This window comes from Haemorhous mexicanus, chromosome Z, assembly GCF_027477595.1.
Source record: "Haemorhous mexicanus isolate bHaeMex1 chromosome Z, bHaeMex1.pri, whole genome shotgun sequence".
Taxonomy (NCBI): Eukaryota; Metazoa; Chordata; class Aves; order Passeriformes; family Fringillidae; genus Haemorhous; species Haemorhous mexicanus.
This window is the reverse complement of record NC_082381.1, coordinates 79016855-79088943: the sequence shown is the minus strand read 5'-3', so window position 1 is coordinate 79088943 and position 72089 is coordinate 79016855. Positions and strand designations below refer to the sequence as shown.

General features: G+C 41.6%; 1 protein-coding gene across 2 annotated transcripts; it reads left to right on the top strand.

Annotated features, from left to right (window-relative positions):
• Positions 1-34208: 34208 nt before the first annotated feature.
• TARS1 (threonyl-tRNA synthetase 1) lies at positions 34209-62814 on the top strand. Of its 2 annotated transcripts, none has more exons than XM_059836491.1 (19): positions 34209-34664; positions 48229-48309; positions 49078-49268; positions 50289-50412; positions 51496-51617; positions 51842-51959; positions 52794-52858; positions 52940-53018; positions 53608-53754; positions 54665-54763; positions 55485-55651; positions 56154-56316; positions 56405-56542; positions 57259-57336; positions 59049-59149; positions 59258-59362; positions 60030-60102; positions 60829-60943; positions 61575-62814. In XM_059836491.1, the coding sequence occupies exons 1-19, from the start codon at positions 34209-34211 to the stop codon at positions 61721-61723; spliced, it is 2571 nt and encodes an 856-aa protein (XP_059692474.1). In that variant the 3' UTR covers positions 61724-62814. The 2 variants fall into 2 exon arrangements, with proteins under 2 accessions (XP_059692474.1, XP_059692473.1); XM_059836490.1 differs by lacking the exon at positions 34209-34664 and adding an exon at positions 47836-47967.
• The last annotated feature ends 9275 nt before the right edge of the window (positions 62815-72089 follow it).

Genomic DNA, 72089 nt, shown 5'->3' with positions numbered 1-72089 from the left:
GGGATGTAAGTAGTTACAGGATGAAGACCCAAGTCAATAAAATTATTTAGATAAACACAAAAGGACAATCAAAGTGTGTTCACTGTCTCTGGTGAAAATGTTACCACACACTATTATGGTGCCTCTCTGTCTCACACCAAGGATGTTCTGCCAGGAGCTGAGAAGTTTGGATGACAAATAAAAAGTTTACAGAACTTTCAATGAATTGGACTAACCTGAAGAAGTAAAAAGCCATTAGCAATCCTGCTCCAAGCAAGGCGCCCACAACTATTCCTGTAACTGCTGATTCTCCTAGACCACCTGCTTAAAAAGAGGAAAAATAAACAATCAGGGTTTATATTGAGGACTATCTGCATTAGTGTATTGGAAAATAAACACAATTAGGAAATTAGTGTCCTACATTAGATAATAACTAAAGTCTTTCAGAGCTCAAGACTCCATGGTAACCTGTTCCAGTGTCTGCACATTTACTTTTTGTCCTTGCTTTCCTTGGGGCTGAAAAAGCCCCTAGATCACTGTCAGATGAAGGCACAATTCTGGAGATGTGATACAAGGGAATATTGTTAGGTAACTGGCCTGGACAGCTTGGTCTGAACCATTACACTGACCATGGTTACAGTGATGCACATAATGGGAATCAACACTGAACATGCCTTGAGTCACTGTAACAGAAACAAGCTCATCTTACCTGGATTAGAATCATAACCCTCTATAACCCAGGTTTATTAAAATGACTATGATTATCCAACAGTTCCTCAATTTTTTTCTAGTTTCCTGAAAATATGTTGTTTCAAGTTAAAGCCATATGACTTTTGACTTGCTTCAAATCTCAACAGAGGCAGAACATGGATACAGTGGCTGAAGGGGAGCTCAAACAGGGACTGTCTCCGGGTTCCTGAAGAACAACGGCATTTTTGTGTGCATGTACTCTACTCCCACTTCCATTCCCACCTGGGTTTGTGGAAAGGAACAGAGAAGGAAATCAAACTGCTCCCTCCTTTTCCTTCATCCCTGACCCTTGGAAGGGATTCCATCTGTACAAAAGGAAGAAGGCACATAGCTATACCACACTGAAGCAGATGGTCTACGTTCACACCAGTTTTTCAACAGTTCAAGAATCATCAGGCTGGAGTTACCTTTTCACTGCAGGACTAGCAATTTGTCTCCTGTGAAAAGTTAAGGTCACCTTTTGTCACTGAGGCACCAGTATCTTCCAACCTCAATCTCCCTGCAGTGTCCTACTCACTACAACACGGTCTGTGATGTCAAGTGTGCTGGAAAGAATGGGAACCTGCCCTTTGGAGGGTAGTCTCAGCCTTCTGAATTCACAATGTCACCCCATTCAATTGTCTTCACTCCTCATCAGCCTACTGAGCCCCTTACAGTGCCTTCTCATAACGCTGAAAATCATTCTGCACTGGAAGAACTCTGCTCCCACCGGCACAGCTGCAAATTTTCTGTGTGATTATTCTCTGCTGGGGTTTCAGTTACATCCCTCTTTCTGGCTAAAAGGCTCCTGCAAAGACCTTAAGCCTCCAGGGCTCTGGCCTGTGCATGATTACTGTTACGTTTAAATTCAGGGAAGTGATTCAGACCATGAACTACCCATGGCTGTCAGACCTAAACTTCCCAAGCAGTCAGGAGAGTGAGAGAGAGAGCCAGTCACCATGTCTCAGCTGGCCAGCTGTGCTGAGCAATTTAATATGGCCCATTATGCTGCAGCAACTCATGGATTCTCCACTTTGGAGCTGGTGCAGAGGCATTAAGTGACTAAACTTACATGATTTACATGGTGTATTGTTCGTGTGCTCTGAAACTCGGCTTTCATCGAGGCGCAGCCTGCTGTGGCTCCACGGGTATTTCACATTTGGTCGAATTTCAAACCGCCCCTCCTTTCCAAAGTAGTCCCCGATCACCTATGCAAAACAAGAAAGGGATGAAAATATTTTCCTATCAACTCAGAGAAGTGAAACAAACAGGAGAGAAGCATCACTCACTCTACTGCTGTGGCATGATGTTGAATGTCAGAGAAGAGGGCTGAAGGGGGTCTGTGGGAGGTTATGTAGTGCATGGCCTGCCCTAGGGCAGAATCAGCTGAACAAAAGCATTCCTGACAGATGTTTATCTAATCTGTCCATGAAAGCCTTCAAAGATGGAGACTTGACAATTTCTGCACCAATTATTCCGGAATTTAGCCGGCCTTACTGTCAGTTGTTTTCCCTAGCATGCAACATAAAATTCTTTTTTTGTAGTTTTCCATCACTTGCTACCAAATTGTCGATGGTCATAGGAACCCTTCCTTTTTGAAATGCTGCTTTACATATTCACAGGGTCTTATCTGATTCTGCCCTCAGGCTTCTCTTCTATATAAATCCAGTTTATACAAGCTTTTTAAATTGAGTATTTGTCTTACTCTCCCTGGGCTTTTATTAATTTTTCTCCATAGTGAGTTGAATGCTCAGGACAGTCACCCAGCTTAAGCTAGACATGAGTCCTGACTGGGCATGAACAGACCCAGAGCAGCCCATACCAGAAGGACTTCGGGGTGCTGGTGGGCAAGAGGCTGGATTTTTTCATACCAATTCTTAAAAGCACTTCAGAATTTCAGTCCTGTCTTCAGCAGTTTTGAATGGAAACTACTGCAGCAATATGTCTAAAAACACCTATGTACAACAGCAGGACCATATACTGTGACAGTGAAGTGGTCAGAAGCAATAGCAGAAGCACATCAATAGATCTATTTATCCTCCCCCAGAGAAAAAACAGATATTAATACACTAGGTATAGAATTCATAGACAGCCTCTTCAAATCTTTCACCTGAATTTCATTTTGAAGCCAATGACTTTAAAGAATGTTTGCTCTGCTTAAATACACAAAGGTATATTTTACACTAAATAAAGACACTTATTTCTCTCGCAGTTGAAACTGGGATATAAATTCTTTGTAGAATGAATGTGTTCAACATTTCTCCAAAAATAAGGCAAATCCAGTAAACTGGAAAAAATAGAGACCATTGACAGGCATTATATTATTTATTAGGAGATTGTTTAATTCATCAAGCAGGAGTGGGTGAGACCTCTACTAGCATGACTTACTAAATAAAAAATAAGAAGAATGGTTTCAGAACAAAAAGCTATAAGCAGGAGCCACATGGATTCAGATCAGAAGTAGGATATAGATTTTAGAAGACAGGAGTAGTTGATCTGTGGAACAAATATTGAGGGCACCAGCAAGGCAGTCCCTGCCCTTTCAGTATCTCCAAACAAAAAATAAATGCCTGTTACAGCATGAGCTTTAGTCATGTGTAAACTAAAGCGCTACATAAAGGTTAAGAAACCTGCCTATGCCTAATATAGCAGAGGTCAAACTAGGAAATCCAGGTTTTCCTCTAGCTTTAAATTCTGTGAACAGACCTGGGAAAACAGCTCTGCCCAAACACCCAGCTGTCTGTCACAGTTCAGCTGAGAAACATTCTCACACAGAGAAAAGAATCATCTGGGTGAATAGAACAAGTTATCAAAGAAACAATGTTTTTAGAGTGAGGCATGAAGGTAGAAATTATATGGCAGACAAAAGTAGTAAGTAACAACGTGTAAAATATTAATTACATGTATATTTATGTACCTAATAAAGTAGAGGGAAATTCCACAATAAGTTAAAAGAATAAATGTAACATTCAAAAAAAAGGTAGTTTAAATTGCAATGAAGGAATAGTAAGAGAGGGAAATTAAATTGATAATGAGATAAAAATCTACTGAGCTGAACAAACAATGTTATCCCAACCATTTTGTACTCCTACTGTCCCTGGGAGTGTCTGCAGTTTACTGGTGTAGTTTTTCTATCACTTTTACACATTACAACACACAAGACATCCTCACACTTTTAAAAAGGCTCCTTGACTCTTCTCTGCTGCAGTACCAACAACAATGTAACTTCACTGAACTCAAAATCACACATCGAAATGTCCACCTCACAGATATTGCTACTTTTTGTTTGAGCTTGTTGAAATCAGGGAGACCAACAAAGCTGAGGCTGATGCTGATTTTGCAACTAACAAATGCATCCACTGCAGGTGGACTTAGGGCACTGCATGCATTAATAAACTCAGCCCAGACGTGCTATTCTCTGCGTGCAGCTGGTGCTGTCTCTCACACCTTTTCACAGCCCATCTTTTCCAATCCTTCTACATCCAATTGAATAACCTATCTGGTATATATGGAGCATCTGATTAAAATGTTTCTTAAATGCTGAAAAGAAGGCACTCAGGGATGTCTGCCTGACCAACAAGGCCAGGCAAGGTCTGCGCTCCTGCTTGTGGCTGACCATAGCATAAGATTTAAATGCCTGTACTTGCTGTGTTAACACATCAGCACAACTTGTGCATCCCTGTTGCTGTAAGATTAATATTTCTTCGCAACAATAAATAAAAAGTCTTGCTCATTTTTAAACAATAATTCATCATATTCAAAATTAGCGGTGCTTAGCCAGCTTGTGAGAATTCACTCTTTAGTTAAAGGCTAGCAACATGTGAAGTTGTACTGTTAAAGAAAAGAAGGAAGTTTAAAAAACTTATTAAAACTACTTCAAGATAGCTATTTTACAGAAGGGGTTTGGTCTTTAAGTTGATAAGATTAAGCCACCAAGTAAAGAGATGATATCATGTTACTTTACACTGAATTACTAATTCATCAGTGGCCAATTGCAATCGTGTTTATTTCCTTACCTCCTGTGTGCCTGCCTCTGGGTCTGTCATTCCAATCACAGAGAAATCCCCATATCTGTCTCCATTGGCATCAATGGACACCGGCCCTGCAATGCCTAAAGAATGGCATGTGAGGAATCAGAAGATTAATTAGTTAAAATATTGAGCCTTTCCAAGCAAAACATGAAAACAGTGCACAGGTTTTCACAGACCGATATGACAGGAAATCTCATCAGTCTCCCTGCATTTTTGTTGACATTCCAGAAGAAATTGTAATTTCATCTCAGTGTCTGCATTCCTGAATTCTTAACATTTCTTTTTAAATATTAAACGTGTGAAACTGGAGAATACGTGAGAAAAATCTAATCCAAAACCGAGCATGTAAGACTACAACACAAATACATTTAACTTAAATTATTTACAGAGAGCCTAATCCCGAAATATCTGATGATGCTTCATTGAAGATAGTCCAGCTCATATGCTGCAGTGGACACAGAGGCAGAGAAGTAGATGCCACAAGCTGAAGGGGCTGCTGCACCCATATAACCAGTCCAATGCAGATTCCACCTTATGGGATACTGGAGATGGCATGGCCAAGGGCGCCATGTGCACTCCATATGCATTAAGCCCCTCATTCATCTACTCAAGATTAACTACATAATATGCACAGTTTGGTTTATAATCTTAGACCCCCATTCCACTTCACTGTTTTACAATTTCTAGAAAACTTTGGGGAAACTGGGACTCATTGGATATGTCAAGTTTGAAGGGGCTTTTGAGATCTTGAGCCCAACCTCCAGCTCAGAGCAGAGTCCCCCAGGAGAATGCTCAAGGTTTTATCTGCTCTCCAAGATCTCCAAGGACTGAAACTGCACAGCCTCACTGGGGCAACTTGTTCGATCTGTCATGGGAAATGAACACATCCTTGGATTCAGTCTAAACTTCTTTTTACATGTACATCCTTGTGTCCAAAAAACTTGGTTTCAAATTCTCAAGGTATAAGTCAAACAGGTGCTTAAAATCCATCAAACAATACTAATTAACTATGGTGAAGACATCTTAAGACTGCTGATACACTTTTTCAGCTCAGATACTCTCAAATGTGATCTTCCACTGCCTGACACCAAACACAGCCAATTGCCCCCAAGCAAGGCAAACAGGATCACTGTACATCCATGTTACACCAAATACACGCCTAGACCAGGCACAAAGCCGTGGAGATTCAGGCTCTCAGTGACAGTCAGAAAAGAGAGGTCAGATATTCAGAGTATAAATTTCCCCCAACATGCCTAGTGATAGTGAGTGTGCAACAGACTTAACACACCTCCATTTATTCTGTATCTGTTCAGATTTTGTGATGTCAGGAACATTTCAGCTTGCTGTGGTTTTCAAAATATGTAGTGGTAATCAAAGGTTATTGTCAAGCACCTATTTCATTGTAACAACAGAATAACGAAGCCATTGTCAATTCAATAACTACAGGGAAATCAAATGGGTGTAACAAGCACCTGGCTCTGAGACACTGAAAGAAGAGGCCACCCTGAAGAACTGTGATGTCCCTGTTTACACATCAGTTTGGATTCTGGATCTGACAGGAGGTACTAATTGAAACAGATACCTTTGTGACCTAAGAAAACCATAACTCTGTTTTTGCAAAGAGGTACTAGAATTGAAACTTGGCGTTCCTTTGGGATTTTTTCTCAGAAAAGAATAATTTTTCAATTTTTCATCTGAATCATAAATACAAATTTTAAAAGTTGCCATTTTATGCAATTTCCTCAAGAAACAGAGGTAGGAAATTTTGAAACAACCTTAATGAAGAATTGCATTTCCATGAAGGTGGAATGATTTTATCTCAACTTTCTTTCTGTTATTTTCTGAGATACCTACCTACAAAAAAATTTTGCTACTTTCCCAGAGGAAATGCCAATGAATAGAAAATACTCTCCACCAGATGTGCCCTGAAGTTATACCATGCTGTCTTTAACAGCCCAATCACTAAGAAATAATTTGGTCACCTCAGCCTTATCCTTTCCTAAGCCCATATTGTCTGTGCAGTTGTGGCAGGCAGATGGAATTCTGCAGGAAGCAGCATCTACATTCTGTTGGGAGTCCTGATAAATCAGAGCAGGCTGTAAAATGAGGTGCCAAGACAATCAGATATCTACTTGTCAGAAGTTAAATTAATGCCATTAGTGAAACTGGATTTCTCATTACAAAGGCCTGCCAAAGTCACAGGGAATTACAAAGCTTCAGTCCTGCAGCAGAACCTGATGAGTGTGCATGAACCATACTCTGTGATGCTGCATCCACTGCAAAGAGGGGGTCACAGGCAAAATAAAGGGACATGATCTTCCTTAAGGGACTGGATTGCACGACACTGAGTTAAAGGCCTCTTTCAACATCAATTTTATGTCCAGCAAAGTACTGCCACAGGGAAGAAAAGGCATATGGCCTACAAGAATTTTGACCAACTGCACCCTCAGCTGTAGCCCAACCCGGCTACATTTTCAGAATAGGTGGAACAGGTCAGCCACCAGCAACAATCTGATGTTCACAAGTGGGGGAAGAGAACATGGATTCCTCCTCCCAGGTTTCACAAGCAAGGTGTGAGAATTGGCCATGCAGTCCACATGGAGTACATGGTACTACAAAGGATGCATGGGCACACCAGCTGGTGGCTTCCTGGAGCACAGGAAGAGGCGCATACACAAGCTGTGCTGGGGCATCTGCTCATGCACAGCACAAAAAAACAGAGAGGCAAATCCTTAGACACCAGATTCCCTTCCTTTTGAAACAGAGTGTTTTGGGAGCCAGAGATATGAAGAGATATAGTGGGATTCCAAGCACAACCTACAGATGGTGCAGGGCTGCTTATGGGATGATTGCAAACAACATATTTTAAAGCAATCCCTTGCTTTAAAGTGCTTAAGTGCTCCCTTAAGCTGCCCTGAGTATTCTTTTGCCTCACTTTCACACCACAATTTGAGAACAGAAAATTGGTTTGGAGCTGCTGCCCTTCTTGCCTTCCTACTGTGTCCAATGTGTTCTTAGAGTTGAGAACCTGGCCACTGGGATTTTTCTTACACATTCAGATGAATCATTCACTTTTTATCTAGGGGAAATGTTTCCTTCTCTCAGGCATTTCCACAGGAAATCTTGCCAGTCCTACATCAAATGATTGGATATCATACGAGATGGATGGAAGTATTGTAAAGATATGACAGATTAAAACAATACTCTTCAGTTTCTTTTTTACAATTCTTACCTGGCAAAAGCATCTGCATTGCTTTGCAAGAGCAAGGTGACACACAAGTGCCAGTTGCACTGCAGAATTGCAGACTCGAGGATTAGGCACAGAAAGGCACAGTGGTGTTCAGCTGCTGCCTCTGAGATAACACACACAGCTCCTGAAAGGAGGCTGGGGGAAATCCTTCTAAGGCCCAAAGGAATCCCATTGAGAAACACAAAATAACCCCAACCCTGGCACCTGCTTGCTTCTATCCATTCCCAGGCTTTCAAGATAAAAAAGTGAAATGGAAAAAATGAGGCAATCTGAGAGCTAATAGATGAACATGAGCAAAGTGAGAAGCTGTAATCTTTTCAAAAACAAAAAAGGAGCCTGAGAAAATTATTGGTATTTCTTTACAGCATCAGTGAGGGTCATTAAATTGTTAAGAGTTTTTTAAACTGAGTCAAGACCTACACAGTTGATGCAAAAAAAAAAGACAGACTGTTGAGATAAGTGAGCCAGCCTTAAAGATGCACATGGTTTATATGTTTGCTTTCCTCTCTCTTAGGAGTGGAATAGGCATGGGTCCTTACTTTGCACAGAACAAAGACCTGAAGGTTTTTTATACTGAAAGCTGGAATTCCATATTAACTCTTACCTTCATATGTTCTGTTCCGAGTTTGTTGAACAATTTTTTCCCCATCTTTCTTACTGAAACCGATCTTCAGGACTTCCTGTAAAGCTAGAGCATAAAGAAGAATAGCATCATGGAATCCTTCCACAAACATGTTCACCTAAAAAAAAAGAAGAAAAAAAAAAAACAATGGCAATTGACACATAACAAAATTTTTCTTTCCTAGGTAATTGATTGACTAGAGAGAATCTACAAATCAACCAAAGTGACTAACTTGGAGAGTTACTTTCTCAGCTGCTGGAACAGAAAGGGAAATATCTCAAAAAAACCTCAGGGGAACAACAGGAACTTCTGACCCATTTTTAAAAACAGTTAACCACTATCTGCTATTCTGGACATTCATAATGTTGTGTCTGAATAGCTCTGCAGATAGGGGTGAAATTTGCAGATCCCAGCTCCCATGCCCAGAGGCACAAATTCTGCACTCGACCATGTGAGATTCTGTTAAGTGCTGAGCACCCTCATCCCACAGCAGCAAGTATAACCCCCACCCTCTGCACAGGGGACTTGGCACCTCTCAGGACTGGGAAGTATGTTCTCTCATGATTTTTTTTGGAAAGCACAACTGGTGGATTTGCTTGTTTAATGATTACCACTTCCACTTCTGGCCCTTGTTCAGCCAAGCATCTCTCCACTAGCAAATGAGCAATGGAGAAAACTACTTGCCATGTCCAGTAATGTGTTCTCTGGAACTGCCAGAAGAACCTTTTCCTGTCCGTTATAGTTTTCTTAGTAAGTTACATGAAACAAATGATATAACCCTAATAACCTCTACTCTGCTTTATAACCCTAGCACAAGAGAAGATTGCTGCCAATGAGCCTTCATAGGCAACCTACAGTTTTTGGTTTGTGAGTTACATAAACAGTTAACACCTGAGTGCTGCATAAACATCACAAACTTGCTCTCAGGAGCCTGACGTGCTTCAGAGGTGAAGGAATAATTATTTTAGGAGTGGAGTTCAGATGGAGACCCATCAGCAGAAGCTGATGCAGAATGACAAGAGCAGCACAGGTCTAACACATTGCACATTGCTTCCGCAGGCAGCAATGCACATTTCAGCAGTGCAATGTACTCACTAAATGCACAGTAATTCAGAATGAATTATCTTTTCAGCTGCAAGAAAGATGTTCCCATCCAACCAGAGTTTCACTACAATAAAAAAATCTCCTAACGTCCTAGCAAAGGTGTAATCACATTATGGGGTCTCTTACTGCCACTTCCAGTGAACCATTCACCTCTACAAATACTCTCCTGGACAGAAGTAACATTTAGCTTATCTTCCACTTCAGTGTATCTTAACAATTTAAAATGCCAGTAAATGAGGTGCTACTCTAACTCTCACAGGTTTAGCTGGACATTAAAAAAGTTACAAGACAAAACATGTGGCCAGTTAACTAAATAACTGTTCCACAGATAAGAAGTATTACATAGTTGATTGGCTAAGCTGAACTAATCAAACCCTGATAGTGTAATTACATCCAAGACATTCCTTCACTCTTAAAGCAGCTGCCAACAGTAAGGAGAATTTTGGAATTATTTACTGATAATATAAAAGTTTACATTGCTCTGACATTTAAAAGTGGACTTTCAGTACTCCAACCTATGCTGCAGTTGAATGCATCTCATTTGTCACAGGGAAGAACTCATGGCGCTACAGGAGGGGCAGAACAGCTCAGTTCACTCTGAATTTAGTCACTGACTAAAAGGCAGCTGCAGTTATTCTGAACTAAAGAGAAAGACTGAAAGAAGAGGTGAAAGTCAGGCTTTTGGTGGAATAAAAAGAACTGATGGACAGAGTGCATACTAGGACAGGCTTTGCCATCAGGGGCTTTAACTTTTCAGAGTTTAAAAAAACCCAACTAAACCAAGAAACCACAAAACTCAACAACTGCTTCGTGTGCCAATGTTAGAGTCCAAGTGGCCTGTGGAAGATCAAACTTCAGCTTTCTTAATGTGACGTTCTTTCTCTCAGGAGAGAAATTAGACTATCCAGTAGCTATACCTCCCTGCTGGCTGATTTACAGTTTGTGGCTGGCATTTGTTTCAAAGAAAGCTATTTGTCACTTCTTTTGTCCATGGCAGAGACCTCTCAGTGTAACACAGCAACTTTCAGAATCCATTTTGTCAGCTAATTTGCTCAACCTGAAATCTAATTATGCCACCAGCCTGAAAACCCTTCCGTAGACACTGCAGATTTGCCAGATAAGCCCTGTCAAAACTCACTTGGCAGTTTGGGAGGTTACTGCCACAGCATCTTGCCAAAGCTCCACTTGGCCAAAACCCCTCACAGAACGTGTGAAAAATCACACTGAAAATCGTCATTTATGCCACTGCTCAGCTGCTCACACACAAACCCCAGCATTTTATCTCATGTTGTCAAAGAATTTGAAACTATGGATAATTTATGCCATTCAAAATCTTTTGAAAGAATTGTAATTACTGTTTGCAGATGGGATTGCATTTACAGTCCCTAGCCAAACTATATGCTGGCCACATCTGAGACTTTTCACATTAACCAAGGAGCACCTTTAAGCAGCAGTTCTTGAAAGGTGATACAGGATTCCAGGAAGGGAAAAAAGTTTTCCTGCATATCATCTTGTTTGATAATTTGCAAGTTGCCACAATTTCACACAGACCACAGGTTGAATGATGTGTAGGACAGAGGAATATTAAAATGTGAAGTAACGGCTGCAAAGATTTTTGAAGGGTTTGGTCTTTGCTTCAGGAAAAGCATTAAAAAAGGGCTATACTAAGAAGTTTATATTCCAGGAATGCTTCAAATAGAAAAGAGAGTAACTGTGAAGATGTCTTCACAGGCTGCTTGATGGCTTCCTTGGTAATTAATAATGTGTCAGTTCAACCTTAGACACCTGCAGGATAAAAACTGAACAGAGTATAAAATCTATTAAAGGCCCACTAATCTTATAGGTAATTAAAAGTTCTTTTAGTTGAGCTCTAATACAAGGCATAGTCTTTTTATTGTAGTGTTTTCCATTTTCATTTAAGCTGCCTTTTAATTACAGGTGTGAGCAGAGCTCCAAATGCTGTGATCACAATTTGCATGTCAGAGCTACTGAAATGTTGCTGTCCAGGGCCACCCCTTCAACGTGGCAGCAATGCCACTGGCAGCAGAGAAGCTGCCAGGTTAGCTGAACGTCTTTGGAGGCTGCACAAATATGTGGAAACCTCTTTCTGAGCTATCTTCTGTATTACTTTCACATTCTGTTTAATACTACACACCTAAAAAAGCACGTATGCCAACTGCATAGGTGAATAAGACATATACCCCTTTAATTTCCTGCCTTTCTACTCTAATTAATCATCTTCTATCAGAAAAAAGAAAGCAACCAAAACCCAACAACCCCTCTCAGCGGAAATCTCATGCATAAATTTTACCCAGTTTGAAGTTATAGTTCCCCAAGCAGCTATATTGTGACCACACTGTTCATATATACCAAGGTGTTAACAGCATACACAGCAATGCAAAATACTACCGATGTGGAAGACAGCCAAGATACAGCTATGCAGGGCCCATAATTTTCCATATCCTGCCTACTGACTGTAAAATAAGATTATTCTCCTCCATCTGGAACTGCCCAGCTCTGAATCACCGCAATTACAGCAATTCGTACCACTTCCACGCTTAGTGGGGAGCATCCAGCATCATCACTTTTTTCCTATTGAAAGGCAAACAACATCTCCCACACTTGGTCTCTGCATCTCCCTTCCAGTACATCCGACACTACGGATATTCAAGTTGTCAAACTGTGGTTTCAGCCCCAGCCAGGATGGACCCTAGGGAACTGCAGAGGGCTGCACCCAAACATTTTGCAAAAATCTTACCAATTTGTGTATCCGATGTTATGCTCCTACTTCTCACACTGTTACAATGTACCTCGTGATACCTATTTCTCTGAGAAGTTGCAATTTAACTGTCAGTGCTGCCCTTTTAATCCTCCTTCACCCAGCCAATTATAATTATGGTCCCTTCTTTATGAGCTTTTCTAAGAAGCCTTGACATAACTAACTTCTCTCACATGCATTCTTGACACATATGGTTGTCTCCTGCTGACTCACTATCCAGCACTCTTCACTTAACTCTGCAGCAGCGATTTCTTTCTTTAATACCATTTGTTGACGCTGCATATTCCCTTCAGGACACTGCCACAGCCCATGCTCTTTTAAGTACTTATTTACAGTCCTGAGATGGACAGGGGCCTTCAGCAGTTCTTTGATGAGTTGCCACGACCTTGCCCTGAGCAGCACAAACCTAGAACAAGGTGCTCATGGTTCCCATACAATAGATAATTAAAATATAGAAATGATTAATGTTTAATTGTTTTTAAGATAAACTATCATTATTACATACTGATTTTGTGTTAAACTTCTAGTTTTCATAATCCCAGTGAGAAACTCTGGGTGGAACTGACATGTAGATTGAGAACGTGAAGCTGTGGGAAGAATATTCTTACACCTGATCATTACCTGAAAAAAGGTGAAGTGCATTTCAAACCACATGTAGTTCCAGCTCATGTCTAGTTCCAGATTTGCAGTAATGTATTAGTCCTACTGCCCAAACACTACCACGTATCATTCCGCACGCTACCACCCCAACAATATTATCAAAGTTTTCACTAACCCACCATCCAGATCCTCACAGGGTTTCTTCATTTGATTATGCAACAGAAACTCATGGAGCTCCTGAATATCATCTGTGGATAACAGCTGGGTAATGCTACCATGCACCGGGACTGGCATTTCAAGGACTCCCTAGCTCACCAAATGCAAAGCCACGAGATAGACCTGTAGTCAGCTGTCATAAACAGCATGTCTGGGGTGCCTACAGACAGGGATGCATCCCTGTGGAAACAAAGCAGGAACTGGAAAGGAGAATAAAGCTAAAAGATAGTTAATCTAATCTGTATGTTTAGATGCCTAAGATTAAAAATACAGACTGCTTGGACAACCATACTGCTCCCCTACTGGACCACAGTGCTTCAAACAAACAGTAAGAAAAAGAAAAAAAATAGTAGAAACACATGTGTCCTTCTGAGAAGGCAATTTCCACAATATTTAATTAAAAACTAGAAAAGAATATATGGCATTACACCAAATTCTGAGCAACACAGCCATAGCCAAGGAGAGCCTCACACTCTGTTCACTGAAATCCAGTCTCTATAAATACATAAATGGGCACTGCTCACAAACATGGAGCTAGGGCTCAGGACTTGGTTTTCTAAAGATATATACAAACTCACTTTATTGTTTGGGACTGGAACTCACATCTCTCCCTAGGAAGAGGAAGAGCATAACAGTAAAACCTTGTGCATATCTAAAGAGAGATTTATTCAAGTACTGTTGCATCCATTTCATGTTTCGCAGCGAGACAACGTGTACGTGGAAACCCATAAGAGATTTCTTACAAGGGAGCACGTGACTTTATTAGTGGGATTCTGCAGGCTGAGGCTTATACTCCAATCTAAAATTTATAGCTTAAAAATTCACCACTGCAGTTAAAGAAGACCTCACTTCCCTTTAAGGAGGCTTCTTCCAACAAGACTGCCTGCTTGTGTTCATCTCCTTGACAGCATTCCCTGGAGTATCAGTGATGCTGAGAGCAGAGGAGATGAGGTGTGTGCTCCACCCAAGCACTCTGCACACCAAGCAATGTGTCCCTGGCATGAGGAATTTGCAACTGAAGCCCACCTTTAGAGAGTCCTGGGCACAAGCATTGCTTGCAGCTCATCAGCCACCCACCTCCACCATGAAAGAGCCCACATGCAGCATTTGAGATAAGATGTATTGCGAGACCTCTGCTTTTTTTCTCTACTTCCTGTTTGATTTGGACACAAAGATGCCGTGCTGCAATTAAACTCATTTCTTCGAGGGTGAGACCATGCCTCTGCCTGCCTGCACTGTTCAGCTGGTACATGAGCGGATGTGCACCCCAGGCATGCCAAACCACTGCTGCCTTTGTTCCACTCAGACAAGAGGATGATTATTCCAACAGGACTGAAGTACCACTAGGGACAAACTCCAATCCACTTTAAGGCCAGACCAGAAGCCAGCCCTATGTTCCAAGAAAAGGTCTATTGAAATAAAATAAATTAACAAGAAGAAAATAAAAGTAAATTAACAAACTACAGCAGTATCTGTGATTTACTTAAAAAAGGCAGCCAAATCCAGAGAGTTAAGGGTATTTGTCAGTGAAAGTCTTTTTCTTGCTATGGAAAGAAAACTTACCACAAAGCCAGCTCCTTCGCTATTCTATCTCATCTCATTCTTCAAGCCTTCTTCCTTGTTTTTCTTAATATCCCATTTTTGAAATCATCTGGCTGGGGCAGCCACAAGTTGTTCTATTGTCTCAATGGTGAACTGAAGCAAAAATATTTTCGGTCCTACAGGGCAGCTGTACTGTGAAATATCAGCCAAAACACTTCAGGCTACAGTGGCAACTGAGACACAAAGGTGTGGAGAAAACCTTTCACCCTACTGCCTGAAAAAGCTGCCCATTCTTTGTTTTTTGCTTACAACCCTCTCCTATGGTTATCTAAAAAGTAGCTTGCTGCTAACAGGCTGGGCAGAAATTTCCAGCTACAGCCAAAACTATAGCTCCAAAATGGGGCCCCTTCCATTGAACAGAAAAAGAAGAACTGTCACCTCAGCAGAGTTAGAGCCCTACCCACAGTCAGTTCACATCAGGGGCTCTAACTTCTGCACTCAACCCACAGCCGTCCAGCACTGGGCTCTCAGACTCTCCCCAGACCCCCACTGGCATGGCCAAAGCAGGGGCAGCTGGGAACTGCCCTGCTCAAGGAACAGGATGCTCTTCTAGACCAGATTTTCCCCCTGAAAACCCATGTGGGATTTATTTCCGGCTCTATCCATTGTGTTCTCTGATTCCTTTTGCAAACTGCTACCTGTCCCTTTGTGGTTTTGGCTCCTGCATCACCTTTAAATGCTGCCCTTAAAGGAGTGCAACTGATGTATCTAAGGAGCAGAACTGTTGTGTAGCAGAACTCAACTACCTACAGAACAATCATTTTAGAGGAATTTCTCCTTTATGTATGATTTACACACATACTATTACCTTAATAATTTAGCTCTAAAGGGCTCCAAGTCACCTATCAAGGAAAAGGACAGAATCACAGAATACATTACTGTGCTCCTGCAGATAAGGTGAAATATCCCATGTTTGTACTACATCTCTAACATCAGATAAACAACTAATGCAAAGGGTCTCTAGCACATAGCATTGTACTGTGACTGCCTGAATACTGAACAAATCTTAACCATAGAAGGTACAGCTGTCATTTATAAAATTAACCTTCCTACTTTTTTAGGATTCCCTGCCTTCTAACAAACTATGTGGCCATTCACATTATGAGTTCCAAAACTATCTCCAGAAATTACACATCTAGTCATAGTGGTGAAACACAAGAGATATTAAAGAAATTATTCTTTTCAGCTGAAAACACACAGACATACAGAAACTAAAATATGTTTGTTTTAAATAGATTTTTCTAAGAATCCCCATTGGTTGTCTGATAATTTGTTACACAGTCGTAACAAATGCTAACATTTTAAATTGGCATTTTGATTGGAACATTTTAATTGCAGATAAACAGCAGCAAAAAACCCACCACCCCCATCCTTTCATTAGATATTAAGTTTTTGATCTCAGCAGGCAAGAATGTTTTACAAGCAGGAACATCTCAGTTTTCAGGGTGACAGTCACTCATCTGAAAAAATCAGTTCCACTTGCTAAAGTAAGTTAACTTAGTTTAAATTAATGCAGAGATAGGACAAACAGGAAGGACATTTTTTTGTTAAATGTTTATACTTGTGCAATGCGCAATTGTTTTGGGTTCTGGATTACTAAAATTATCACCAAACCACAAAAATCACAGGCATATTTTATTTTTTGTATTCAAAACTCTCAAGGTCACATCAGTTCTCATGCAAAACTCAGAAAAATCACTGTATCACTTTAGAAGCAACTCACATGTTCAAACTGAATTTACTCGTGCTATACTAGCAGGTGGGCTGGTAAAATCTTGGATGGGGTAAAAAACACCTGTGATGAAAAGGACCATTTGTTACTGCTTTGCAGCAGATTAGCAAAGATTACCCAGCAGAGCATTTGCTTTTTCCAGTCTCAAGGGCTGGATAAACACAAATGATTTCGACACAGCCAAAAGTGGTGCTTAGCTCAAAAGTACGCTTGGAGCTGGGATTAGTAAACTAAGATCTTTATTCAGTACCAGGCAAAAATTAGGCAAAAAACCCCAGGATTCATAAGAACAGCATCCCACCTCACCCTCGCCAGCAGAGGAGGTAGAGACTGAGGGATGACGTGACTCTCTTACTCTCACACCAGCAGATAACAACTTTCCACTGCATGAACCTGCGCTAAAGCCTTCACAAAACCTCACAGGGCACCAGTCCTTTTAAATTCCCTGCCCCTTTCATCTAAAAGCCCTGGGCCTCCTATTACTGAGTCAGGTTGAGAAAACTTCAGGTCCAGTCTCTGCTTTCAGAGAATCTGAATTCCACCTTTCCCCAGCCCTGTCTGCAGGGCATCCTGAGGGGGAGGCACTCCTGGAACTGAAATCCAGGTGCTGGGGGAAAGGTATGACCTGCCAAGACCTGAGGGACCTCTGGACTGGGAGTAAATAATTTGCTAAGAGAGCCCACCTGAGGCTGTGGTTGCCATGACAAATAATACTTTTATTAAATACCAGGCTAAATGGGCATATGAAGTTGTAAACTTTAATGGCATTGAACTAATGCAAACCCTCAGGCTGCTATTAGTCATGCTTCCATTCCAAATAATTTAAAATTTAACTATTTGGATTCGTTATTTTCCTTCAGATAGTGAATATCTGATGAAAGGTGTTCAGCTGGCTGATTAACCACCCCTTTGCTGGCATCCCTGCAAGGATCCCATTAGCACAAGAGAGGCACAGCAGCTATCTCAGCAGATATTTGTGTGTACCTGTCAGCAGGCAGTAAAGTTCCAGCTGCACACCTGAAACACATCCTCCCACTCCTCAGCAGCAGCATGGTAGTTAATACCTCTAAATCTGAAGATTTGCAGCCACTCCAAGAAACTAAAAACTCACTCTTGTAGCTCCTTGCATCTGTATTGACTGTCTGATCCCTGAAATCCTCCTTGGTTTTACTCTCTAAGGTATTATGTAGTCTGCAGGCTGACAGGCCAACTGGATGCATTGCACACACACATTTCCCATCAAATGTCAATGTCCTGTTCAGTGAATGTCACCTTGCTCCCAGCCACCGAGCAAAGGGTGTCCTCACCTACCCTCCTCTCATTGCTCCTGCCCCTTCTCATGCCCCTCTTATTCATTTGCTCAGGGACAGAGGCACTCCTTGTCTTTTCAATATGCTTTGATATATTCACTCTTTTTAGAATGGGATAGACCTTCTCATTTTTGTCCCAGACTTCTCTTCCTAATGAAAAATGTATCTACTAAAGAGGGGAGGAAAGTTCTGAGCATCCTCCTGCGGGTTCCTATGCCTCATTGTATGCACGAGAACACCACTGCCTCTATTCACACAGCCCATTCCCACAGGATGACTACATTACCCCCTCTGCATTAGCAAAATTGCTAGATATCCCCTGAAAAAAATAATAAAAAAATCAGACCTGGCACATTGTACACTGACCTTTTCTTACAGCCCAATGGAGTGGAGCACACCCAAGCCCTGCTGCCTGTCTTGTTTCTGCCAACATTCGTACACCAGGGTGACCCGACTCACCCATGGGACTGGCCTGCCCTTCTGTTAAAAAGATTTTTTCCCTCTGGAGAATGAGCCTTTCCCAGAGCTAGGTTCACCTCAACCTCCAAGCACTCAGCCATAAGAAACGAATTTGCTGACACAGCAGCAGATCTCACACTTAAGGTGTTAATGATTGACACTTACACTGGTTTTTTAGAAGACTTGTCACTTGTGAATATCACACCACAACACTGCCCCACTGTCATTCAGAATCACCTACACCATAGCAATACCCCAGATGAGTGCAAGAAAGCTCTCCTGGACCATCTCAGTCTGGAGACAACAACTCTTCTGCCCTGGTGATTCCCATTTCTTACCTTGAATAATTGTTCTTCCTTTATATCTCTAAAGAAAACAAAGCATGGCTCCTTCCCCATATCTCCTGCCACCCTCATAATCAAACCTTCTGATTGAACTGCTAGGCTCAGACAGAATTTAAACACTGGACTCTTAACCCAACCTGTGTAACCACAGTGTGAAGGTACCAGCACAGGTGAGGTGAACCCTCCAGAGCACCCAAGGTGCTGAGGCTGGAGCGTCACATCAGCCATCTAGCAAGAGCAAGACAGCTTCCAACTGCCTGCCCAGGACCCTGCTGCTGGCTGCAACACCATCCTGGCATGGGACAGACTCACCCAAACCTCCTCATCATGCCTTGTTGAGCTCAATATTCTTTCAGTGAATAAGGAAACTTCCAATTCAGTGATATTTTCATGAGATATCCAGAGAATAAGACTCACAGAAAAAGGAGGTGACTGTTAAAAAGCCTGTTAGGCAAAGGTATTTCATTTTTCAGGTGACATTTTATACAAAATGAGATAGTCTACCTTTTCCTTCATTCAAACATCTCAGAGCCCAGCCTGAAGATCAGTCTACACCAATGTCAAAAATCTTACAAATTTACATTAAAACAATACCTTAATGGGACAAATTAGCTTTTGGTGTGCTTGCAATGCAAACAGCATAGAAAAGCACTAAAACCAGAAACAGCCTTTGAATTTTGCAGGAGGAAATATTTTTCACACTTTATTAGTGGAAAATAAGGTATATTTCTAACAAGCACTTCAAAGACCGCCTTACCCATAAATTTCTGGGTGCCTGTTTAGTAAAGTGGAATGTGAATATCAGTGAAATCCAAGTTATAAACACATGGCTATGGAAAATATACACTATAACCATGAAGATCAACTCTAACCAAAAAGTTCAGATGTTGCTATTTCTAGATATACACACAGTTTTACACTATCTCCTCCATGGTTTAAGGCAGCTTCAAAAATATGATTAGATAGGCTAGAAAAATTAAACAAATCCACTGGAAGAGAGAAGAATGATTTCTTTCTTTACTGTCTTTTATGACATCTGTTACTGGCAAATAACTTCCTATTACACTGTAGTTTTGCCTAAGACCCTGACGTGGATGACACTGGTCTTTCATACACTGAGAAAGCATTAACTTCAGGGGAAAAAAAAGTGTAAAAGTATCTGCTGTATTCACCAAATTTAGCAGTCCACAGGTCAGTACGCCTCTTACAGAATATAAAGACACTCTCATTAATTCCAAGGGGTGAAGGGTTGGTCGTGAAAATCCTAAATATGTTTTACTAATAGAATTCATCTTGTTAATAAGCTGGCATGTGAAACCGTTTTTTCCGGCTGCTGAAAGCAGCTTGTGGTTTGCTTTTATTCTTTCAAACACAATTAGCAAAGCACTCCAGCAGCTGAATAGAACCATTCATTTGGACAAATTATTCCCTGGCAGGGTTTGGGGGTTCTTCCCCCCGCTCCCCCCGCCTCCTTAAATCTCCTCAAAACTCTCAAAAGTCAGAAGACACAAAAGATTGCCTGACATAAATCTCGCCTCCCTATGCCCAAAAAAGACAAGTGAGAAGGACATTGCTGAATAAGTTACATTTTCAGCTTCATAGCTACAAGACTGAATTGCACACTTCTCCCAGCCTTATCTTAGCTGGTGTGCAATCCTAATTAAAAGGCTGACGTAAGGAATACACACAGGGAAGAGTCTGGCATGGATGTTATGGATGAGATGATAAACTTTACGAGCACAGCTACCTCCCATGAAGCTTTTGTAGTTAACTGCTGAAGCTAAAATGGTTGCTCTTGAGTGCACCTTTTCTCCTTTCAGAGGGCTGAAAATGTTAAATAAAACTGAGTTCCCCTTTCTAACAGGGAGTAGCATCTTGCTGATCTATTTAATCTACAGAGTTCATTCTTTCACAGAGATAACTTTACTGGCAAATCAGGCTCCAGTTCCCTACTCCCAGTGCTCATTTTCAGGGTGAAAAAGGCTGTGGGTAGGAAAAAACCCATGCATCCACCTTGTGAACAATGCTGTCATGTAGTTAACACAGCAGAAATATTTGTTTAATTAGTTACATTTTCAGCTTTTAAATGAGAAGAAAAAACAAGCCATGGGTGGTCTGAAACCTCAGTAGAGCAAATATTCCTGGCTGTAAAATCATCTGAGCTCAGAATACTGAGTTGGACATAAAAAAAGCATTTATTGAATCTTAGGCCTGAGTCAGGAACAGAAGGTGCATTAAGAACTTCCAAACTGCACCCCACCACCAATTCATTAAGTGTTCAGCATTATTTAATAAAAATGGCTTATGCATATACTTCAACTGAAACACTGTTTATTCATAAACATTTTTAACTACAGTATGTGTTGGTAATTATTCACACACCCTTTTAGAGACAGCTTTAAATTCTTCCTTCAAGTAATTGCATAAAATTCCCACTGCTGTCTGCCTCAACTAGGCTATAGGTCTGCAAGCAGAGCTTGCCCTGTATTTTGCAATTAAACCAAGGATGCTAGTTGGTTTATAGAGAATAAGACTCCCTGCTGCTAATATCTTGTTAATGCATTAACATCACAAAAGTAAGAAAACTGCCACCATTTGTATAAAAGCAATAAAACAATACTACTGCATGCTTGAAACCCAAATTTGATTGGATTTTTTAAAACATTCCTCCTATTTTTTCTTCTTTTATCAGAGAAGATGATCTTCAGGTAGGCACAGAATAAAATGGTCAGACTCTCTACAAAACTACAGAATGTTTCTTGAAAAAACATGAGACACTTGAATGCTGAAATGATGGCTGAGCAGATTTATTGCTTCAGCTCGCAATTCTTTGGGTTACATTAACATAACAGTAACTGCTTTCACTCTCAGACTGGTGAACAAGCAAACTAACAGTATTTGGTAATGGATTCAGGGGCTGCTGCAATGGGACACTGCAGACAGGGAACATCACCACTGCCCCATGCTGTGCAACCCAAATATTTCTAAGATGCTTTCTCAGAACCTCTCTGCCACTCTTGTTTTCAATGCTATCTAATTAAAAGGTGCTTAAGGAAGCTTCTTACTTCACAAGAGATTCCTGGAGAAGTTTTCTCTTTCCACACTTTCCTGTTCCCTCATAGGGCATAGGTTTTCCCACCTTCCCCATTTCCAAAGCATAACGCTCATGCAGAAACACTAGAAACTTCTGAGCTGGGAAAGACGTACCCAAAACACGTTTTTCTCTTTTCTGTGTGATCTCACAGCTGGAGATGAAGACAGCCAACACTCTTTGACCTTACTCCTCCAAGAGCTGTATGTGTTCTGCATCTGGCAGTGGGACAGCTGCTGCTTTAGGACTTTGCCCTTTCTGTCTCCCTTATCTTTCCTTCTGTCATCTGCTTATTTTCCATTTTTATTATATTCTTTTTTGGTAGATAATGATGCCTTTAGGATTAGAGCTGGCAAGAGGCCAGGACAAAATGGCAGCACTAACGATTTTTGTTTGAGTTAGGGTCACTGTGAGATAATTTAGACTATGGGCCTGGGGCCCCATTTTCCCATGACATTGGAAAAATCCACACAGAAAAGCAGACACACTGAATGCTTCAAATCCAAACCTCCCTAAGCGTCTCCTCTAGGGACACTGCTTGCAGAAAAGAATGAGGATTATATTTCAACACCCATGGATATGACTTGAGATGGGCTGTACTATTGATTATCTTTCTACATAGTTTTTGTTTTCAGGAGCAGAATCCAGCAGAGCAACATCCATCTCTGTCGCATCCCACTCACTCAGCTCAAGGACTTTTCCTTCCCAATCTTTCCTTGGAGGACACAGCTTTGCCTAATGCATACCCAGGACACTTTTTCCCATGTTGCCAAAGAAAGCACATTGAACGGGTGCCCACTACCCAGAAATTTTTCAGAGGGGAAGGAACTGGCCTTCAGTCTAGCTTTTTATTTTTTCCCCACTAGTTTTCAGAATGCTTTTTCCTTCTTAATTTTGAAGGCTGCCCCAAAATGTTTCTCCTCTGAATAGGGCAGCAGGACAATCGGTTAAGGGAATGTGATGCATGTCTTTTCCACTGTCTAAAGTGGGGAAATGTATAATTCATCATAAACGATGCAAAGCAAACCAGAAAGATAAAGGTCACACACTGTTAATGAAGGAACACAGCTATGGGATTTTTTGCTATACTCAACCAGAGACTAAATTTCTTAGAGGCATTTTATTTTACCATTGTTATAAGGCTGTGAAAAAGCAGGTAGGGGAAGCTCTGCTGAGGTCTATTTTATTTAAGCATCTAATAGCAAGACACTCTGCATTTGAAACCAAACCTCCTTCCCCCATAGCCATGATCTGTACCTCCTCTAGAGAGAGCTGCAGATCCCAGTGGCCTCCACCATGGAGGCTGTCTGTGAGCCAAGGGCTGATGTTTTAGATGGCAGGTTTCTGTAGCAGGTGTACACAGATCACAAGATGTTCTCTGTGTCCCATCAAGAACAGATAGGGAAGCAAAAAGAAAGCCAAATGGGAAAGGAAGAACAGGAAGAGGAGTAGGGGAAGAAGCAGCAGGAGGAGGCCCATGCGGCTTGCCTGGCCCTAGCAAAGGCTTGAGGTTTTGTGTGAAGGAGTGCTTGGAACCAGGTGAAGGACCTTGGATCACAGGTGGAAATGGGACACAGGGAGAGGCAGCCATCAGAGCCAGGCAGAAGGTCAAGGATGAGACGGTAGGGAGCCAGCCCCCATTGCTGGTCCAGGAGAGCCAGGAGCACTGACAGCACACACAGGAGCCATGCTGTGAGGAATTACAACAGAGGACTTCTGGCAGTGGGAGTGCAGCTGTGAGGGGGGTCTCTCCAGCAAGCACATCAGCCTGCAAAATCTCCCCCATGCTGGCAGGGGAACTTGCTCTCCCCTAGATCCAATTCTGGTTGACAGAATAAACACCCAGAACAGGACTTGTACCTATGCAGCCCCAATGAACACTGCCCAGGGTTTGCAGTGGGTCCCCAACCTGAAGAAGAAAAAAGCATCCTTTTGCCTGCCTCCAAACTGCCCACAGATAGCAGCCTGAGCTCTGAGAAGTATAAGGCTTTTCTTATTTGGGGAGATATCACACTGCCCAGACTAAAAGAAAACCACAACACTGCAGATGAATGGATGTAAAGTATTTAAAATCACATTTCTCACCAACCACAACCAAAGGCACATAGCAGGTTTTCAAAGGACATAGCTTGCTAAGTGAAATCTGCAAAAGGACACATGGAGAGGAAAGGGAGCAATAGCACAAATTAAAGTCCCATGGCCTTCTTCAGAACTCATTTATCAGGTTCTTCAGAGCAGCACCTTGAAACTGTGAGGTGGGGTTTCTCCACTAACCCAAGACAAAACATGCCAACAAAAGACTAAGACTAGATTTTGAAAGTATCACAGGAATAATATAAACCACTGTTCTGATTTAAATTTAACAGTTTAGGTAAAATTTTTAAATGTAATACATTAAAGTTCTAAGAAGCACAAATTTTCTAAAGGTAGCCAAAGTTATACAATAAACTGCAGGAAAGGTTATTTATTCTTTAACATAACATTCAAGCACAAGGTGATGAACTAAAGATGGACACAATGCTTAAAGCAAAAGGGATGAGATGGAAGCCTAAGTTAAAGCTGGAAAATTAAGGGTTTGGGTTGCTTTCTTAAGTTTCTGGATGTCATTTCCTATAGCTAAGGACTGACCAAACTCTCTTCAAGCCTCTTTTCTTTATAAGAGTATTTGGAAAGTTGACACTACACCATGGAGAAGGCTGACTGCCTGGGAAGTACTTGTATCAGCATGCAGAAATCCCTGCAGGAATGTGCTATACAATTTTGCCTCCACAGATGACTTTTCTATGAAAATGCCTAACGAACTAGTTTATCATTAGCTCAACACTAGCTCAAAAGCAATTTTCAAAGGCATTTTCCTCCTACATTTTGAGAGGTTAAAAAAAGGCACAGTTTCCCATGTCCACCTCTGGAAAACACTGGCGTTTCCCAAGGCTTAAAGCAATTAGCTTTAAGGACTGTTGATACCCTAGACAGTTCAAAATAAAAACAGCAACTACTTTAATATTCTTTTTTGTGAAATAATATCACTTTTCTCACTCACATCAGGAATGACTTCATCGTATGCAATACAGATAGCGTGACTTTCTGAGACTGGATTCTAAAATAAATTTAATTATTGGGAGAAAACAAAAAAGAAGGCTGTATTTCTTTGCCTGTTAAGAAGACTTCTATAGTAGAGGTAGAGTGAGAGACACCTGCCTTTGCCCAACCTTTCAGCTGATGAACTAGGAGATGAGTACAAGACAATTGGTCATGGATGCTGGTGCACAGATATAGGGTACCTAGACCAAGCCTATCCTTGTAATTTGCATTATCCACAAAAAAAAAAAAATTAAAATTATGTGCGCAACGGCACAGTTTTGCAACTGAGCCCAGGTGATTCTGTCCTGATAAGGTCTTGATAAGGTCTCTCTGTGATTTCTGCTGTAATTAGGACCATGTTTTTCAAGATGCTATGATCTGAAGAGTCAGGTCATCAAGTACTTACATAGTCATCTTCATGAAGACCTTGCTTCTGAACAGAACTTTTCACCTCCAGGGAAAACTTTTCAAACTCAGGCTTCACAGTCCTCAGCAGGGTGACAGTTTGGAGGTATGAGTATGCTTTCTTGGCTTCAAGGTCATGTTTGTCTCCTCTTCTCCAAGAGCCATTTCCTAAAGAGGGAAACAAGCATATTTCCAAACCAGGTACCATTTTAGGATTCCTTTTTCCACTCAAAAGTCCCCTTTTCTGATCATTGGAGAGACAGTAAAGTTCAAAGGAAAACACACCCTTCTTCAAGGTGTGCAAGGAATAACTAAGAAGTAAATGTGCACACCAAAGGACAGCTTTACTCCCATGCTGTGTTTGCTTATTTTAAAAGGGAGGAATAAATCCTAAGTGTGACATGGCATATTGGAGCCAAACACATATGCCAGATCCCAAATGCAGAGATAGATAAGTTAGAAGAAGTGAGGGAGGATTCATGCACAAAGTTTTTGTCACATGTCACTCCTCTTAGACAGTCAGAAAGGCACCAGTAAAGTCAAGAGCATGATCATCACCCCGAATGGGAGTCAGATGGTGCAGCTCTCCCACTGTGGTCAAGGACAAAACCATGTGTGCCATGGCTGCCAGACCAGCCCTGCTTTTAATGGGAGAGGAATACATAGAAATAAAATGGAATCCTGCGCCTACGCTGTATTTACACATGTTTTGTGTCACAGCAAGGGAACAATTTAACTCAGACCACCAGTAAAGAAACCACATTTTTAAAAAGCAGGATAGCTGATTGGCTGTTTATAAGGAAAGAAGTCCTTCTTACAAACATACCCTGGCCTTAGCAGGCCCTGAGATCCTGATCCAAAGCTTCAGGAGGTCAGTGGAAAGGTTTATGTTGTTCTGGAGCAGATTTTGTGCTATTTGATGTAAATGATAACTAAAAAAGGCTAGAGGGAACAGCGGTAGCCCTAAGCAGTGAGCCTTTAAAGGTTTACAAGTAATTAAAAGCTAGACAGCCTTTATTTTTTGAACAACAGCAACAAAGCCCATTATGGCTAAATGAGCCAAGACAAAACTAATGCTAAATTCCCAAGGTGACCTGGAGGCACACAGGAACCTGAAATCAGAGAGAATGTGGTTATTTTGCTTGGGTTGAGGATCATATTGTCATTGTGTCATTGGACAAGGAGAAGCAAGTTGTAGGGATGATAAGGGAGATGGAGTACAGGTAAAAAACCCATTGTGCTCCCTGCACAGTGTTTCCCAGCTGCACCACACAGCTGCATGAACAAACTCTTGGATCTGAAGCAGGTAAACAGAGCTTGCTTTTTGTCCTCCCAGCACTGCTGTTGGGACTTAACTGGAGATTTGCTCTGCTTCCTCAGAGAGCACAAGGGAAGGAGTAGAGGCCCTGCACTTCTCTGGGGGATAAACGCTTTCTCCTGCAGTTTTTGGGTCCAGGACAGCTCCTGTCAGTCTCCACACAAGGCAGAGGACACAGGAGCACCTTTCCCACATCTCTTGTCCACCCTGGGAAAGTCTTATTTACCACAGCCCAGCATCACCTAGGACTGTAATCTTTAGACACAGCAGGAACTTTGCTATTTTTTTTTTAAGTGATTTAATTTTTTTTTTAGGAAGGAGGTCTAGATACATATGCCTTGGTTGAGGGATTTATTTCCCAATACAAGGTCAAAATCACTTACACAGAACCACATTCATGACACCCAGAGAAGACACTGGATAGCAACTAACATCTCACATCTCACTGTCTGCTTTGGCCACTCTCCCCTGCAGTGCCTGCACCTGACCTCTTCACTGCTTTCAAAGAGAAGGAAATGCACATCTGGCAGTTGTAAGCAAGCATATCTTGCTACCTTCCCCAAAAGAGAGTACAAGCCTTGCAGAAGCCTCAAATCCCCAAATCTGAACTGCTTCTGCCCCAGCTGGGCACCTGCATTTTGGAGGTGCTGGATTCAAGGAGTACAGCAGAGACTGCAGCATGGAGGGCTTAGCTATAGCTTTGCATTTGCAGATGGATATAGCAAAAAAGCATGACATTATAGACATTAAAAAAAAATTTTAAAAAAGGTGGTAATGCTAGTAGAATGTAACTTTCTGTCCTGGACACTATACATGTTCCTTCTTTAAATCCTGACACTGGGACTGGGGAAGGTTCACTTGCATAACAGCGTTCCTAGAATAATTTACATATTTAAATTCCTTCATGGAGTATTTCGTGGGAGGTCATCTTGTTACAATACTTGTGTACAATTATTGCAGTCTTGGCATTTAATAAGCCTGGTCTGAAAAATTAGAAATATTCAGAACAGAGGGCAACAATGAACTGCAATAAAGTCATCTGAACACAAAGACAGTGCCAATTGCCCAATCACACCCACTCCTAATTTTTATGAAATACAAAACCTAGTATCTCCAGGCACTGAGAACAATGATTTTTGGGAGAATTTCTCTACACTTCTCCTGTGTTTGCTTTTCACATGCAATGACCATCTGTGCAAAAGTCAACTTCTGATGCACAGTCATTTCCGACTACATGGGAAACATATCCACAAGCAGAAAATTGGTTTAAAACAAATGTCAGGAAATGCCACATTCTAACTACACTACATCAGGAGCCAGAAATTTTCATCCCTCAGAAAAGTTACAAGAAGACTGGACTACCTGTGATGCAAGGGTGGGTGGTAATGAGGCTCCCACATTGGCTTTGATCTTGATCTACAACTTCATGTTTTAGATATTTGAGTGATTGACTTCTTACCTAGTAAAATTTGGCATTCTTTAGCTAATCTTGATATAAGTAGCATAATCTGTACTTCTGTACATATCTAGACTTCTGAATTTGTACAGTTACATACCTTCATGATACAGTCACACAGCACTGTTTACTGTGAAATAATTTCAGGGGTAGTAGATGAGTAACAGAAAGCTTATGCAAAAGAACTTCCAGTTAACAGATTAATTTTTTTAAAATCATCCTTTTTTAAATTCAGTTGTTTCTGTTAGTCAGCCTTTGCAGCTTTAAGAAAGTTAACCCCCACACTTTGCTTTTTTTCTCAACTTCCACTTGGTTTTTAACATGAAATGAATTTCTTATTGTAGTGGATTAGTTAAAGCAGTCTGCACAGAGGAAATTATTTTCTCTACATCTGCAAAAGAATCTGCTCCTTTTAAGAGCCACTTTATATTTCAACAAAACCTGCCCTGGCTTCAGCCATCTGATGTTTGATCTCACCAAACACATAGCTCCAATATTACTTTGAATTTAGGTGAGACAGCTGCACCCGCTGAGAGCAGGTATAGTCCCTGCCATGCACTGGTGCAACATGCAGTTACAATTATATTTTGGCATGCAGGTGTATTAGGTATATTTCAAAAAGAAAATACATTTAATTTACATTTTGAAGTCATATTTTAGTTCGACAAAAATGACTCCTTTTACTTATGGGTGTAAACAGACACTTTAATTCACTCTGCTCTAGAAAATTTGGGCTGCCCGTGTCCCATCCAGTGCTTTCCCTTTAACACAGCATGGCTGAATATTTTTGCAGACAGAGTCTGTTATCAAAAGATAAATAAATTAGATGTGTAGATGTCCCAGCACAGAGGTGATTTCTGAGGCCCAAACCTTGCAGCTGCCCACAATGGTGGCTGTTGCTAATTACTCCTTTGAGCCACCTGCTCAGCCCACAGGTCACCAGGCTGCCAGGAATGCCCCTGCCCTGAGAGCTGGCAGTCTCAAGGCTGGGGATGGGGTAAGTCACCTAGACCTGAGCACACACACTGCAGAATGGGGTACCCACACCATAACCAATGTTTCTGTCTGGAGCTATTTCTCCAAAAAGTAATCCCTGTAGCATATTTGGCATCTTGTTACCCACCCAGGAGTGACTATAGCCACAAGGTCTGTTTTATTTCCTGCAACACCACAGCCCAAGTGGAAGATAACCGCAACAACAGGGAGAGACAGTGGTGTTTTCTGGGACTCAGTGCTGCATGTTTTGAGGCTAACAAATCTAAAAATACTACCAAGCTTACAAAAGACTTTGCAACACACTTGGGCAAGAAAAACATTACCATATGATGAGCTGTTGAAGAGTTCAATATTGAAGAAAGCATAGTCCCCGTTGGTCATTCCTTGCCGATGAGCAGCCAACATGATGTTCCTGATAGTGTCACCACTTGCACACATGATTACAACTAGAAGAAAATGAGAAATAAAGATAAGAAGCAGCTCAAGAACTTCAGAGAACACCATGTGATGCAAGAATGCTGCCAGAGACACTGACCCCAGCTGTCCTCACAGTTTTGCAACAAATATGAAAACACAGATTGCAAACAAAGCTGATTTCCCAAAGAACTGACAAGACAGGAAGTGAACACAAAAAGGCTTTCTCTTTCCTTGAATCCTCTGAAGATAATTAAATAGATCCTCTGTGTGGTCAGGGTTTTTTACCCCTGCAGAATGTCATAAGTTCTGGCTCCAAATTCCTTTACCTACAGGTATTTGTACACTAGACCACAATCACAAGCTTCTGTTGTTATTTCTAAGCAGACATAAGACAAAGATGGAAATACCATGACTTACCATTTCCATTCCATTGAAGAGTTTGCTGTAGACTGAACTTGCCTACACCTCAGCTACCTAATATTTGGGTACCTGGCCTAGATTTTGCTGCCTCTGCACTTAAGGGAGAGCAGCACCTGTGCAGCAGGGACAGTGGTATGAATTTTTCTAGAACATAACTTCCTCTCCAGAGACCATGCAATAAGCCCAAGCAACAACCTGTGATGGGATACCTAATGTTAATAAATGGAAAAACCAAGCACCATTTTATAAGCATGAAGATTAAAGGTGGGTACAAACACCACAGATCCCCATTTCTCATGGGCCAATAGCTAAGCAGAGGCTCTGCTGCTACAATGAAACCTACAAGCCTACAGGAGTGCCCCTGTGTGATAACTGTGGTTGCTAGGTCTCACTGTGATAACTGTGGTTGCTAGGTCTCTTCCCAGATCTGCTGGGCAGGGGGTCTACTGCCCTTGCTATTCCTTCCTTCTGCAAAAGAAAAGGAGAATCCCAACAGATGAGGTCTTCAATGTCCCGGAGAAAACTCCCACACAGAGCAAGTTACACTACAAGCTTTTACACCAGTTTACAAGACTACAGGTATGAAGATCCTGATATCAGAGGGAGGAGCAAAGTTTTTTATCAGCATGTGCTTCAGGAGTGTATCCTAAAGCAGAGATATAAGAGATTCTGTCAGAACGGTGATTCAAAACCAACTGCATGCACATTTCCAAGAACGCCGTCACGCATGGCAGGACTCAAAAGCTGCAATAATGTACGCAAATATTTTCAACCCAACAATAAAAATGAATCAAAACCACATTTGGCTCTTCTGGGTGGAAGTGTTTTCTATTATAAGAAATGAAAACGCCAAACAGGCCAAATCTTTTTGCACACAATGAATCTTCTCCCATCGCCTTTCTGGTTGGATGCCATCACAGGCATAAACCTCCAGATGTGCCGCTGGGGTGAGTCATATTCAGTACAACCCCACGCTTCAGGAGAATTATACCCTGCATAGCTCTGTCCTACTGATTATGGCAGAGTAATATAATAATTTCCAGAGCAACAGAGCAAGACATATTTCATTATCATTGTGAAGTATTATAGCATGAAGGCAAATGAACAAGAAAAAATTTTTCTTACAATAAAATTTGGACCAAATATTTTCCAGATGCACATCAGGAATGAATTTGTCTCACTGTTCTTAATTTCAGTATAGGTGAGATTTCCTATTGAAATGCTTCCTTGCTGCCCTCCCAATTCTTCCTTGACTCTGCCTTTGTAATCTGTAGATGGAATCAAAGCGATTCCCATAACACCAATAAAAGATGTTGAGCAAAAGGAATAAAAGAAAGAGAGTGTGTGAGGAACTACTTTAACATACATTAAATCGTATTTTGTAAGCCTCTAAAGGAATGTAAGGGAAGTAATATTAACTGTTTGAAAGGGGTTTCTAACCCAGCAGGAAAGCAAAGATTACATATTTCAAGATTCTGAAGCAAACAAGCCATGGATATGTTTCTCACAATCTTCCAAAAATATAAATTATGTATTTAATCTGCATCTGTACCTTACCATTGTGTACATACAAAAGTGTATGTGCAAACTCATACAAAATATTCTCCCTCCAACATAAGAGACACAGACCACAGTAATTCTAATACTAATATGCTGAATTTATTGACTAGGATTATTGACTCATCCTGAAAATACTTTAGAGTTTAATTCCAGTTAAAAGGAATAAGCGTTCCCTCTGCTACACACACCCCTTGCACTACATGCTTATACATTAAGCACAGGCCTGCATTTGTGAACCTTACAGTAAACCTGAGCCTACAACATGATCTCTACAGCAGGCTTACCTGAGCCTGTAAGGAAGCCTGAACTACTAATCAAACAAATTGTAGACAAGCACTTAACATTAATTATCATATTTTCATCATTATATTTTGTGGCTCCAAGACTTCAGTCATTTCACATGGCTCCAGGGACTGAACACGCAGTCCCTGGTACATGGGGTGAATGGGTGAGTGTGCCTCTTCCTCCCAGACATCTGAGAGGACAGTGCAAACCCCCAGCCAGCAGCAACCTAACCCCTGGGGCCAGCCTCTGTCCTGCTTCCCACAGGACAGCTGGTGGGGCAGTTGCTTTCTGGGAGAGTTTCAAGCAAGAATCCTGTATCTGCTCGAAAGCCGACTCCCAGTCAGGGAGTTCAGTGAAGGCTGACCATCAGGTGGGACCCCAACAGCAGAAGCCCTTGAAAGCTACAGAAGGTGAGGACTTAGAGCCAAGAACAGTGTCACAGCAGGTGAGACACAGGAGTCATTAAAAATTGGAAACTAACCAAGCAAAAGTATTTCTAGAAAGTGCTCTGGACAGAGTGCTGCTGCCCACAAGTCCTGCTGTCCTGCTGGGGGGGGATCTCCAGCGAGTACCCAGAACAAATAAAGACTTTGATCTTCAGACCTCATCTGGTGCACCCTCCACATGGTGTTGAGCTCTTAAAATCTGAAAGATGCCATGAGCAGCAGGGCTGAAGGAATCTGCCATGTGAGTCCTGCAGTCAGCCTTTAATGTCAGAAAGGCACAAGTGGAAGATGGAGTGCCCCACTTGAGTGGCAGGAGTCAGAGAACAAATAAAGAGGTGAGATGGAAGGAGGGACCACACAGGGCACAATGGGGAACAAGAAGAGGGCTGCTTCTGTTCAGTCATTTGCAAGTTGCAAGAATTGTGAAAGACGAAATGTCTCAGCTCAGCATAGCATTTCAGACCAGGCTGAAAGCAAGCTCTCTTCCCTGATTGTCAGCATGGTGTGAAGGCTGGGGCTGGGGTGAACACTTGTCTTTTCCTGCTGCAAGCATGCTGTAATGCTCTCAGCATCAGGAAAGCCACACACACACACTTGACAAGCATCTTTCCCCACACTGTGGTTTCCTCTAGCACTGACACATTTATTTCTCTCCATTCGTTATATTTTCTCAAATGATACTTAAAAGGAAAGCCCTATTTAAAGCACCTGCTTCAGTGAATAGGGAATTAAAAGCCCTATACTGTTAGACCTCAGTTATCTCACACACTCCTGCATGATACTGATTTCACAGCAGCGTAACATCAGCAGTGCAAGGCTGCTCCATCCACAGCCTACAGCACCATAATACCAGTTCTGCCTGCCACACACAGCATGATTGTTATCTGTCCAATTCTGATGCTATTTTATCACTCTACAACAAGGTATGCAAGAATTGTACAAAGGGCTTTTTACATCCATGGCTTTCTTGGAAAATACCTAAAGACTTTAACTTCACACTTCAATTCACTCCTAGAATACATATTTTCCTTTTGCATGACTTACTGGGGAAGCCTGTGGCTGGGAAAACCCTCTAACAAGAAAAGTGTTTCTGATAAGCCCATATATCAACCCATTGCTAGGCAATATCTCACCTTAAAGCACATCTAACTACAAAACTGCACCTTGCAAAGCACTTGGCTTTGCTGCTCCATGATGCAAAGTCAGTTCATCCAGCCCAGACATGACTGTCCCAGATGTTTTACAAGCCATTTATCTCCACGGTGTCTTGCTAACTGTTGGTGACAATATCACGGCATGCGCTCAGGTGTTTAGCATGCACACATTCCCTGAAATTGCCATTTCCCCTAAATGCATCTATTATTTACGATGTACTTGACGGCGTTCAGTGGCAGAAGTCGTGAAAAGGTCTCCCGCTGCCAGGCACAGTGGGGTGAGAGGAAAACGTCTTTGTTTAGTCCCTGAACTTACACAGTATCACTGCAAAAATCTCAGAGTAAACAACAGATTTGCTGCCCTGCAGACGCGGATAATGATGGGTAAACCAGACCGCCAGCAGAGAGCTGATTTCTTACCATGCCACAAAGCCCTCCTAAGGTGGTTCCCTAGGGCAAACCTCCCTCTATACCGTTGGGAGGCAAAACTCAACCTCTGTGGGCAGAGTTTTGACTCCGGGCTGCTGTTCCCGTCCGTCGGAGGATGCCTGGCCCCGGGCTGCCGCCGCTGCACCGCAGTGGGCTTCCCTACGGGCGGGGACGAGCCGTGACTCTTCCCCTCCTGCAGGTCCTTCCCTCCGCGGGATTCCCACCGCCCCAGCCGCTACCGAACGCCATGGAGGAGCCCTGCGGGGCACTCCGCCGCCACTCACCCCTCTCTCCCGTCTGGAGAGCGCGGACGACGTCGTCGATGTCGAGGTGCCGGCTGGTCTCGTCGAAGCTGTGCACGGCCATGTGGAAAGCCTCCTCCTGAAAGACCACATGGACGCCCTCCATGGCGAAGTAGCAGTTGCGCTCGGGGTTGCTGTCGCTGTAGAGCAGCGTGGCCCGGTTCCACTGGTGGTGGCGGAAAAGGGCCAGCAGCATCTCTCCCATCTTGGCGTAGGCGGGCGCGACGCGGGTGAGGTGCGAGTACTCGCCGCCCTTGGCGCCGAAGCCGGCGGCCAGCGCGCCCGCCGACAGCATCGGCACGTCCCAGTGCGCGGCCAGCCGCGCCACCGGCGCCGCCGCGTACTCGCACACCGGCCCCAGCAGCAGGTCGGGGCGGCGGCGCTGCAGGGCCACCATGTCCACCAGGCTGAACAGGGCGCGGTTGCCGCACGCAGAGTCCTCGTAGGTGAGCTGGAAGGAGTAGCCGGGCGGCAGACCCGCACCGCTCTCCCGCAGGCTCCGCACCGCGTACTCGATGGCCGGCCGCACCCGCCCCAGCGAGAAGAGGTAGGCGTCGTCCTGCGGCAGCAGCACCAGCACCCGGATCAGCTTCTCCTCCTCCTCCTCGCCCGCGGGGCCGCCGCCCAGCGCCGCCCGCGCCGCCAGCACGCAGCAGAGGCTGCCGAGCAGCCAGGGCGGCATCGCGCCCGCCCCCCCGGAGACGCCCGAGCTCCGGCAAACTTTTTGCCCCCCCTTCCCCGCCCGCCTCGAAATTGTTCGGTCGTGCTTTATTTCTCAGGTGTTTGGCGGATTCACAACCGGCCCCTCCCCACCCCTCTGGCGGGTCACGGACGGAGCATCTCGGCTCTGCTTTTCTCGTTCTCTTATAGATGGACGACTATTACTCTGATCACTTTTTCCCCCACGCCGGATCCCCCCGCGGGACTGCCGGGCTGCGCCCTCCCCGCTTAAGTAGCGCGGGAGCGGCGGCGGCGACTCCGCACGCCCGGCGCGGCGCGGCCGGGTTTGTGCGCAGGGAGGAGCCGGCCCGGGCGCTCCCTCCCGCCCGCCCCCTCCCTGCGGCCCCCCCGCCCCGCACACCTCCGCGGCCGCGCGGGGGGTGTCCTTATCGCATACATCTAACACTGATGTGTATGTTTCGCCTACCTTCCTGCTCGGCTGCTCTCCCTTGCCAATCGAGTCCCCGCAGTCGGGCCCGGGGAGTAAAGGAGCCCATTGCGCTTCCATTTTTTTCTTAAATAATTTTGGGGGATGTTACAGACCGCTTAAGCCGTCCTTTACTGCTTGAGGAAGGCTTTTGAGGCACCCCAAGGGCTATGGGCGCTCGGCAGGGCTGGGGGATTTGGGGAAGGAGGAGTTGCAGCATCAGCACCAGGGGATGCGCTGCAGCAGAGCACAAGCAGGGCTGCCCTGCTCCCATCTCCTCACCCCAAAAGGTGGCCATGCACAGCATAAGCCTATGGGGAAGTTGACGGTGGATCTGTGGCCACTGCCTATGTCCCTTTGGGATCTTTCTCAGCCCCCATGCCAAGAAGGTCTGGATGCCGGGTTTTGTCAATTCCCACTGTGTTGAGAGGCAGTTTCATGCCCCAAGCAAGAGAGGTTAACATCACTGAAGGAGAGGTCTGAGATTATTTTACTGGAAAAAGAGAACTTTTAGAATTACTGGGACAACCCTGCCTAGTCCTAAGAGCATCCCTGTTGAGTTCTACTCACTGGCTTAAAACTGTTGTGCTTCAGATTTTGTTAGCCTTTTCTGGAATAAAGTGATGCGAAGTGTGCAAGATGTTTTGTGAAAGAGGCTTTGGAACACCTGATGCTTTTTGACTGCAACAGCCAAAAGAATAGCGCTCTGTGGAGCTTTGTGTGCCCTGTAGCAGCACGCATCCTGAAAGCCAGAGCAGGGCTGCACATTTTGATGTTTTATCGTTGCTAGAGAGTGCCAGGTTTGTGTTTGAAAGGGGAGAGAGCTGCTCCTGGCTTTACAGAAGGGGTTTGTTTAGTTCAGCACAGAGGTCGTTGTCAGGGCAGTATGTGTAAACTTAACTTTTGTTGCTACCTTTGCTGTGCAGGCTGTGAATGGGAAACCTGCACTCCTGTGGTGACCATCTGCTCACCTTTAAGATGCCTCAATTAAATAAAGCAAGCTCAAAGCGCTTGTGCAATTACAACAGAGAAGTGGAATGAAAACAGCAGATAACATGATGAACAGAAATAATCATCAACATTTATCTAACAAGGCTCGGTAAAATAAAGAAACTCAGAAATTCAAAGATGGGTAGTGTCTCTGAGAAATGTGCCTCTTGTAGTTTTATTTGATTACTGAATCAAACTTCAGAGTGTTCTTGAAGATTACATAAACATCCACCCTGGTGAAGCTGGTTTTGTGTGTTCCTGTGCTGTAAGTTATGTCAGGCATTTTTTTGTTGTAAATGACTCCATATAACATAGAGGAGATTAAGCAGAATGTTACAATATACAACACGCCAGCCATCTTTACCACAAAGCATGCAAAAACATTTTCTTAAGACACATTTTGAAATGCTGACCTTTGTAGTCATTGCTTTATGGTGATCCAACAGATGTGTTTACACCAAAATCTGGTCAGATCTCTCTTGATTTCCTTCTTCCCCCAGCAGAATATCTTTTTCATTTTGCATGAGAAAGACATTTTACATGTGAGCTCCACATTCTCCTAGCTGTCTTATTTGAGCATTAGCTGTGTAAACAAAACAGAAGAGATAGTAACCCCATAAATCAGAGGGCTGCTGCCCCTTTACACAGGCTGTTCCTTGTGAGGTAAAGTACTGCTGGGAATGAATAAGAGTGGGAGAAGCAGAGCCAGCATGAGGCAAATCAAGAAACAAAAGGCATCTAGCCAGTACTGTGTAGCAGTAGTAGCATCAGAGTCTTATTTCAGTGTTTTCATAAAAACATTTGGCCCACAGTATGTGGCTCCTGCTCACCTGAGTAACTGCATTTAGTGTTATGGGAGTCAGTGTCTCTGTGGGCCTAGAGTGCTATAACCATTTCTGTTCCTCTTCGCCCTAAGTGTTTTTGTAAAGAAGAATCCCAGCCTGTGATGGACTTATTTTTCTGAGCCAAGAAGTTATGCATGAGAATTTAGTTGTTAATCCCAATTCAAAATGTCACTTACTACACCATCATCAGTTCACTTACAGTATTTTCCATAGCTGTAAATTCAACATTTCTCTACAGACATTATTTTTTTCAGCTACATAAATGCTTTTTAATAGGAACAAATCCTGCAGTTGCAGATTTGTAGCAGGCAGAATGCCCACAGACTGCAGTGAGAAGAGAGATTTCAGAATAGCCCGTTAAGGACTAAAGTAATTTCAGACACAGGCTATTTTCTCCCCAGAAATAACTCAAACACAAGTCAAGAATCACTTGACTTGCTCCAGCTAGCATTAGCAGCAGCTTGAGCTGCCTGATGCCAATTCAGAATTTTTTTCACAGATGGGTTCGCTGAAAACACAGTCCCACCTACAGGCTGAAAAGATGAAATGCTTTAGCATTGCCTATACTGCAAATATACGCTGCCACTCAGACTTGCAAACTCTTTCCCTGTTTTGCAAGGTCTATTATCTTCTTATTCTAAGGAATCTATACTCTTTTGGAATGCACCTAAAGGATTTCTAAATGCATCATGATGTATCTTGTGTCCCTTTTTGTGTTCTGTGACCTTACCTTCATATACGTCTGTTATGTAAAAAATGAACATGGTTTTCAGGTGGAAATACTGCAGCATTAAAACCCAAGATGAGCCAATCTGATGCTAAAAAAACAGATGGAAATGTGATTTTTTTTTTCCTTGTAAGTGACACCAACCTCTGTGGAGATATAAGAACCACAAGGTCACAAAAGTGCACACAAAATATAGATGTACATACATACAGATATATAGATATATATAGAGAGATATATATATAGAGAGAGATATATATATTCACACATGCATAGTAATAACACTTTGCTACTGTTGCTATCTGAACAGCCTCCACCTCACAGCAGAAAGTAAAGGCAGGCAGGTAGATGTCCTTTTTATTTTATGAATGAGATGCTAGGTTGCAAAAGACTGGCCCCACTCTGCTCTTTTCTGTTATTTTCCATAGAAAATAAAGGTTAAATTTCTTGTCATGAATGTTTAAGGAGGAACAATATTTCTTTTCTGTTGCCTGCCACTCCAGACAACATGCAACATGGGCAAAATGCAACATGCAACATGGGCAAAATGTAGCTTTATACACAGTAAAGACTAGTTACATTAGTCATTAGTGTTTTACAGAACACTTGTGTTTCAACTGAAGCCTATGAAAGAACATAATGGTGAGAAGTTGACATCACAACCCTCCAGATAACTTTTATTTCTAAGAAAGATGTTTTTGCAATTATTTTCACTTAAAAAAAGTATACCTACATTACCTATTTTGCAATCACTTGTAGTCAGGATAGTAATATTAAAAATGCAACTATTGCATTTTTTAACAGTGTAACCTTATACATTACCTTGAGTCATACTGCCTCTGCTAAACTCGCTTTCCTCTTCTGAGATGTTAGAAAATATGCACTTTGTTCAGGCAACCAGTTTCTGGTTTTAGAGGCAATATCTGGATATAGATAATGTATGGGTATAGAACAGACTTTTTTTGCTAACTAATCTAAATTAGAAGGATTTAACTAAGCTAAATTGGCTTGGATCCAAGTTGTTCCTGTGATTTTCACTTTTGTTTTCATTTCCACATGTCTTAGATAGGTCAGCACTGGATGGTCACTGGAATGCACAGGATGGTGGCCACCTTGCTCCTCATGTACATCTGTCTCCATCAAACAGCAGTATCATAGTTTGAGATAAAGAGTGAGTGGTGAAATACAAACACCAGCTGTACTTTACCAATATAATGGCATTTCTGTCCAGAGGATTTTAAAGGTTTTGGCGGGCAAAGATCTTTTCTGCTTGAGATCTAGTAACTCTACAATCAGTACCCATATTGCTTGTAAAAGGATAGTTCAAAATACTGTCATGGTGTCCCTCAAAAAAAGAGTTGGGATCAGACATCCCAGACCACTGACAACCAAGGAGCTGCACTGCTGTTATGTGTAATCTCAAGACAGGAACTGTTCCAAAGTCTACTTTCACATGTATTCCCATATAAGAGGAACAGAAGTCTCACAACATAAAGAAACCAGACACCTATGCTTTGTCTGGATATTCAGCCCTGCAGAATGCGTCAGTTTATACAGTAATATTGCCCCAGGAACTGATTGATCTTTAGAAGTTTTCTGAGGCAAAATGTAGATTTCTTTTTTTTTTTAACTAAATCAGCTCATTGGTATGGTTTGTGGTTGTGTTGGCACAGCAGAGCAAGACACCTGAAACAAGAGCAGCAAAATGCCAGATATGAGAGACAGGAACTTCTTAGTGGAAATTAATACTGAGATCTGTATATGTCTTTACTCTTGCATGTTAGTTAATGATTAAATTACAGGGAATGCATAGAAAAAACATTTTTAATACTATTGACAGACCTTATTCCACTGAGCTGATACAAAAAAAAAATTAAAATATTTAATTAAACTAAATAAATTATATTAAATAAACTTGTGCTTCATGAGTCCTGTAATTTCCGGTTTATTAAAGCACTAATGTGATTTAAAAAAAATTAATGTATGGACTTGGTGAAATGCACAGTTGTCATTCGTCATCACATTACAGGAATGGGAACAAATGAGATTACTGAGTGAGGACAAAAGCTCCGGGAACAGATGAGTTAATGGAGGAAGACAAAGTGCAGAGCAGAATGGGATGCCAACAGTCAATGAAGAGATACAGCAAAGCAAATAAAAAAAGGAGACCTTACAATTAATGGCAAACTGGCAATTTCACACATCAGTTAATGCAATTTAATTATAACAAGATGGATGAGGGCTCAAAAAATAAAGCGAACAGTACTTCACAGGTTCTAGTTCCTGCTAAAAGGGAGGAACTCAGCAGTGATCGCTTCTGCCAGAAGCGGAGCAGGAGGAAATGGAGGTGTCCTCATGCTCTATGCAGAGAGAGAAAGGCCTTTTGGAAGTGTGGCTTCTATTTGCACACTGATAACACAGACCTTTGGAAAGTGATATATTCTTTATGTGCAGTTTGTCATGTATTTCTTAACAGCCTGCTTGTTCTTTCCATTAGTTTTATATTTTGTTCTTTCTGACAGCATAAGTGTTTTTATCACACACACAGGGACAAAAATCCTGCTTGAAAATATTTAACTCATTCTCCTGTATGTACACTTGTAGACTAAGGTCAAAAGGACATAAGCATTCCTTGTGTTTGTAAAAAAAAAAAATATTTCCTCATGTCTTTTGCTGCCAAAGCAGACAGAAAGAGCAAATGTATGCAGTGGTGGAAACGTTAGCAGGAGTTAGACATCTTTCTGAAGAAGTAAGCAATTCTTCACTTCCTTTTTCCTCTTAAATTTTCCCAACAGTTTTCACATTAAAAAAGGGACAGAAAATATTGGGGTTTAATTCTTTTTGTCTTCAGCCTTAATTCTCATACTCTTCTTCTTTTAACACCAGACAGATCTTTTTAGGCAGATGTGTTTGGTCAATTTAATTTTCTCAAAGGCAGCTGGGAGCTGGTCCAACTTAGGACAGAGAAGAGCAAGACCCCAGAGTAATTTGTAGCTGAAGCAGGACTATTGGGTTATTGTGCACAACTGCCACAATCAATAGGACTGCCATGAGTAAAAAAAAAAAAGACTTAAGGTCATGTCCATTCTGGCAATAGTTGATGTGAAAAATGGGGCATTCTGGCTGGTTTCTGTTGCCAGACTTTACTGCCCTTCCAGATTTGTCAGGACAAGTGTGTGTGCAATTGCTATTTACCCTCATTCTGTCAGCCTGATTTGAGTGTAAAAGGTGTTTCTGCTAAACTAGGCCACTAGTTTAAAAACCAGGCTAGGGAGTGGATCCATATGAAGAAATGCCAAAAGGCTGGAGGGGGTGATAATCTCTGGTGGAGAAAACAACTCCAGGTGAGCTGCAATAACAAATTTCTTATCCCAAGGCAGCTGCACCTGAGATGGCATATTAGGCTCAGGTGATACAGACAATAAAATGAACAAATAAATCTAGAAAATATGTAACTTTTACTATATTTCCTTCTCTTGTGGTTAACCCTTGGTGTCAACATTAAACCATGCCATTGTTTAAAGGAGTGATTGAACCTATGATGCTTGTGAAAGGAGAGCTTCATGTAGCAACATGGGCTGTGTACAATGAATTATGCAGTGCTTTCCTTGTGAGGGAGAATCACAAAAAGACAGAGGCAGAATCATGCCAAACTAATGGAGGGACATCAGGGAGACATGAGAGCAATGAGAAGTGCAGCTAGTTGAATTTATTGAAACAGAAAGAATTAATATATGCTGCATTAATTACTGAACAGTTCCGTGATTAAATGAAACTGTGTTAAACTAGAAGGATATTTCAAGCTGGTTCTACCCTGATTTTACCGTGTTTGGTTCTTGCCCAAAAAGTCATTAGCTGTTAATGAGGGAGGAAAGAGTACATGTTAAAAATCTATGACCAATGAACAGGAGAGGTAGTTTGAAATCAAAGAAACAATTTGCTACTGCCCATTTCTGTTCAGGGAAATTCACACAAGAACAGGACACAGTATGGAATGGAGCTGCTCATCCTAAAAAGCCACCAACAGAAGGCAAGTGAGCGATACTGAGCTGTCATATCAAATGAAGTGCTCTACATCAGGTCTGAGCCATAGTTCTCTCTGCTCTACAGGAATACTGTGCTTGTTTTAAGCACCATTGTTTTGAGAAAATCACAGACTGAGAAGGGAAGAATAATCTAGAAGCATGTTTCCTGAAACAGAGTAAAAAATTAAGTTTGCATAGTCTAGGAAAGAAAAGACTGAAAAGCTATGTTGTGGTCATTCCATACGGAGCAGATGTTTCAAGCATAGTGATGAGCTGGTTTTTCTGTTCCATGCTATTGCCAAGATATCCCATCCCATTCTTCTAGGTGAATTGTGAATAATTTAAACTTTGTATGTCGCCTTGGAATATATTTTTCCTCTGACCAGCAACTAAGAATGGAGTCCCTTCTGCCCTTTGTCCCTGTAGTTATAAAACTTTGATAAATAATTTTCCAGTTTAGTATTATTTTTAGTAATGTTCCAAATACTTCCAAGTGAAAAGGACACAAAGAAAAAAGCTTTTATATAACTTGTCACAAGACATATTCACCAAATTCACAGTTATGATGCACTTCTTTTCATCAGCTTTCATGTGTTCCTTTATTTGAAGCAATGTTACTGGATTGTGTCCACGAAACATCACTAAAAAGGGATGTTAATGAGAACATCACCAGAACATTTGAGTCATAGCTAAAAAGAGAAACCAAGAACAGACTTTTCAAATAAAATCAGTTTTTCTGGAAATGTGTGAAATTAGGTCATTGCTGCAATGAAAAATATGGTCAAAGAGAAAAAAATATCCTAGAATGCAATATCTGACTTCCCTGTGTTGTTTGCAATTTCCTCCCAAAATTGTCATATGGAGCCTTAGCAGAAGATAATGCAAGCATTTTTCATATCTTGGTATCTGGAGATAATTTCTAGTGTTATGGAGTATGACAGATATTGTCTGGAGTAAGAAACTGAGTCTGGAAAATCAAAGGTTATGACCTGTACCCAGGAAATTACTGGAAAAAGCATTTCCTGCTTCTAATGGCATTATGCAGAAAATTCCTCCATGTGCCATGTCATGCCATGGCATGGAGGACTTTTCCCACAAAGAAGATGGAGAAACACCTCCATCTCAGTAATGTGAAAATCAGTGCATTTTCTGGTAAGAGTATCAGAAGCGGTTTTTTGGATTTTTTGTTTGTTTGGTTTTGTTTGTTTGTTTTTGTTACTAATTATTTCTTAAATTTTAGAAATTATAAAATTTATCTTCTAATTGTATAGGTACTACATAAATATATCCATGATCTGCCATTACAGAAAAAGAAAATGTTATTCTGAGGGAAAAATTATCAGTGATATCTATAAGAAAAAAAGGAAATTCCATTATTACAAACATATCTATCAAACCCCACATTCTCAGACTTGAATTCTGAAATGCACACTAAAATGAATAATATTTTATACATATAATATATAGTATATAGTATTTGGTATATAGTATGTACTATATACTATATATACTATATACTATATATACTACGTACTATATACTATATATATACTATTACATATTTTATAGTAATTTGGGGGGTGTTAAGGAAAAAAGCTTAACAATAAAGTAGTTTTTATTCTTAAAAATTACATATATAACCAAAAAAGTTTTATGTAGTGCAATAACTTGGTGAAATGCTCAGGTAAAGTAAAAGCTAGTTTTAATTTAATTACAAAAACCAAGGATGCATCCAAGATCCAGAAGTTAGTCAAAAAATATACCAGTGTGATTTTTAACAATGTATTTAAGTGCAGTCAAGGACACATGATTTTAATTTTTTTCTTAGTTTATCATCCCTCTTCCTCACTACACACAATAGCTAACATTTTATTTTCCTTGTAAAATGACTGGTGCCTCACTGTTTGATAATCTACAAACAGGAAATGGAAGGCAGGGGCTCAGGATCCACATCTCACAGCCCAGTCATAAGACAAAGTAAAGACCAGAGTGGGAGTCACATCTGCAGATAGCACATCTTTTTCTGAGACCAGTATGCAAAAGAAAAACTTTGCATGAAAACAACAAGATTTTTAAGCGCAAATCCTACTGGAAAATAGAATCATAGAATAGGAGGAATCTGATGTTATGTGAAGCAGGGGCAGTTCATCCTAAAGGTAGAAGTTTGGAAAAGTATCTTAATCCTAGATACATCAATTAATAATGCATTAACAATGCACCCTCCAAAATGACATGTCTGAGCTCTACAAAAAGAACACTGGAAAGAACTGAGTTTGTTTGGATGCATACACACCTACTACTTTTTATGATGTGAGACAAAATATTGCTGGCTCAGCTATACTTGCTAAATGCTAAAACATTTAACCAAGAGAACTAGGGGTAAAATTGAGATGCAGGGGAAATGAGACATGAGTAATAATTGGTATGTTTGTCATGAAGAAGCAGAAAGCCAAATCTTGTTTTATTGAAGGAAGAAAAAGCCAAGGAGGGAGGGAAGAGAAAATCACCCAGCAACTCCCTCCTTTAAAAGGCCCAAGGATTCCTAGTAGAAATCTGATGCCCATCTGATGTCTTGGAGTGAACCCTGGTTTGAAGTTTCACCTGGAATGTGTAACCTCTGATCTCAGCACCTGTAACTATGAACAATGAAACTGGTTGTCTCCTACATTTTACCAAATACACCCTTATTGTGTTCTTCTCAAAAAACCTGCCTGGCCATAGAGAACAAGCTGACCCTGAGTAATTTGAATGTATTATCTGGACTGCTGCAGGTATGAAGTGGGTAAGAGGGTAAAGTGGAGAGGACCTGCATCCTGGGGAACAGAGGTGGGATGAGTCTGTCTCTGTGACATGAGTTTTCAGTTTACAAAAGGTCTGAGATTTCTGCTGTTAGTGAGGATTTTCTCCCAAGCATGCACGAGTGTGTATCTCTCCTGGAAAAAGCAGAAACAAGCCCAGTATTTGGGCAAACCACTTGGTGCATGAAGATTACGAGACTACAAACGATAGCAGCTGTACACAAAGCCATCAAGGACACAGATCCAAACTAAAATTGTCTCCTTTTTTGTGTGAAATACCAGTTATTTTTCTTGCCCTCCTAAAAAGATAAGTATTTTAATAATACGTCACCAGAAGCTAAAGTAATATCAAAAATCATGGCTTAGAGTTCATTTTCCTAGCATATTCCAGTTTGGATCAGGGCTTCAATGATTTTCACAATATTTAAATTTAATGTCAAATTTATTTTTTTATTTACCTTCACACATTTTTCAGTTTCTGAATATACATTTCTAAGACCATTAATATTAGACTCCTAGAAAGTTTACTGCTTTGTTGCATTAGCCCAGGGGAAATTAATACCAGAGAAAACTGCACAAAAGTATTTCAATTCTTAAACCTGAGATTCTCATATTTATGTTTTCCTAATTTTGAGATAATGATTCTTTGCTTGAAGTGGGCTTATGGAAATCCACTAGGCCTGGAATTCAAATGATATATTTTGAATCCTCAACATAAATGTGTGGCATTCATTCAATTTTATTTTCAAATTAATTCAGAGTTTATGAAATTACTACATTCTCTACAGAGAATAGAGTTGATTTAATGGACACAAATATAAACAAACCCAAGCATTTTACGAAATGCCTAGTGCTATATTACAAGTCAGATGGTTTCCCTCGAGGAGCTGGTGCAAGTGTGTTACAAGCTGGTGTAAATGTGTTACATTCATTGCTCTAAATTTTTACTTGCATTTTGATTTCATTTTAATCTTTAGTTTTCCTAAATGAAATACAAGCCAAGTAATCCTGCAATTCCACTAAAAATTTCTGACCACATTTTCCCAACAAACTTCTCATGAAACAGAAACATCTATTCATTGCTGATAATCATTGAAGCACACTGAAATCAATTTACACTATTAGAGCATGGCTGAATTTAGTCGACATCATTAATTACACTGCTTAAGAGTGCAGTCAGTGAAACATTAATTTAATTTTGTGCTTTGTGCCATAAAACCTACTTCCTAAAGCCAAGAGCAGAGCGGAACTTGTGTCTCAGCAGACCAGCGTGTTTCTCTGCTGCCATCTTCTGGCACAAGAGACAGTTCTACAGTTTCCCAATTGCTTTTGAAATACTTATTTGTTTTTTCTCTTGAACAGCATCAGCATACGTTTTTGCTCCATTAGGCCTTACATCATTTATCCATAAGTTTTGCAATGTTCTTGGTGTCTCTTAGCCACTCGTAATTTGTCCACCTGAAAAAGATTTTAGAAGACTTGCAAATATAAAGATTAGTATTTTAAAACAAATGCCCTTTGCATTACTAAACATTTTATTTCTACAAAAGATCCTACATATATTATTAAATTTATCTATTTAATAAATGTTTTTGCCAATATTTATGCTGTTCATACTTTACTTTCAGACCACAAATGAACTATCCAGATCTAGGCCTGATTCTGTCTTTAAGTTCTTATTTACTACACCCTCCCATTTTCATATTTTAACAAATAGATTAAAATATCTGCATTATTTTTAAGCTCTTACATTTGTGGTGAAATGCCCAGTGACATTCTCTCAACCATCCTTCACCACTGCATACTCACATATTTGAAAGCTATATAAAAATAAATCCTCTTTTTTTCCTGGACCTTTGGCTTATAGCACTTAGGTCCATGGAGGACTTAAGTTCTAATATCCATCTGGGCACATTTTAGACACTCTAAACTCCCCAATCACTGCTGCAGATTAAGAGAAGGCAGCTATTCCAGGAGGCAGAATGGTGGTGTTGGGTCCTCTGCAGGCAGCAGAAGTCCAAGGCAAGATCTGACCTGTGATTTACTCTCTTCAAAGTAAGGATGTTATGCCAGGATTTCCTGAAAATATGAAATCTGGTAATCTTGCTTAAACTGGGTGAGTTCACTGGTATACCAGTATGCCTAAGGTTACCAAACACACATAAGGCCTTGGGACTGGCTAGTCTGGGAGCCCATAGCCACCATGAGATTGTGCTGCAAGATAGTAACATTCCTAAATGAAAATATTATTACTAGAGTTGGACAGTAGGAGAGGAGGGAAAGATGGTTGCAGAGCAAAAATCAAGCCTGAATATCACATATTTTTCTTAGAGGTGTCTGCAACTTCCGAGCCACTGAGCTGATGCTTCCCTTGGGACAGCTGCAGGTGCTCCTGCAGTTCAAGTCTGACACAACCACCTCAGAATACCTTCTACTTATTTTTTTTCCCCTCCCCTGGGAAATCAGGCAGTGGTCAACCCGATTTTTATTTTATTTTAGTCTCTCACATTGAGTACTCCCAATCACTGATCCATCCTTGATTGAACATCTGTGTCAGGGGGAATGGTAGCCTGGGTTCTGGAGTGCGTCCAGAGTAGGTCAAGGAGCTGGGGAAGAGCCTGGAGCACAAGTGTGATGAGGAGCAGCTGAGGGAGCTGGGGGTGTTTGGAGAAAAGCAGGCTCAGGGGAGACCTAATCGCTCCCTACAACTCCCTGACAGCAGAGTGCAGCCAGGTGGGAATGCATCTCTTCTCCCAGGCAACAACTGACAGAACAAGAGGACCGTCTTCAGCTGCGCCATGGAAGGTTTAGGCTGGACATTAGGAGAAATTTCTCCACAGAAAGGGTGATTCGACACTGGAACAGGCTGCCCGGGACGTGGTGGAGTCACCGTCCCTGGAGGTGCTCAAGAAAAGACAGGACATAGCACTTAGCACCGTGCTTGACAACGTGGAGTTCGGTCACAGGCCGGACTCGCTGATCTCGGGGAATTTCCAAGTTAATAAAAGTGTGATTCTTCCCGCGACAGCGAGCAGAGCGCGGTTGTGCGAGCGCTGGGTCGCGATCGCCGCCCTCACGGGCGCGGACAGAGCATGGGCCGCGTCCAGCCGCTCCGGGAGACGGCCCTCCTGCGCTCGCACCACCCTCGGGCGGCCCAGGACAGCACCACAACCCCGCTCGGCTCCCTCGGCCCGCTCCCGCTGGGCCGGGCCGGGGCGGCCCGAGGTTGCATCAGCCGCCGGCCGAGCGGCGCCTGCGCCGCACCGTGCCCTCCCCTTCCCGGGCGGCTCCGCGGCCATGGCGGGCGCTGACAGCCAGGTGGGCTCCGCGCCGCGGCTCGGCAGCGCGGGCAGGCGGCAGGAGGCCGGCGGGGGAGCTGGGCCTCTTCCCCAGCATTTCCCCAGCTCCGGGGGGCGGTGGGGTGTGCCCCAGGGAAAAGGAGCAGGGAGCTGGGGGCACGCGGGCTTTGCAGGACGAGGAGTCGGGTCTTTTCCGCGGTGTGTGGGGCAGGGGGGACTTAAAGCGCCTTAGGTGTGAGGGACTGCCAGGGCATGACTAAGCGGTGCTCGCCCTCCTCAGGTGGACGCTGGAGAAGAGAAGAAGGCAGACTGCGGGAAGAAGAAGATGAAGGAAGGGGCTGGCGATGGAGGGCGGTCGGAGGTGAGCAGCCCGAGGGCCGCGGGGATGGGAGGATGCGGAGTTCTCATTGCTGCCCTGTGGGCTGCTGGCATTGCTACAGTTTATCCTTGTGGGATGTTTTATCAGGCGTTACAGTTACACCTCCTACAGTGCGCCTTGTGGTGCCGTTGTTGGTTTTTTACATTAAGTTGTAGTGGTGTAATAGCCCTGTGCCTCTTTGCTGCGGGAAGCAGGTGAAGAAAGCCTGCTTGAGGTGCGGTTGTTTTCGTGGTGGGTGAACACCGATCCACTGAGTGCACGGGTAGCCAGCTGGTAGTCAGCAGCGGTCCTGAGCCAAGTGCATGGCTGTGCCCGGGGCCGACGCTCCTGACGTCAGTACACGTGTTTAAACTGGAGTCAGTTCCTGTCCGGGTGGCTCAGGCTAGAGTGTTCCCTCAGCTTTTTGACCTGATAAGAAAAGTCTTGTTTTATGTTGAACTTGCATTTTTTTTCTAGTTGAGTTTTGTCCTTGTGTAGTTTATTAGATGGTGTAGTTTTTTGGTAACATACGTGGATTATTGAACAGGTGTACAGTGGTATAGATTTCATTAAGCTGAAGCTGTGTGGTATTATGACATAATTAATACCATATAGTCTGAAATAATGGTGATTATTTGTTACATGTAGCACACAGATGTCATCACATAGTTGATTATGGAAAGTATATCTGTTGTGTTGGCATTCTTGGCATGATGTGCTGTCAGATTAATAATCAGATTAATAATTTTCCTTTGTCTTTGTTATATACAGCTAAATCCCTGGCCTGCATTTATCAATGAGCGTTTGGAGATGTACAATAAACTTAAGGCTGAACACGATGCACTCCTTGCAGAAAGAGCTGCAAATTACAGTAAACCCATTAAAGTTACATTACCTGATGGCAAGCAGGTTGATGCTGAATCTTGGAAGACTACTCCTTATCAAATTGCGTGTGGAATTAGGTGTGTTTCTGTTCTGTGATGCTACACAATCATTTTCAGTCACTGAGTTTAAGGGGATGGGCAATGTGTAATTAATTTCTTTTTTTATTTATCTTAAGTCTTCTCAAAGCATCTTGTATGCAATGAGCTGAAGGTAACTAGCAGGTTTTAGTTTTGGAGTGCAGTTTGCTTTTGCCTTATAAAGATGCAGTTTCTGACATTAAATAAGAAAAAAACTGAGGTATTTTAGTCACATTTTAGTAGCACATTTTTCCATCCAAGTACTGCTGTTGCATTAAGAACTGATTTGCTAATGAAGTACCAGATGGAATGTTTGCACTGCAAGTCGGTTTGCGTTGACCTGAGGAAGATGACTGCTGGGTGATGTTTCAGTTGATTACAGAGAAATTTAACAGTATGAGTATTCTTCACTTTATTTGGCATGGGAGATATCTATTAAAAAGAGCGTTGCTCGTCTCCAGGTTGCTCATAACTGCTGTGGAGTATTTTTGAATCATACACAGTGAACACCCTGACAGTTAACATTGCAAAGATTGGGTCATTCCTAAAGGTGAAATGCCTCTTTTTAAAAATTTTTTTCCTTGTCCATAAAAAGGTGCCATGTAATTGGAACCTCCTTTGCTTCTGTGATTTGGGATCATGAAAAGAGTATTTTGCCTAGTGGATACAACAGTAAAGCTACTATGTCAAAAGTAGTATTTGTTAGCTTCTCTTATATGCAGTAGGATTGTGGAGTCAGGTTTGTACTTGGAGGATGCTGCCTCCAAGTCAAATATGTGCGAAGGTTAAGTATATAGCAGAGTTTTCTTCCCATATCCCTAAAATATAAGTCGGATTTTTGATGAATGTTCAGGACTGGCTAAACTGGTCATTTATTTAAAGTTTATTTATGACAGTGTATCCACTCTGAGCACTCCAAAGTCTCATTCAAACTAGAGGGCAAATTTGGGGAATTTCTGCTTGCTGATTTTAAAGTACAATGTACTTTCTTATAATTGTACCTTTGTTTTTTTTCTGTAGTCAAGGATTGGCTGACAACACAGTTATTGCCAAAGTGAACAAGGTGGTTTGGGATCTAGACCGTCCTTTGGAGGAGGATTGTTCCTTGGAGCTGCTGAAGTTTGAAGATGAAGAGGCTCAAGCAGTAAGTATCTTTTACCAAAACATTTTTTGTTTCAGGTTTACATTTAACTCAGCCTCTTGCAGTTATTTAAATATTTACTGTGTTCAGAAGATGAAGAAAACAAGTTTGTAGTTTAGGTACATCTGCATTTCCTCATAGCTCCTTACCAGAGGAGCTGTGGTACTACAGGTAATGTACATTCTGCTGTGTACTTGTAGCCAAGTGTCCTTGCAGTTGCTGTAATTCTTGTTAAAAATTTGTATTTTCAGCCTTCATGTTAATGTAAAGTAGGTCTTTTGAACTGACATCTTCAGCACTGATTTTGGGAACAAAACTGAGTACAAAAATACTTTCTATGTAGAATCATAAAAGTATTGAGTAGACTGCTCTTTGTCTTTGTGTATGCAAAAGTATCTGCTTTTTTATTTTGGCTACTCAATCAGATAAATGTGCCCAGCCAGTACATTTGTGATTAGGCTCTTTAGAAAAAAAAATCAGTTGCTACAAGAAACTGTCAGTCAAACTCATCACAGAAGTCTTACATTCAAACCTAGGGTCTTCATATTGGCTTAATGACAGCTTCAAGTTTATTATTTCAATTTGTGCTAACCAAGGCAGACTAATTCATAGAGGATTTGGTTTTGTCAAAACCTCAGGTGTTCTATAAAATGGAGTGTGCAGGATTTCTTTTGCATAATATTGCTGGATTAGAACCACAGCCTTATGTTGAAAACCCATCTTTTGGTCATTATGCAGATCTGATTGATTAAAGTTCATAGAAAAAAAGGTTTCTGAATTAGTATCTTGACTTCTTGAGAACAATTAAATCATGTTAGCAACAGTTGAAAGTAAGAATTGTTTGCTACCAGAATGTAAGTTTTCCATTTCCACAGATTTCCAGTGGAAATGCTGCTTTTTGGAAACATTGGTGCTGAGGATGCGAGTGCTGCTGGGCAGGTCACTTCTGTTCTGCACACTGCTCTAATGTGGGATGTGCCTCAAGTATCCTTGAAAGCAAGCGTTTCAAAAAAGGTTCTAAATAAAACAATTGGAAATGTGTCATGTGTATTCAAGACTGATCCCTTCTTTTTTTACTTCTGTTAGGTCTACTGGCACTCAAGTGCTCACATAATGGGTGAAGCTATGGAGCGAATCTACGGTGGCTGTTTGTGCTATGGCCCACCAATAGAAAATGGATTTTATTATGATATGTTTCTTGAGGAAGGGTAGGTTTTGTATTTTTTTAATTTAGGAGCTGAGGGTGGGTGGCAGTCAGCAAAATTTCTGCTGTGTGCTTGTTCCTGAAATATAGTCGTATGTACTGCTGCAGATGGCTTTATTTTTTTGGACAGGACAGGACATCCCAACCATGGGTTGTTGTATTGCACCAGGATCACAAATTGCAAGTGAAAGCAAAAATTACTCACTTCTCTGTGTGTGTTTATTTTAGGGGTGTATCAAGTAACGACTTCTCTGCTTTGGAAACATTATGCAAAAAGATAATGAAGGAAAAACAAGCCTTTGAAAGACTGGAAGTTAAGAAGGAAACACTGCTTGAAATGTTTAAGGTGGGCTGTTGTAGAAGGTTGTTGCTAGCCTCGTGCAAGTATTTGTAACTTCAGGGCATGTGTCATTAGTGGTAGAAGAAAATATATAAAATTAACTTTATAAGGTGATCTTAGAAACTCATTTGTGATATTTAACAAAAAAAAAAGAAAAAGGAAGTAATTTTTAGGTTCTTGGAAGTAGGCATTCTGATTTTCTAAAACTGTGGGAATTTTCTAAAACTTCCCCAAGGTGATCAATTCTGTGAAGCCATATTCTTTATTTACTTCCCAGAAATGTAAGTTTGTAACATATTTTGGATGCAGTTATGTTGTGTTACCTTGTCTGTGGTGATACTGTGACTGTATATGTTGCTGCTGCATTCAGAAAGCTTCATAAAACGTTTTTTAGAATAAGGATTTCTAAAAGAGTGCAAGCAGTGCTAAAACCTGACCCTTTCTCTCTTGTATCTAGCTGCAAATAATTTTTTGGCATTCCTGAGGTAGACATTAGTGAGTTTTCAGTGTTAGGGCATAAGGAGGATCATAGCAGCATTCAGGTTGGAAGGTACCTCTGTTGGTGTCCAGTCTCATGCATAGGACATGGGGTCAGACTTGGGGATACTGAGGCCAGGTTTCCTGGGCTTGTCCAGTTGGGCCTTTAAAACTCCAAGGACAGAGATAGCACACCCTGCTCTCTGGGCACCTTGCTCCACTACTGTCTGTGCTCCTGTCTGTCTCTTTTACAGGCCTGTTCTGATGCAACACGGCATCAGGTTTGCAAATAGTTCAAACTGTAGTCCACTTCTCTTTTTTAAACAAGGAATTAACAAGTCTGTGTGCTGCTTTTCTTTTCAGTATAATAAGTTCAAGTGTCGCATCCTGAATGAGAAGGTCAATACCCCAACTACTACAGTATACAGGTAATTATGCATGGATCATAATATTACTGGGTTTATGGTTCTAGGATAAAATATACCAAATAAATGTTTTCCTTTTCTTAGGTGTGGTCCCCTGATAGATTTATGCAGAGGGCCTCATGTCAGACATACTGGCAAAATAAAGACCATAAAAATTCATAAGGTAAGTGCTGGAACTGTCCTACACAAATGTTTCCACTGGAACACTTCAGATGCATTGCTGCCTTTAGGCTTAGCCAGGCATGTACTGTGAAACTGTACATTCCTGGCTAAGGAGTTCCAGGTTACTGTGTCACCTGGCCAAAAACTTGGTGTTACAGATTGTGAAAGGGTTGTAATGCTAGAATGATATTCACATGGTGTGAAGTCCAACTAGGTGTCCAGGGCCTGCACTTCCAGTACAGGAGTGTGAGTTTGGTTTAAAGTTTGGCTGAACTGCATCAGTTAGAATTTATAATTTCTGCTTAGCTGATGATTATAGCTATGTGTGAAAAAATAGTTGGAATAGGATAGCTATAAAGCAGATAGGCTTTTAAAAAAGACAAGAGCCTGAAACCATTTTTACTTGCTGTATTTACCTTTAAGGATGTTTCCAATCAGTGCTATGAATTTCAGATTAAAAATCTCCTTATGACTTAGTTGTTCCACAGTAATCATTTATTAATAATTGTATGCCTTTTCATAGCAGGCAGAAGTAGTAAAATATGGAGGCTTATCTCACTTTTCAGTGTTTCATTTCTATTTGCATTCAGAATTCTTCTACCTATTGGGAAGGCAAGGCCGATATGGAATCCCTCCAGAGGATCTATGGAATTTCATTCCCAGATACAAAAATGCTGAAGGAGTGGGAGAAGTTCCAGGAGGAGGCTAAAAGCAGAGATCACAGAAAAATTGGGCGGGTGAGAGAGCTTTTCTAGTAACTTATTCCAAAAGCACTGTGTGGATATAAGCCCTTAATTGAAAGCATCTTGAGGATAGCCTATACTTGCTGCCGCAACCACGGTGGTGTTGTGACACAATTTTATTTTCAGTTGGGTTGTGAAGTCAACTGCTTTTCTCAGGAGCATCAAAGTCCTAAAATAAATAACTTTTTTATTCTTTCAACACAATGACATCCTTATTGCACACATTGATCAGAACAGAATATAAAGACTTCGGTCTGCAACCCATGAATGCTGCAGTCCTCAGGCACTGCTAATTACTACACAGTTTGCTGTTGCCTGTTCACACAGTTCTTTCTTTCTGCATGTTTTCAGTATTTGCAGCATACAGCTGTGTTTTTTGGCTGGCTGGTTTTTGAGTTTGTTTTTTCAGATGGAAACCCCTGTCAGTTGACTGATAGTTCTGAACAGGGTTAAAATGCCTGCTGATAGTACATTATGACAAAATTCTGAAGAACTCCCCATATGCAGATCTCAGGTGTGTGCACAGTTTGTGACAAAATTAACCAGCTGTAGCCACACATTAGTTTATGTGCAGATAATTAGAGAGCTGCAGAAGCAGAACTAAACATTGACAAGTAAATGTGCAGAGGGAACCATGAAGGCACAGTTGGGAGTTTTGTAAAGTTTTGGCACATCAGTAATAAGTGAAAAAGGAAACTGAAAATTTTTCCTCCCCTGTAACTGCTGACAGACATAAAAATACTAGTGAAAATGCATTTGGTGTATTGGATATTGCTTTTTTTCCCATGTTTTTCTTTTTGAAACTCTTGTTAGTGATGACCAGTCAGTAGCAATCCATTTGTGAATGTTTAGTGAAAAAGGTGGGGTGCAATTACTAAATTCTTAAAGTATTATTTTCCTGCAGGACCAAGAACTGTTTTTTTTCCATGAGCTCAGCCCTGGTAGCTGTTTTTTCTTGCCAAAAGGAGCTTTCATTTATAACACATTAATTGAATTTATACGGGTAAGTAATATATTTTGGAAATCTTGTAGGAGAAATTACATGATTTTAAAACAATACATAACAGCATACTATGTTTAACAGTATTAGTAGCCCTTCATTTCAAGTTATCTTTTAGTTATGTAAGCCATGGTACTAAAGTAACCTTGGTTCTTTGAATTGGTCTTGTCGCAACCTCTGTGTAAGTTTTATCAGTACTTTATATCTTCAGTTAAAGCTGTGATAAAGGTGCTTTGTAATAGGAGTTCTTTGACATCTAATAGTAGAGCTAAGCTCACACTGCTGCTGTTCCATTGATGCATATCAATTTGTTTTAATAAACCTACTTAATTTGGTCTTGAAGACCTATTTGTTTTGAAAATATATGTAGGAAAAGAATTCTGATATTTCTGCTGTAAGATTTGAAATCTGTGTTATTACTGTATATTTGGGCTGCAATGAAATATATCTAGGGTCATGGAGTAATTAGAGACTGCTGCATTGCTTGCAGGGAGGAAACTTGTTCTTCTTGCTTACTTTCTACTAGAGAAATTGTTTGGGGGAAGGGTGGTGGAAGGATGTATCCTGGCATGTCCAGCTTCAAGCTGTGTCTTCTTTCTCCGTTCCCTTCCTAAGCCATGGGACTTTTGTATGGCATCGCTTTTATATTTTTTGGCTGCACATTGAAGCCTGTACTTACCTTTGTTTTCCTTATTATTTATTTTATATACTGTGCCTGTTCTAGAGTGAGTATCGAAAACGTGGATTCCAGGAGGTTGTCACTCCAAATGTTTTCAACAGCAAACTGTGGATGACTTCAGGGCACTGGCAGCATTACAGTGACAACATGTTTTCTTTTGAAGTGGAGAAAGAAATCTTTGCTCTGAAGCCTATGAACTGTCCTGGACACTGGTAAATACAGAGCAAATTTAGTTTACCAGAGATTGTGCTGATTGAAAAAAAAACCCAAATGAAACCCACTCTGCTTCCTTTGCCTGTGTAATTATAAGGATGGCTACCTTCAGTTATTCATTCTGTCAGGAATGATGTAATTATATGTCTTGCTGTGTACATGCTCTCTTCACTTGAGACACTGAGAAATGTCATGTCATTTTACTATCATTAGAGTGATCCCATCATTACTGGGGCATGGTCAGTTTTGTGGCAGCTCAGGCATTCAGGTTTTAAAGCTCAGTTTTAGGATCTGTTTTCTCTCCTTTCTGTGAAGAGGGGAAGGTTTACTAGCTGTTGAAGGAGATTGTTTCTCTGACAAATCTAGATAAGACTGATGGCTCTGTCCAGATTACACCAATGGCCTTACGGGCATGTGCTTCATCACTGGCTGCTTCTCCCTGACTGTTCTTTGCAGAATTTTGGTTCTGAATGAGATTCAAATAATAAACCTTTCCTTCAGCCTTATGTTTGACCATCGCCCGAGGTCGTGGCGCGAGCTGCCGTTGCGGTTGGCAGATTTTGGTGTCCTGCATCGCAACGAGCTGTCGGGAGCTCTCACAGGACTCACCCGAGTACGCCGGTTCCAGCAGGACGATGCTCACATCTTCTGTGCTATGGAGCAGGTGGGAGCTATTGCTAAATGAAACTGAGTATTAAAATCAGGTAAACTGAAATTTCCATATTTGAGGCATGATTTCTATTATCATCAAGATTGAAGATGAGATAAAGAGCTGCCTGGAGTTCTTGCGTACCGTGTATGATGTCTTTGGATTTTCGTTTAAACTGAATCTCTCCACTCGTCCTGAAAAGTACCTGGGAGATATTGAAGTATGGAATCAAGCTGAAAAGGTAAAACAGTAGTCTTATTCTTTTCTGTTATGTAAAGCTGCATCTTCTGTAAGAGCTTACTGCCTTCTGGGAGGTAGAGTGAAGCTGGGCTGGGCATGAGCAATATAACTTTGATGACTGCCTGCTGTAAATAGTTTGCTCACAGAACAGAGTGAGCAGTTTGTTCAGTCTGCCTGCTGTAAATAGTTTGCTCACAGTACAGAGGCAGTCTCCATGTAAGCATCAAATGAACTCTTTCTCCTTGTCTTTTTTTGATAATTAAAAAGGAGGAAGAGAATCAGTTCTGGCAGCCCCTGTAATAAGACTTAAAGCCATCTCCCAGAAGTGAGGCTGAAAGGGATGGGGTTGTCCACTGCAGGTGCAGTACTGGGGAGAAGATAGGGCAGGTATAGACATTTGTACCAGGGAAGATTTCATCTCAATATTAACTACAAACTTTGAATTTAGTATAAAAAGTTCCTATAACTTAGCTAATGCTTATTTGGCCTCTTCCAAAATGAGTGCATTAATTTTGGGTGTTTAAATTTGGACAAAATTAATTTTTGTTTTTTTTTTTTTTTACTGGTGCTTTTCCAAAACTTCCCTTTTTCAGAAAATAAATGTTTTTCGGCAGTTACTGAGAAGTAGTGAGAATTTGGTAGGGTCACCTAGTTGCAGTAGCAGGCTGACCTGAAACTGTAATGTGTAAAGAAACACTGTGTGTCCTTTATCTCCAGCAACTTGAAAACAGCCTCAATGCCTTTGGTCAGAAATGGGAGTTGAACCCTGGTGATGGAGCTTTCTATGGACCTAAGGTTAGTATGTTGCTAACCCCTCATTGGATTTGGTTTTTAATTCTGTTTGGGTAAGGCAAAAGGCTGGGATGAGGAAGAAAGGATTTTTTTAATTTTTTTTTTTTTAATGTTAGCCCATTTTAAGATGCTGTCTGACTGCAATTCACTGTTTTTCCAGTTACATAAACTCTAACATACTTGAGAGAGAAATAATCTTCTATGATCCTGGTTTTCATGTAGTTTTCACTGCTTTAACACTCATTTGATTAATTAAACATGAATAAACTATTTGTCTGCTGCTTAAACAGCTGACAGGTGGGTGACATAAACACAAGATGGCACTGTATGGCCTGTTTTAGCAACTTCTGCATTGCAAATAATCCTTTCAGCAGTACGTGAATCCTGAGTCAGGAGAAAATCAAAAGTAAACTTACTGGTTAAACACATTTTTATTCTTTTAACTACACAGTTTTGAAGTTGCAATGAGTTACTGGTGGTTTTTTTTAGTTTAAAAATCCCCACACATTGATCATGTGAATTTGTTGGGTTTCTTAAGAACAGTCTCCTCAGTTTAGACAGATTAAATAGAGCTTTTTAGAAACTTCATTGTTATCCATGCTCGTAAGGACACAGAGTATTATGAAATGGCTTTTAAATCTTTCCCTAATATGCCTACACTACATTTATATTTGTGTTCTCATCTAGTAAGCTGGTTCTGATTTCTATATTTGTATACCAGTTTTGGCTTGTGTCATTTTGTAGGGAAAATGTGTTATAGCAGTTCATATTTAGTAATTTCTGTATGCAATTGAAGGAAGACAAATATACAGGAACCTTTGTTAACATTAATTAATCTTACGCTTGCACTTCATACTGTCTGGATTTGAAATTAAAGTAGGCTGTAAATAAGCCTACTTATTTTGATTAGAAGCTCTTTTGTGACTAGCTGAATTCTGATAAATTAAATTCTAGATGCAAAATTGAAAGACATTTAGATCTTGAGTTGTTAAAATACTTATCTGTTTGTTTATTACACAAGATAAGGCATACTGCCTTAATATATAGCCTGATCAATACTGGTAAAATGATGAGTAAGTGAGCAATGTAATGAATAATTAATGTCAGGATTATATAAGTCTACTCTTTTCTGTAAGTCTTCTCTAAGTTGTATCATAAGTGTACTCAAAATTTAAGTGTTAGATATGAAAGAAAGAACAGGCTTGACTCGTAGGTCAGAACAAGTGTCACTGATTGATAGGAGCTCCTGCTGGTAAGTGGACTATTTAACTGATTCTTGTCCCTTGTTCATGCCCTGTAACACATGCTACAAAGTCTTCAAATACTCTATAATAAAGAAGTGCAAATTTGCCACTTTGAGGCTGAAGAAATTTCATTTGTGGGGAGACATGTTCAGTTCTGCATTTATGTTCTGCTGTACTAACTCAGTGAAAAGGCCCATGAAAGTTCCAGACTTTCAAACTCACAAAATGTCTGAGGCATTAAATGTAGTTCCCACCTGATATAATATCTCTCTAGTTACCCTGTTTTTGCTCTAACATTTTTTGCATCAGGACCTGCAAATCATTTAAAGCCTAATGAAAGCTGAAGTAAAACTATGCTGTTTAAACTGCATAGAGTTTTTCTGCATTGAGTGAAACTTTCCATCTCAAAACAATGAATTTGCTTTCAGAGGGGAAGTAAACTGTAAAAGTTTATGTCTTTTTGTTCTTCAGATTGACATTCAGATTAAGGATGCCATTGGCCGCTACCACCAATGTGCTACAATTCAGCTCGACTTCCAGTTGCCAGTCAGATTCAACCTCACCTTTGTCAGGTAAGCACAAAGGCTGGTGGTTTTAGTTTCTGTGTAATCTAACTTCAGTGACACTTAGCAGGCATAAGGTTGCATCAAGAAAAGCCTTACAAAAACATTTCTTTACAGCCATGATGGCAATGACAAGACAAGACCAGTTATCATTCACCGAGCTATCTTGGGATCTGTGGAGAGAATGATTGCCATTCTAACTGAGAACTATGGAGGCAAATGGTAACGTTGAAATGTTATTATTCCAGTTCAAGCAAACTCATAATGTAGGAGAAAAATTAGCCCCAAGTACTGAACTCAAGAGGGTCTGTTTGTTGCACTTGCTTGCTAGGGCAGCATGTCTAGGAATACTACAGGGGAATTTCTTGTGAACCACATTCCTTAGATATAAAATTATTCAAGATATGGTAGATTTTACATGACACTGCCAATGCAGGTGCAGCATAGAGCTACTCTGCCCACAACTTATGCATTCCAGCTGCTTTTGCAGCAGGACTGTCTTGTAAAGAGTCATTTATGTAGGTGATCTGCTTTACCTGTGTTAATATCCAGTGGGAGTGACCCCTCTGATTATGACAAGACTCAAAAGTAAAGGTTTTCCTGTGCTTAGTTACTAATGAGCTCAATCAGTTAGGCTTTGTTACCTGTCATAAAACACAACAGCAATCTTCCAGTCAGCAAGTGCTCGTGCCCACACTGCAATCCTTTTAGACACTTCTTTTCAGGAGATAATTGTAATGAATATAGGGCTCTCACCACCTCTGAACCCTATCTGTGCAGCTGGCTTTAAGAGTCTCTTGTGTAGATTATTCTTTTTTGTAAATAGTATTTCTTGTACTGAAAAAAAAAAATGAAAGCTGTATAAACTTGTTTTGTTTGTTTATTGAAGGCCACTCTGGCTGTCCCCACAGCAAGTAATGGTGGTACCAGTGGGACCAGCATGTGATGAGTACGCTCAAAAGGTGATGTGTATGGTTTCTGGGCTTTGATTTCTGTATATAGTATTGATCTGAAATACTTAGTTCTTAATGATTAATAGTATTTATTTCAGAGATGTATTCCAAGTCTTGACATATTACATTGAGTAATTTTTCATATCACAGTGACAATTAGCTGCTGAAGTTGCAGATCTCTTAAAGATTAACCTGAGTTAGATTTTGGATATGTGAATAATAAACGTAGATCTTTGTGAGACTTTTATTTTTGGAAAACTTAGTTTTTCTCTTGCTCAGATCTGTCTTACCTTCAGGTTCTAGTCCCCCATGGCCACATGCCTCTTGAGGAGCAGTAAGAAAGATGAAAATGAGTCTTTGCATATTTAGCATCCAGCACACCTCTGCTTGTAGTTCTTTCAGGCATGTTATATATAAATAAAATAGTTTGCAAATTTTTTTTTTAAAATCTCTTCTAATCAGTAAGTTTCATTATCCTGTTGCCTTTTACAATATCAAACTCAAATCACTACTCAACCCAAACATTAGATATTCACATCACTGCTTACTTATTTATAGTTGCATGATAGCTGACATATTTTAATGTCTTGAACTGGACTCATCTCTGAAGCCTGAACCCATGACAGTGCCTTTGTATTAGGGCTCAGATAATCTGAAATGGTTTAAATCTACAAATCATGAATAATTCATGGTCATGAATATACAGTAGTGACAGTTCTGATATTTTTTCCTTAGGTCAGACAGCACTTCCATGATGCTGGATTCATGGCAGATGTTGATGTAGATCCTGGATGCACACTGAACAAGAAGATCAGAAACGCTCAGCTTGCTCAGTATAACTTTATTCTGGGTAATGTATTAGTTACTTTGTACTGGCTGACCCTTTTGTTACAGGTTTTGATCATTTTGTGAGCAAGGCAAAGAGTTGTAATCAGTGTTTTAGGTCAGTTTGTTCCTGAGAGTCTCCCCTGCAGAGAACCTCTCCTGCTGACATCATAGGCATTCCTGGTTTGGACGGCTGTCCCTGAAGGGAGATCACTGTGACCCAAGCCATTATTGATACTTTTTGCTGTCTTCTGGTCAGCAGTATGGGGATAGATGGGGAGTCTCTTGTCCTTTATCAATCAGATTTTAAGTGATTTTCCATCCTCCCAATAATTCATGCTCTTGCCTCTACTTCAGCAAAAGAAGTATGTTTCCATTGCGTTCAGCTGTGGTACACTTCAGACTAGGCATGCAGGCATAAGAGAAGCCTCTTTCGGAGAGAGTGATGCAGGAAAAATTAGAAACTCATCCTGAAGTACATGATTTGAAGCAGCATGTTAGCCCTGTTGTGTGAATTGGGAATCTAGCATTGGCCTTAAATACATCTGGGATCCATTAAGAGTAGAAGGAGCCTTTGGCAGAGAAACTCTACCCTCTAAGTAATTAAAAGAATGGTGAAGAAGCAGTTAATTCCTTTGCCTCTTGGTTGTTTCTAGTTGTTGGTGAAAAGGAGAAGACAAGTGGAACAGTGAACATCCGCACCCGAGACAACAAGGTGCATGGGGAAAGAACCATTACAGACACTGTGGAGAGGTTGCTGCAGCTGAAATCCTCTCGTTCCAGACAAGCTGAAGAAGAATTCTAACACCATCTGCTCTACCTGGCATATAAAGAATTTGTCGTTTTCCTAATTTAGTTAACCAGAGTTTTTGTTCTGAGCCAGATTTGAAGTATATTTCACATTTGGACCTCTTGCTCATTATAACGGGGATCTTTCTTTAGTCAAAAATGCCTCTTTTTGTATAAAAAAAATCAAGTTTTTCAAAAACGTTCAAGTAAAGTTTCCTGGCTTTTAGCCAGTGACATATGAAGCAAGATGAAATTACTTTCTATGACTGCAAAAGAAGATTGAAACATTAATCAGGGGTATCTCTGGCATTCTACCTGCCCTGTTAAGAATAACATACATTTTGATAACATATTTTTCATGCCAGTTTAATGATAGACCTCAGGCTTAAGAAACCACATAATAACCATGTGTTGGAGCAGCAGCTTCTGGAGTGTCTCCATGAGCAAAGAAGGTGATACCTTGGCATCCAGTCTTATGGTCTCTTACCAGCTGTGAATATATTGACTCTCCTGAGCTCCCAGTCACATGAATGGGGACATGAAAAGAGGCCTCCTGCTTCCATAATGGTTGTTACCTCTGGCAGTGTCTCAGCTCCTGAAGTGAGGCATTCCTGACTCCACAGTGGGGCTGCTAACCAAAGCCTACTGTCCCCCTTTCCAAAGGCAGTCTCTGAAATGTGCTCGCTCTGCAGGTAAAGTCCTCAGAGCTGTAGAAAGGGGATAACGCTGTCTGGAAAAAGCAGGGCACAGTAGGGCCAAAGCAGCATCTGAGGAAACCAGTAGTATTAGGAACAAAGGGTGTTTCTGTTCATGTCTCTGGGCTGTCATTACAGTAAGGGCATCTGTCACACAGAAACAAGAATGTTCTAAGGTAGTGATTATTTCTTTAAGACAAATGCTACTTTTCACTTTAATAGGTACAGTACCATCCAGGCTTCCTTCCCAAGCCTCTAGTCCAAGGTATCATTTAATTAGCAGCCCTTCCTATCTTCCTGCTGAGGGCTCTCATCTATTGATTCTGGGTTTGGTTTGGGGTTTTCCTCTACATCTGGCAAACAAGAGGCAAATGTCTGTCACTGACAAAAAATAAAATCTTGGTCTGAGGTTTTTTTGCATCTTTTTTATTTTATTAATCTTAACTAACTTTAGCAGTTTCAAAAGGTTGATAACAGTTCATTTTAAAAGAAAAAAAAAGCCATTGCTACAGCCTAAGCAAAGATCAGACAAGTCTGAGGACAGGTTTGAGCTCGCTCACCTTTTGAAAGCCTTCATGTCTTGCCATTTCCACTATTGTCTGGGCAGAAGCATTTCATCCTGCGTTTTCTCACCTATTTTACTCAGGGGTGATGGTCACATCTAATCAGTATTTGAACCCTTAGTGAATTCAGACTCAGCAGACTCTAACCCCAGCAATTTTCCGCAAAATCTATTTCATCCTACTTTCATTCATGGAGATTAAAGGTTCTGTCTAACTACTGTGGGGGGAAGAGGGGGAAATTGATTTTTCCCTGCCTTGCTGCTTTCAGAGTTACTTTTGTAAGGCTTGTTATTTTCTGTTTTTTGCACCTGCTCTTCTTTGCTGAGAAGTGGCTGTTGCCCATGCAGTCACTGCAGTGGAAGCAGACATCAGCTATCCCTGGGGCAGCGGGACTTCATCAACTGGTGAAGCAAACCCAGTGTAGGTACCAGTGGCCCAGGGTAAAGGAGCCACTAGCTCTGTTTCTCTCTAGAAATTGTGCTTCATATTGCCTTTCCACTGGTGTATTTGTTGATTTGCAGAGAGCTCTCCTTTCCTTTTGTGAGGATCCCTGGGCGCACCAAACTGCCCAGGTTGTGTAATGAGAAGCTGGTGCTGTAAAGCAGCTTTTAATGGCACAGCAGGTGTCAGTTTTGGAGAGGCTGTCCCTCTACAGCAACCTCATTGGCTGAGGTTGTGCTCTTAAATACCAGCAGAACAATGGATATGTACTATGTGCACACATTTCTAGAAACACTGCCCAAGGCAGCGCACAGCACAGAGCCCCTGCAGGGTGGTGACAGGACTGAGCTGTCTGCCTCCAGAACAGGTCAGCGCAGTTCAGCTGTGGTTCTGCACAGAAATAAAGCTGGCTCTGAGGCTGTGCTCCCCCAGCCCTTTCCCTGCTCAAGCAGCAGCCTTCAGCAGTGCTCCTGATGGCTGCATCTGGCTACAGACAGCACCGCAAGAGTTAAGGACCATAAATCTTCCTCAGCAGCTGAGGGCTAGTTGAGCACATGCCAACCCAAGATAGGTCTGGTATGCAAATATTACTGTGAGTCAATTGTCTTATTCCATAAATTGTTGACAGCTGAGGGCCTGATGCGCTCTCCTTTATGGCAGTGGGCTGCATGCCAGCATGTCCCCTTGAGTAAGGACTCTGCTCAAGGTTAATCCTTGAGGCTGGGAGAGTCCTTGCCACAACCAGTTCTCAGAAAGCGATTGACAGCATGCTAAATTTTGAAATATTGGCTAAGTGGTAAAAAAGACGGATTGTGCACATGTAATCCTTTAGACAGAAGCTGCTGACTGAGTCTGGGACTAAGCCTGAATCCAGCTGTACCTAGACTCCCCTCAGAAAGGAGCACTGAATGCCTGGGACTCCTCCCTGAACCTCAAGACTCAATGGCAGTAGCGTCTCCCTACTACAGTTTTGCCTGATCCCGTTCTTTATGCAGTGAAAATCAAGTGTACCTTGACACTGAATGTTGTTAAAACACTGTTGCATTTACGATCAAGCTTCATTAAATTACTGTTTTACGTTGATAAACATTTTGCTATTTCTTGGTTACAAGTGAAGTGCAGTACTTCATCTATAGCACTGGCCTGGCACAAGCAGCACATTCTCTCCCTTGGTTCAACCAGAATTCCTCTGAACAGTGGCTTTGGTCACTGCTTACCATCCTTGGTAGTATAAGCTCCCAGCAAAGTACTGTCTGTATCTCCTAAGGCAGGATAATGCAGTTTGGCTGTCACAGATTGATGGTGGGACCACTTGTCAAGCAGGAAAGAAGGTCTAATATAATTAATTCCAGGAGACAGCTGAAACCCACCTCTCCAGGTTGGCAGAGCCTGCTCTGATGACCAGCATTAGGTAAGAGAAGTTCAAGTCATTTGCAATTCGCTTTTCACTCTGTATATCCCTAGGAGAGTTTTCATGGGCATTTCCTGTGGAGTGTGTGGTAAGATATGTCTCCAGCTAGGCTTTACTTCACAGCAAATTTAGTTTGACAGAATCACCTAATATGCTGAGTTGAAAGGGACCCACAAGAATCCAAGAAGTTCAACCCCTGGTCTTCCACAGGACCATCCCTAAAAAGCATACCTGAGAGCATTGCCAAATGCCTCTTGAGCTCTGTCAGGCTTGCTGCTGTGACCACTTCTCTGGGGAGCTGTTGCAGTGCGCAGCCACCCTTTGGATGAAGACTTTTTCCTAATATCTGGCCTAAACCTCCCCTGACACAACTTCAGGCCATTCCCCTGGATCCTGTCACTGTCACCACAGAGCAGAGATCAGTGTCTGCCCCTCCCCTTCCCCTCATGAGGGAGTTGTAACTGCACTGAGGTCTCCCCTCAGTCTCCTCTTGTCCAGGCTGAACAAAGCAAGTGACCTTGTCCACTCCTTGTATGGCTTTCTATCCAGACCCTTCACCATCCCCGTTGCCCTCCTTTGGGCATTCTAATAGTTTAATGTCTTTCTTACACTGCAGCACCCAAAACTGCTCCCAGCACTCAAGGTGAGGCTGCCCCAGTGCAGAGCAGAGCAGGACAATCCCCTCCCTTGCCCAGCTGTTGATGCTGTGCCTGATGCCCCCAGGACAGGGTTGGCCCTCCTGGCTGCCAGGGCACTGCTGGCTCGTGTTCAACTCAGCACTGACCAGGAGCCCCAGATCCCTTTCCATGGCTCTGCTCTCCAGCATCCTCTTCCCCAGTCTGTCTGTTCATCCAGGGCTGTTCTGGCCCAGGTGCAGAGTCCAGCACTTCCCCTTGTTGGGCTTCATGCAGTTGGTGATTGCCCAGGGCCTCTCTGCCCTCAAGGGAGTCAACAGCTCCTCCCAGTTTTGTAGCTCCGCAGTACTGCAAACTTCCCTGAAAAAGTTTCGTCTGGAGAAGAGCCACCTGGATGCTGCTACTATGAAGGGTAATTCCACTAAGGTGCTCCCTGTCATATCTTGGGATGATAGTCCTTACTCCATTACACCACTGGCTCAGTCTGATGCAGTTGCAGTACTCAGATTCAGTCACATATCAATTCCTCTAGAAGCAGAGAAGGAGAGCCCAGCTGTGAGATAAACTGTTAGTTGCTGTAGGCACCTTTACTCAGTCAGTCTTGCCTGACTACATTTTTCCCACTGCATCCAAACCCAGTCCATACATGCTCCTTGATGAAAAGGGAATTGTTGCACTAAGTCTGACTTTTTCCTTGTAAGTCTAGACCAAGATTAAGTGGTCTTTGAAAATTCATTTGAGGCCTTCAGCTCCTGTCCTGTGTAATTTCCTTATTGCCTTCTCCATTATTTCTGAATTGCACAGTCATTTCTGGCAAAAATCTAAGCAATTGACCCTCAAATCTGACAATGATGAAGTGATGTGATGAAATTAAGAATTGCTAAAGGCTACACTTATTTTTTAAAAAGACAGAATTTCGTGATTGGCACTTAAAGAGAATTGACAAAATCATTCAGCCTTTCTAGAGACTAGTGTTTTCTGTCTGCCTTGGACAGGAATATTCTTTCAAAGTTGTCTGGATGTGACTGATCTCTTGTTAGCCACTGTGCTTGAGCATGCTCATACAGAATGAGACACTTTTGGACCTCCATCAAAAGTTTTTTGTTTAATTTTTTTCATGTAGCCTTTGGAGCAAGGCATGCATTGACACCTTCTGATAAATCACTACAAGAACATGTGCTCAGATAAACTGGAGCAGCCAAGGACATTTTGTAGTGTTCTCAGACATCAAGGGTAAATCATCTGGGCTGCGTGTTTAGTTTCAATACATTAGGTATCTGCATCCTTCTGAAAACTACAGCCTTCAAACTGGATCACAAAGCTCTTCTGCAAAGAAAAAAATACTCTGAGTTGCACAGAGGGTAGCTGTAAAAACTGGGAAAAATACCACCAACCAAACCTAAAATTTTCAGCATCCCAAAAGGAAAGAAATTTAAAAAACAAGCACCACCAAAAGGACTCCAAAACCCCCAAAACAGAAGAAAAACAAAACCCAAATCTATCATCCATCTATCTATCTATCTATCTATCTATCTATCTATCTATCTATCTATCTATCTATCTATCTATCTATCTATCTATCTATCTATCTCTATGTGCCAGTTAATCATGACAGAGATGCATCATGAGACAGCCTTGTCTTCCCCAGAGCCTTTAGAATTGCCTCTCTGAGATCCCCACAGAGACAAGGAGAAACTGGAAAGAAGCAGAAATGAGACAAGAAAGTATGGAACAAAGACATGCCGTGCTCTCCCTCCAGACATCCAGATGTAAAGTACAATTAAGTTACTTGGAGTCAGAACATCCCACCCTGTGAAAGGTTTATCTCACTAGATTAGAAGAGAGTATGTTCACTGCATGCCAGTTTGGGGCTGACACTTAGAACACCTTTTGCTACCCATCACAAGAAGAAGCAGGCTTTTAAACCAGACTTTGATTGATTTTATTGCATTCCTGAAGTGGGACTCCTCATTTTTGAAATACTCAGAACTTAAGTGTGTATGGCTACATCAGCACAGGTTAACTTAATACTCTGCAGGAGCTTAGATGCAGAATGACAGTCTAATCATGTTTGATGTGTGGTTTTCCAGTTGCATGCTTCAGGGACAGACTGTAACCTGTCTAAAGCACATTGGCAATAAAAGGAAATTTTCTCTGTGTTTTTGACGGGGACTGTGTTTTTCCTTGACTGGGATACAGGCACATAAGGACCTGAAATCTCTTTTCCCTGAGTATCTGCAAAGATGTCAGGCTGCACACTGGAACAGCTTTGAATGAATATGATTTTTTGGAAAGATACCTTTTGTTGGTGCACTCACTGAAATGTCAAAATGGGTTGAATTGCTAAGCATACCTTTCCAAGAAACCATTGTCAGCTGAGATTTAATATCAAACAATGACATTTCTTCATAAACACCCCATTTAGCTATGGGAAACAAGATCACACATAAGTATTCTGAGTCCTGCTCCTCACATGAAGACAGGTATTGTCAGAAGAGGGATCAGGTGGAGTCTAAACACCTTCAAATCATACTAATAGCACAAAGAGATCAAATACAGAGTTTATTTAGGAGAAATATTTATTTCCTTAGGATTTTTAAACCATTTTATGTCTTTGAACAGATAATCCCTGAACTGACTCTACACACATTTTATCAAGTTTCTCCTTTCTGACTAACTCCTCAGCATCAACAGGTGGAGCTATTTGTATCTTTTCCTGCCAGAGATTTTTCTGAGATTGTTCACAGGGTGGAAATAAGAATTATTTCAGAATGTTTGGGCTTTATTTACTAATGACAAGTTAGTTTAGGTTGTCTTCAGTGTCAGACTTTTCCCACAGAACAAGACTTTCAAGCTCTGACTAGAAATGACCATCAAACAACAAATTTCCATTTCCTCATAAGGTACATTAACTTGTCATCCTGGATTTACAGATGGGAATTCTGCAACTAGCTGCAGCCTGGCCCTGAAGTACCTAAATTGTAGGGATACTGTCTTACTCATCTTGAAGCTTGCTGCTTGTCACACTGACTCCCTGTCCCAGATGTGCCATTCCTCCATTCAGCTCCCTCCTCTGCCCGAATGGGTTCAAACCCAAATGCTCAACATCCAAAGAAGAGCATATTGGGAGTTTAGGGTATCTCCTGTATAGAAAAGACACAAGAAAAATAGGACAGTAAGGTAACAGACAAAACAGGGCCTGTGCTGCCAAACAGATCTGGGACTCTTACTGGGGATTTCAAACACATTTATACCTTTTTTAAAGGAATGACACACTCTCTTCTCACCACCAGCATATAAAGCTAGAATTTTTCTATTTCTGTTTTAATGAATCTTGAACTCTCAGCAGCTAACTCCTGCGTTTTCAAGATGCTCCATGCAGATCTGGCAAAGCACAGAGTGCAGTACTTAGGTGTGTGGCTTTTTGTTCCCAACAACATGCTTTGCAAAGCAGTGCTCTGTTTACAGAATAGTCTGTTATCCTGTAATTAACAAACTCATCAGAACCAGTATCATAAATCACTGATAAAATAATTTCAATCATCTTTATGTATGGGAGAAAATGCAGGGGGACTATATGGCAAGCTGTCACTCTGACTATCAGTGTTTCCAATCGAGAGGAAGAAAGTACCAACTGAAGTTTGTGACATCGGTCTGAATGAATTAAGATACACTAAAAAATGCTATTTTGTTTTCTGGTCATTGAAGAAAAGCAAGTATTGTTTTGCTAAGAAATAGTGCTATCCATAAAACTTTGAATGGAGAGAGGTATCAGTATGTATTTCATATTTCATTTTTAGCATGTCTCATCACAGTAAGTGAAGAACCTGCTGGAGGTCAAAATACAGCATTCTTGTCCAGCTTTGCTGTAACCAGGATAAAGCACTGCCACTACTGGGAAACTGCAACAAACACATTTCAGCTTTCCTGAACAGCAGAAAGGAGGCAATTGGGCTTGAGCTGAAGTGAGACAAGGAAAAGGATGCAGGAACTGTGTGAGAGAAGGACAAGAAAAGAAGGAGACAGCTGGGTACAGCAAACAAGGGTGTGCTTTTAAACTGAGACCTGGAATGGAGAAGCAGAATTGTTACCTGCCTATTTACATTTCTGTGCCACTTTGCAGCCAGCACAAGGCAAGACTCCAGGCAGAGGCAAAGCCAAGCTCTCAGAAGCCATCTGTTTGCATGGTTTCCTTTCCTCTTCACTTTCCCTTTTACAAAAGGGCTTTGTCAAACTGCTGCAGGAATTATACCTGAAACAACTGAGGTGCAAGTGAGGACACCCCAGGAAGGCTGTTCCAATACCCCAACTCAGAGCTGAGTGAGCAATGTCTGAAAATAAATTTTCCTTTTCAGCTTTTACACAGAGTCCCCGGCTAATGGACAACCTCTTCCACAACAGCATCACCGCTACTACCAAAAAGGAACTGTATCTCCAAGGCCAAAACTCTCTTTTCCCCTTCCATCTGTGCTGAAGAATATGCTAGCCTCCGGATACTGTAGAGTTACAGAGCAGAGCCTCAGCCAACAGGCTGAGCTCAGTGCAGTTACCAACAATCCACAGTTAATCCATCTTGCTTGTTCAGGCTAGTGTTATGGGCTTGCTATTCTGAGGGCTGCTGGGAAAGCACAGACACCTGTGCCAGGCTCACAGGGTGGTGCCTGTTTGCTCTGCCCCTCTCTCCTAAGCACAGATGGCATTGTTGGTTACAGAGGAGGTGACAGTACAAGGCTGAGACTGCATGTGTCAACCCAAAACAGGGGCAGTGACACCTCTGCTCTCATATGTGTCACTGCAGATGGGTCCTCTCTCTGCAACTCCTATCCTCTTCCCCAACTCAGCTGGACAGCCAGTTCATTCTTAGCTTCAAGCCCTTGTGACAATACTATTTGGTTATGACTGTTATTTATATTCCCTTTGTTATGTAGCCACCCTTTGAACATGATAATATGAACTTAATTCAATTATCTCTATCACAGAGACAAAATACATCACAATAGTACCAGAGCAATCTCAAGAGAATTTCTGAAAATCTTCATTCATTGACAGATGACCTGTGGAAGCCAGGACTTAATGCCAGCCAAAGGAATAAATGTCCAAACTCAAAATTATAACAGAAAACCAGGTTAAAGTTTCAATTTCCATCCTCAGCTCTGTCCCTTCATCACAAGGTCAGCTTTCCTAAGAACTGTCCTGCTGATGTGGCAGTAAATCTTATAATATGTTTAATAAAATAGTATTAATGTGGTGCCAAGGAACCCCAACAAGATCAAAAACCTCATTGTTCAAAGCTGCACAGAGAGGCAGGCTCTGCTCTGAAGTGACAGTGATCTAATTATGTGGGGGCACCAGGAGTGCACAGCACTGCACTGACTTAATCCCTGTCACCCTGCCCAGCCCTGGAAGAACTTCAGACTCGGCAAACAGGGCTCTGCTCACCACACTGCACTTCTTCTGTCTGCTCTGCCAAGCCAAGCAGCATTTTTATGAGATGCCTTCTGTCAGAAGAACGAGCAGCCATGCCTGTGTGTGAAATGCAGAGGTGCAGAGTCTGTCTGCAGCACTGCAAACAGCCACAGCACACTGGGATTGCTGTTTCTTGCACCACACACTCTCAACCAGCTGGCAGTATGCCCTGACTGTTTTTCACATCAGACTGGCAAGTGGATCCCACTATCAGCCACAGAAAAGAGAAGAGAGACATGTTCAAAACGTTTTTTCATTTTTAAAATGATGGAGCTTCTCTGCGTGTTTAAATTGCAGTCATGGACAGCCCTTCTCCAAGTCACTGCATAGTTTTATGTTTTGTCTTGAAACACTGACTCCCTCTTTTCAATGGCACCACTGGTGCCTCACCTTTTGACACCTTTTCTCTCCCCCCCATACTTCAAGTGCTGATTTGGCCCAACAGCTGCCCACCATTTGTATAGAGAAGCCCTGGGAGCCCAGAGAGATGCTGCTTCAGAAGCTGCAAAAGGAAAAAATCAATCAATCAATCTGTCCTTCTTTGGTGTACCCTCACTTATGGTATGTCAGGCTCCAAATAACAGTGCCCTTAACCTCTTTTGATCAATAGAAGGTATCCAGTTCTTCAGAAGACAGCTATCTTCAGAAACTGTAATGGATAATAAAGTCTGGGAAAAAACAAATCTAACTCACTGATTACTTTTTCCCCACTGTTCATCACCAGGGCCTTCAGCCCTGGCACACCTGCCAAGCAGGCAGTTTTCATCACACTTCATGACCACTCACAATTCTCGAGGGAAATGAATGTATGCTGAGGTTTGCAGCCTTTTTGGCATTATTACTGTACATAACCTTCTGCACTATTTAGGCACAAATTTTGTTGGTTGGAAGATCTGTCTGAGCCATTCACAAGGGCTCAATCCCTCTCCCCAGTAATTTATCACAGAATTATAGAATAGCTTGGGCTGGAAGGGACTTGAAATGTCACCCTGCCATGTGCAGGCACACCTTTCACCAGACTAGGTCCAACCAGCCCTTGAACAGAATTTCACCAGAGCAACATCCAGTCTGGCATTGAATATCTCCAGGGTTGGGGAATCCACAGTTTCTCTGGAGCAAGGGGTTCTCAGTGCCTTACCACCCTCCTAGCAAAGATTTTCTTCCTAAATAT

What these genes read in the sequence shown, in the direction of transcription:
- TARS1 (XM_059836491.1), top strand. Translation starts at nt 34,209, where the DNA reads ATGGACGCCCTCCATGGCGAAGTAGCAGTTGCGCTCGGGGTTGCTGTC. An exon ending in CACTGCTTGAAATGTTTAAG is followed by an intron (nt 51,960 to 52,793) that starts GTGGGCTGTTGT and finishes TTTTCTTTTCAG; the next exon opens with TATAATAAGTTCAAGTGTCG. An exon ending in GTGATGAGTACGCTCAAAAG is followed by an intron (nt 60,103 to 60,828) that starts GTGATGTGTATG and finishes TTTTTTCCTTAG; the next exon opens with GTCAGACAGCACTTCCATGA.